This window comes from Gordionus sp. m RMFG-2023, chromosome 4 (assembly GCF_954871325.1).
Source record: "Gordionus sp. m RMFG-2023 chromosome 4, tfGorSpeb1-WG-v2, whole genome shotgun sequence".
NCBI classification, from domain to species: Eukaryota; Metazoa; Nematomorpha; class Gordioida; order Chordodea; family Parachordodidae; genus Gordionus; species Gordionus sp. m RMFG-2023.
The window spans coordinates 26,140,779-26,212,867 of record NC_088778.1 but is presented as its reverse complement, the minus strand read 5'-3'; the positions used below and the strand labels follow the sequence as shown (position 1 = coordinate 26,212,867).

Below are 72,089 nucleotides of genomic sequence, written 5' to 3'. Positions count from 1 at the left end.
AAAGCACAGGTAATAGTTAATGGGACACGTTTATCACATGGCGTCGGAATAAATCTAAAGGAAATAAGGGGTGAAAAAAAGTTCGCTTTACAGCATCTCTGACAGAATGAGTGTATTTTTTTTGTTTGTTTGATTGAGCAAATTGGTTTTCTTGGATAAAATACAAATTCCTGAAAAAGCGCTAAGAAATACTCCAGTCTCGATTTGTTCAAATTTATTAATAAACAATAATTTAATGTAATTCGTAAAAAAAACCTGAGCCTTTTATATATATTTTTATTAAAAAAACAAAAGTGAGCAAATTTGTTTTGTTTGTTTTTTTTTTAATTTTTTTAAAAAAAATGTAATTAAGTAATATTATAGTAAGAGAAGTATAAGAGAGTAACAAGGCAAGGTACGAAATGATGAAATTCTTTCTTTTCTTCTATTTTACAGCAGCGACATGTTTTGACTTCCTTTTTTGCGGATCGTTTCGAAAAATCTAGAAAATATTTTAAAAATAAATATTAACATAACATAATTATTCATTATCAAATCTATTTATAAATAAAGCGAGCTCTGTGATTGGAGGAACTAAAAGGGAGGGAGAAATTTTCCCGTTTTCGTAAATATTATTTTTAAGCTTAATAAAAAATATCCCCCCCCCCCACCTGCAAATTCAATTTTTTGGTAAATTTTTAATTTTTAAGCCTAGACCTAAGTCCGAATTTCTATTTATTTTGGGGATGTACTAATTGATATTATTTATCCTTTTTACTAAAAATGTTTATATTTTTCGTTCATATTCTGTCAAGGTTAAAGGGGGAGGGGGGGAGTGATAGGTAGGAAGATTTTAAAAAATTTGTATTTTATTACAATAAACAGAATTCCAAATTTTTCATCATCTTTTATCAAAAAATGAACATATGAGATTATATTTTTTTTTATGGTTCGTTTGATTTAAAAAAATATATATATCTGTTGAGGTTTTATAAAAGTTAGGGATGTACCGATATTTTTTATCGGATCGGGCCGATATTTCATCCATTTTAAAATATCGGTTATCGGTAAATATTATAAAATTTTCTAATTTATTTAGGTTTAAATTTCAAATAAGCCGATTTTAAAAGAAATGAAAATATCCATAAGGATTTTTTTGCTAACGAGGTCAACTTATGTACCCCGACTAAAAAAAATTTAACATCCCAAACTTTCCATACCATTTCGGAGAAGTGCGTTTTTTTTGAAAAGCAAGAAAAAATTTAGTAAAATTGAAATAATTCAATTTTTTATTTTAAAAACAAATTAAATTTCTTTAAAAATAAGAATGATATAAAATATTAAAATGAGTTCTGATTCTGAATTGAAAATTTGTAATATGATAATATATAATTTACAATATAATATATTGATTTATTGGAAAAAAAATGAAATAGCAATTTATGAGGTTAGAAAAGCTTTTTAAAAAAATTTGAAATTTAATCACTTCAAGTTTTATCTTAAGACTAAAGGCCATACCAGAGCACTCTAGCTTTACCCCTGGCAATAGAACGCAAAATGATTCTTCTGCCAAAAGTGTCAGCATTGGTATCCCCTTCTAAATAGCATCATGAACGACATTGTCTTAAAACGGTGGTATTTATGGTCGCATATATTATAGTTTAAAGCCTTTTCATTAAAACATATTGCCATTAAGGTTAGGTATTAATATGAGACTGCTAGAATTTCAAGACGCAAATGAATCTCTTATCAATAACAATACTCAAATTTTTTTTAAGAGTTGGCGAAGGCTATGAGACATTTGATGGCTCCAGGAATAAAATAAAAATTCTTGAAGATTAATTTATAACTTACAATGAAATCGAGGATCTTATTGCTATTGTTTACGATATCGACAAAGATAATACTTTCTAACCGTACATCATTTTCTCAAAATGCCACCCTGACCCCTAAAAACGTAAATGTCGATTCCATAAATATTCAATTGATTGACAAAATTCCTGAGGATTTAATTATACATACAAGTGCTGATGAAACGATAACAGAGGAGGGAGCGATACTGTTAAACTCTTTAAGTATATCAGGATTACCACCTCACAAAATTTCACAAGTTGGGATACCTATAATTTTGATGCGTAATTTAAATTCTGCTTCTGGTTTGAGCAATGGGGACTAAATTGATTATAATCTCTTTGCGAAGCATTATAATTGAGGCGGAATTTGTTTCTCGTAGCTCTCAGCACTAAAGTTTTAATTCCAACTTTTCTGGCTTAACATTTTCCATTAAGCGCTGCCAATTTCCCGTGAGACCTGCTTTTGTCATGACTCATGACTATTAATAAAGCTCAGGGTCAAACATTGAATAAATTTGGCATCTATTTACCTCATCCTTTTTTTTCACTGTCTCGGGTTTGTTCTCCTCATAAACTAAAGAATACCGCTATTTCAGATGAGGTAGGATTATTGAGATAACGTATATGAAAGCTTGGAGTAGATTTTAGGAAAGTCATTAGTGATCATAGAAGCTACTCATAAATTGAGAAGCAAAGAGGTCATAGCTATAAATAATCTCTTACAATTCTATTAAAAGATGATGACCTAAAAAAGGAACCTGTTTATGCCTACTTTGTATCTCATTTTTACTATTAGGCAAATTTAATGTTTGCTGACAATATGAGCATATTCATCATATTTGTTCTCATTGACACTCATTATGCACCTTCTGCAATGCAAAGGGAATGGTGAAAAATTGTCTAAAGCTCAAATAAAAAAAAAATTCCTATATGTTGCATGAATGGGAAAGTAAATTTTATCGAAATTTTCCCCTTCTCCTCCTTATGTTTATTTACCGGGGAGCATTGCATCCTACCTTTTAACAAATATAAGAAATTTCGCGCTATCATTCATTTCATTAGGAGTTAATATAAATACTTTATACAATTCTAGCTCCGGTAATTATACCTATCAAATTAATGAGGTTCACCATCGCATTGGTTCCCTCCTACCAACATTAGGGGACACACCTAAATTTGTCCAAATGTATATAGATAGTAAAAAATGAGATACAAAACAGGCATAATCAGGTTCCTTTTTTAGATCGTCATCTTTTAATGGAATTGCAGGATATTATTCACAGCTATATCCCATCTGCTTCTCAATTTATGAGAGTAGCTTCTATGATAACTAATGGCTTTCCTAACATATCTTTAAACCTAACATCTAATCCAAGTTTTGACATATCTTATCGCAATAATCCTCTCAAATCTGAAATAGCAGTATTATTATAGGTTATGGCAGTGATCATATAGCCAATAAAGATCTTATCCTGAAAATAGGTGGTCCTTTAAGACATATTAACGAGCTCCACTCTTCACGATCTCTAATATGTTCTTTCTTTTTTCCAGAGGCGATATTAGATACCACCCGTCTATTCATTATAGAAACTTCCATAACTTTGCATAATCATAATTTAGGATAAAATAGTCTAGGTTACTAAAAATGCCAGGTCAAAATATTGACAAGTCCTTTTGTAGTAACGATTTAAAAATCACTGGAATGTTGCTATGCTTTAGGGTTGTGTACTACTCAAAGGTTATTTGATTATACTATTTAAGGTTATTACTATTAATCCTTCCTCACCCATAATGGAGAAAAAATATAAAATATTTATTAATATAATAAAATAGCCCATGGGAATTTGGGAAGATTAAAAACGAGGCGCTACCATGGCACATGATTAAACAGCTGATCGAGTTCATAAAATCTATTGATGGGACTAATTTTTCTATTTAATATTAATTTTCATTATCTTTAATTCCAATAATTATTTAAAATTTTAGGAAATATTAATAATAGTAAATAAATTTTAAAAAACGGATCCAATAAAATGATTGTATATTTAACATTTGCTCAAAATCAAAAATCTTCAAAGATCCTTGCTCTTATGAAGAACAAAAAATGTGAAGATTTTTAAAATCTTCTTTGATTTTCCCTTTAATATTTTTTTAAAAAAGAATAAAAAAATTTCCCAGATGTTTTTTTAAATAAAATAGCATATTCTTTCTTTCTAAGAAAAGTTTCTTTCTTTTAATTTTTTTGCTCTTCAAAGATTGTTTGCTCAAAATTTTGGGCGAAAAAATCTTAAAATGCTTTGGGCGAAAAAATCTTAAAATGCTTTTGAAAATATTAAACCCTGGTACAAACTCGATCAGCTGTTAAATGGTGCCTCGCATTTACTGCGAATGCGGCATAATCATCATCCGCACGTTGAAGAAACATATTAATTTTTGTTTCTTCTTTGCTAGCCAAAAATTCCATTGTTCTATAAGCCTTCACGTGACCCCTACATCAGGTGGCCATTTTGTTGGAAATCTCATTGTAAATAAATATCATCTCTTTATTTTAAGCTATATTAACTTAATCGTTTTTCCCATCATTTACCCATTGCCAGACTACATATTATTATAGTATTTTATTTTACAACTTTTAAAATTTCAATTCTACTATTTATTCTTTTTATCTTACATTTTCAAATAATAAAAATATTTAACTTTTGTCCTTCATTTTAAGAAAAAAACGTTTAATCCCATTTTTAACTTTGTAACCTAAAGAAAAAAAACACTTTCAAAACTCAATCATTTGTATAATTACATATTTCCTTTTTCTCCTTAATTTTTCATTAAAAAAAAATTTAATCCTCCTTTGATCTTGAAATCGATTCTCAAAATAATATTAAATAGCATCTTTAATGCATATTGTAGCTCGTATAAAACCAAAGATCATGCTAGGAGGAAATTTTAAACAACCTCGCATAAAAACAAAGATCAAAAGATTTATGCGAGCTTGTGTTTTTATTTTAAACATTTTTTTTTGTATAAAAATTTTATTTTTTGCAGAAAACTTGTGCCATTTGAGCACTAATTTGGAATCAATTTTTTTTTAAATCAGAAATGCAAAGAATTTATAATTTATATATACGAAAATCATCATTTAATTTGTATTTTAATGATGAAAAATTAAATTAAAATTATTGCTCAGATTTTTTTAAAATATGAAATATGGTTTTGTCAACTTTTTCCAAAACTAAATATAATATATCGATATACACATCATGAAAATGTAAATTAAATGATGATATCAAATGTACAAAACAAATATTTGTCATTTTTGAAGAATAAAAAATTGATCCTAATTGATGCTCAAATGGCATAGGAAAATAAAAGTTTTATATGAGAATGTTTAAAAACACATTTTTTTAGCGAGTTCCGCTCCGCTATCGACAAGATCAATATGATTCAAAAAATATTTTGGTTAAAATAATAATAAAAAATGGAATATAAAAATGTGTTTTATTGACAAAAAATACAATATAAAATTGAGGAGTAAAATTTTTATGAGAATCTATTTTGTCTATAATATGATTTCTGGTCGGAGGATCCAAAAAATCAAAAAACGGGAAAGAAATTATAAGCATCGGAAGCGTTATATAGAAACGAGTTACATGTATTAAAAATAATATATGATACTCCCTTTTAGTATCTATCCACCATTTCAAAAACTTTAAAAATGCCAATCGTATCCAATACTTTTCTGTCATTCCCTTGCTGACTTATAATATACCTTTGTGGCCTGCATCTCCGAATCTAGACAAACTTGAGTTCGGTCGGATGACTCAGATAGCCTATGCATAAGTTTAACTTGCCTCATCAGTATTATATTATTGAGGCAATCCTTCGATTCGATTTCGTTTCGGGAATCGTGATGGAAAACGTGATTAAATATGAAAGGGAACCTGCAAGATAAGGAATTCGCCGAGTTTCTTTTTGGAATTGATTAAAGGAAAATTAAACCTTGTTTTTTCTATAAGCAGGAAAAAAATTCCCTATTTTTAGCCGAAGTAAAAAACAGCGAAACCTAGTTCTTAGTCGAAATCCATCAAATCAATCAGCCCTTAGGAACTTTTTAAAGGAAAAATATAAACTCAAACTGCGAGAAAGCGTAAATAAATTAATTCGCGCCTCGATACTTAGCGGATTTTCTTAAGCATGCGCCTGTCGAGCGAGTCGAATTTCATCCAACTATAATAACGAACCGACCATAATCAATATTGTAATGGTGACATAAAAAAAATTATTTTAATTTTTTTGTTCGTTTTTACATATTAAAATAAAAATATAAGTCATGTTTTTTTTGAATTTCGACATAAGAAAAAAAATTTGGACACAAAAAAAGTTATTTTTAAAAAAATAGAAAAAAATAACAATGTTCAAGGTCAATCGACACATTAATTTTGTCACCATTGAAAATAAATAATTAAAGATTTTTTTTGGTTTATATAATATTTGCCAAAATAAAGAAAAAATTTTCTCTTAATTATTTTAAAAAAAATAAAATTATATTTTGTCTTGTGGGGATAGGTTAACGTTTACTTGGCCCGGTTCGTGGAAATTTAAAAAAAAAGTTTTTAGGCCCAACCCATAAGATAATTTTGTACAAGCTGTTTACTTTTCTAAAGAAAAACAACCTAAATTTGCCTAATTCGAGATGCATAAATAAAATTTTTGAAAAATATTTTTGCACATCTGACCTGACGCGAAAATTTTTTTTTACCCGCGATGATCTCAAATCTTGGTTCTTTTTTCTTCTCTTTCAATTTATATTTTTATTCGTTATTTTGATGAAATTATATTTAAAAATGTATTTAAAAAATATATATATAATATAAAAATTTGCGAACAGGTGTTACTCTTAATTTGTATATTATTTTCATCATAAATAAAATAGCAATTTTTTCAAATAATGGGCTAAAAAATACAAAAAAAAAATGCGATGATTCTATATCTTTTAAAATAACATCTGACGTAATTAAATGTATGATGCAATGTTGACTTATTTATGTGTAGCAATTAAATTAAGATAATAAAATGTAGCTAATATAAAAATCTGTGATGTTTTTATGCTAATTCACCTATTCGAATCCGATCCAAATGAACGGATCTCGGGCGAACAGGAACGACTCAATTATTTACTCCGCCTGGGCCGAATACTAAAAATATTAAATTAGAGCTAAGTCGGGTTTAATCAATTAATTCAGCTGTATTATCACTGTTCAGATTTAAGATTTCCATTTGAAACGATTCACAGATTCGATCCGTGGAAGGGTGTAAAATTATCAATAATAAAAATCAGGACCCGACCAAAAAATACCGGACCGGATTTAAAATTGCTAGGAATTTTCTGCTTTCCTTAAATTTTTACTTTTTAGAGTTAAGATCGGAATCGAATATTTAGCGGAGAAGGGTGTCAATTTTTTAAAAATTTAGATTGAGGAACCGCAAGGACAAGGCTCTTTAATCATATCAACGTGTGCGTAATTTCTTGTTTGTTTGATTTACGTGTATAGAAAATTTTCATAATACCCAACAAAAAAAATCATTGATTTTAATTAATTTATTTCATTTAATCATGCCAACCCTAGTTAGCGTGTTTTGCTGAAAATTTCAATTAATTCCCGAATTTTAAAGTATATGTGTGTAAATTTAAATTATAATTTATAACTAAGTACAATTTTTTTTTTTTATAACAACTACCAAACGCTAGAACGATCTGGAAAAGTAAATTATCCAAACAAATACGCTGATTTATTTGTAACATTCAGATGTAGGCCTAAAACGAATTATTTCAATTCGCATTTTACAGATACGAATAGCACAATTATTTGATCCGAAGTTTCGAATCGAAAATGAATAATGAAAAAAGGTACTTGTAATAATAGGGCTTATGATTCTCGAAACTAGTTGATTTATTCGTATTCAATCAGTAAGACTAGATACTTGAAAAACTGGCTGTTGCCGGAGTCGGACAACAGCATGAATATAGTTGTTTTATGTATTATATTTTATATTTCTATGTTATAATGAGAATCATATTATCCATTTTTTTTAGATAAATTAAAATAAATTTAATTTTGAAGTTAATAATAATTAGAGAAAATAAATTTTAGACAACCATTTTTATACGCAATATTAGAAATCTGTGTTTTTTGTTTGTTTGAATTTAACTATATGAAATTATTGAGTTTTATTGATTATTTTTCGTAAATTTTGATATGCTAGTGTAGGGTTGTTATAAAGCTTGATTTTTAAATGATCCGAAAATTTAAGGGTGTGTCCAACCTAAGTAATGTCAAAACTTGATTTCTTAAATTTTAATATTAAATTTTTTTTTAAATAAAATTTTGACTTTGGACACACCTCTTAATCTATCATTTTTTATAAACTTTAAAATAAAATATAATGTTCGAATCGAATCAAAATGAAATATGCTACGCGCCTATTATATTCAACGAAATTATGCTAATAATTTGTAGGAAACATAATAAATGTTATTACTTTCCTTAGATTTTAATTTTAAATTCCAAAAAAAATATAACATTAAATAGGATAACAATTAGTGTTGTTAAACGGCTCGATTTGAGCCGATTTTTTAAAACGGCTCGATTTGAGCCAATTTTTTAAAACAGCTGACTCAACATTATAGCCAGGAAAATATTGCCTAAGCTTCGAGATTTCGCCAATAGATGTTCAATCCTATGTGCCATTTATGAGCAAGATCTTTAGGCTTCCATAATTTTTTTCTGTGTAAAATGTTGAGTCACTAATTACAATACAATTTTTGTAGCACTCTTTTACAATAATATTTAATGAAAATGTTATAAAGCCCAAGGAAAAACTAAATTTAAAAATTGATTTAAAAAAAAATTTTAGAAGAAAAATAAAGGTGATTTCTTAACATTTATACTTTACAAACATTAAAAATAAATAAAGAGTTATTACAAATAACAAATTTTTCAAAACTTATTTAAATAAATAAAGATTCTAAGCTCTATTAAAGAGGGGCATTTCATCATAGCATCAGAAAAAATTATTATATTAATGAGAGGTAAATAGGGTGGCAGTGATTTTTCCCATGGGATTATTTGATAAACAATGTGCAAATTTTATATGCTAAGCAATGGGTTGGCTAACTAAAATCAATATGATTTAAATCGTGATTTAAATCAACAAAACTTTTTTAAATTAGTGATTTAAATCAATATTTTAAATACAATTTTTATATTAAAATTTGATCAAACAAAATATATAATATAATAGTGAAAGAAAATATGTTAATCCTTTATTTTCAAAGTACTATTATAAAAAAGGTAATTTTTGATTATGTATATAATAATTTTCAACATCAATTCTCTATTTGAAATTTAAAATCATGATTTAAATCAAATCGACATTAATTTTGCTAATCCTACTAAACAACCAAATTTATTAAAATATAAGACTTATTTTAAAAATTTTAAATGGTAGAATAAGTGGTTCCTTCTGTAATGTTAAATAGTATATTCCACTGCACACAACCATCTAGTTAGCTTCCAAAAAATAAATAAATAAGATCTATGAGATAATATCATAATTCCTGATTAGGCCATGCAGGTTTTATCAACTAATATATCATACCCCAAATAAAAAAACCAAATATTCCTAGATTCAACCCGAGATTTATGAGGTATTAGGCCATGCATTAAACTCTTACACACCCATTTTTTTAGATATGTTATGAAAAATATATAAAATCTAACACCATTGGACAAGGAGAGTTTGGCCTCATATAATGATTGAAATTTCTATATGTTACAGTGAGCCAGGTAAATCCTCTTAGTAAATTTAAAGTTTTTTAATTATCAATTTGAGTTATTAAAATTAGCCCCCCCCCCTCTCACTTAATTTCATTAAAGGAATACATCTTATTAAGCAATGATTTTAAAAATAAGTATAAGCAACTAATTTATTAATATGATTTTTGAAATTTTTTAGAAAAAGCATATAAAGAAAAAGAAATACTAAAGGCCTACAAAAGGTACGTCTAAGCCCACCAATAAAATTTATGGTGGGATTGGGGGGGGGCACTCAAAAGTTTTCTGCCAATAATATCCTATGCCTATTATTAAATAAATAATTAATCAATCCTTTTAAAATATAAACATGTTATTGATTAATATATGACCTACTAAATTATAGCATAGCTGCTCTGTCAAGAAGCACATACAAGACAAAATAAATAATTAATCTGGTGATATTAAAATTAAAAAATTTATAATATAATAGAAAAAAATTATTAGACTTTATCTATTTTATTTTAATATTTTCAAGTTAAAATTTTAAAATGAAAAATAACATCATACATATATAAGTGGAATTGATCATTTAAGTGTAATAAATTAAATACAAAGGCTAAGGTAAATTTTAATATATAAAAATTAGTATATAAATTCATAGGTTATAAGTTATATTAATTATAAGACTAACACTGCAACAATGTTTTATACAATAAAGTTAAAGGTTAAAATTTTTTTACTCTTAACATTAAGTCAGATATTTAATTTTAAAAATATAAATATATATATATATATCATATTAAAAACTTACAATATACCTTTGCTACATTCTAAATTTCCATATTAAGTAAATTTAAATACCTAACTTTCATAATCTAACTAATTGGTATAAACAATATTAATATTTAATTCCAGTAGGGTTAAATATTATTAAAAATTTGATAATAATATGATAAATTAAAATGTAATATAATATTAAACGTACACTCTAAAATGTTTAATATTTATGATCATATTAAACTGATATACAACCAAAAATTTAGCATGCATTAATTAAATATATTAATATGAGAGTTTTTGAAAAAGTCTATAGTAATAACTGTAACTAATTAGATTTTCTAGAATATAATGAGAAAGATGATTAGTCATCTTTCAAAATATTTGTTATGCATCTGATACATTATTTATATGAAGATTTTTTTAAAGGTCACAATTTTCGATTAATTATAGCAGTATTTTGATATTTTTTAAGACCCTAATTCCTCTTGCCTTTATATTTATGCAATACCTTAATTCAACAAGTCAATCAGTAGCGTCACTAGGAGGGAAGAGGGAGGGGGGGCACAGAGGCTCATATCTCCTTAAAAATTTGAATAGCCCCCTGAAGCAAAAATTTTTTTAATGGCTCCCTTAAATATCCCCCCGAAACTTCGGTTTGGCTCATAATATTATTTTGCACAATGTCCGACTTTACTCAAAAATATATCTGGCTTCGGCCTGGGTCAGGCTGGGCCAATCTCTAGCTAGTCTATTTATTTTATCGGAATTAAAAAGTAAATACACACTATACTTTTAAATAGATCCTATAAGGGTAAAAAAACGGGGCCTCCACCCCATTTCCAAAAAATATCAATTATAATATGTTATTGTTATTCTATCAAATAAAACTATATATATTTATGACCCTGAAGACACTACAGCTAAAACCTTTGCTTGCCACCCCCTGACTATTTTTATGAAGAAAAAAAACTTCGTAGCTCACTTTGCTTTGGTCAATTGCTTAAGCCTCATTCATAGTAATCACGTTATCGCTAAAGCGATGCTTAATTTATCACTAATCAATCGTATAACTGTATTAATTAACATTATGTATTTGGTAATCTACACGTCGCTTGGGCGACATTGCAATGTTTAGCGTTTACTAAAAACGAGTCCTTAGGCTGTGAAAATAATTAAATAGTCGCACCCGGGATGAGCGAGGGGTTTTAAAGGACTACGTCTAGAACATTTTACTTAAGATTTCTTAGATAAAGTTTAATTCCTATTTTGCCATCATAATCATTTGCATTGTGATGTTACCGTAGTTAATCCGAATTCATTATCAAGCAATTGCATTAATCTTTTAAACCACTATACTGCTGGGACAGAGCCGCTTTACATTTTTAATTTTAAAATCGAATGGATTACTCCGCACCATAAGTTAAGTGCGACTTTTCTTCTAATTTATTCCAGCAGACAGCTGAAACCTTACCACAGTAAACGTGGAGGTTTGTAAGAGAGTTTAGTATTGTATCATTTTTATTTAGTCAATTCAAATTAATCAGTAAATAATTATAACTCTAAAATAATCAACGTAATCAAATACAAAATCAAGGTAAATAAAATTTTATAATCAAATAAATTAATAATCATGCTTTCTTTTTATAACCAATTTAAAGAGAGGGGGGGGGGTGGATTTATTTTACGAAAAATACTACCTAGCCCGCACTATTTTTTTGTACGAATTTTTTGGCTATCACATTTTTTATTATGTTAATATCTATATCTTTAAAATCCCTACATCTCTCCATTGGCTATTGTAAAAATATTTTCGTACCGCAATTATTTATTTCATTATCTATATTCATTTTCTGCAAACATTTACAACGCATATATATATTTTTTTATCTATATAAATTAGAATATAAATAACCAAAATAAAAGTTAAATTACAAAAAGTTAACTTACAAAAGATTAAATAATCAAGGTGAAATAGAATAAAAAGTAATTATTAAAAGAACTAGTTAAATAAGTATTTTTTACAAAATAAAATTAAGAATAATCTACGTGGGTCATATTATAAAAATATTTTTAATTATTTGAGAATTAACTCTCTTATTTATAGATTTAGTATTATAGTCAGACAGCTTTTAAAATACAAAGAAATAATCGAATTGTAAACTATTTTCAAATAATATTTATTAAAAATTAAATAAGCTTTGAAATTAAAAAAATATAAAAATTTGAATAGTGCACTGGCCTATTACAATTTTACGAAAAACCATAGATGCGATGTCCTGCCTGATATTTTGTGCATGAATTCTCCTACCCGCAAGACTATTTTAGATTCATTTTGTCTTTACCCAATTGTAATTTCTGAAAAAATCTCGCAAGGTCCGCCGGGCCAGGTTATCGAACGAACCAAGTTTTGCCTTACAGATCTATAACGGAAAAATATAAAGGTTACTATCATCATTAATAAAAAAACTAGTCTTTATCGTATTTTGAATAATGAGATTGGATGTCTCTGTCATTCTTTTATAATTTATTAGCGATAGCATAAAACTTGTCAAATAGAATCGTGGAATCGTGGAATCTTTGAAATATGTTATGCCAAAATAAATTAGATTGAATGTGGGAAAATTAAAAACAATTACTATAAATTATTTTTTAATTTCAAGTGCTAAGGTTGTATTAGAAAATTATAAGAACTAGTAGAAAGCTCGTCAAAAATGACGGGGAATGAGATTTTTATTCGTTTTTTACGATAGATGTTATGCCAGGTTCAAGCTCACAATATTAGGAAGCATCCAAGATCTTATAATTTTAAAAAAGTTTATCAAGCCCAGCTCAACCCTTAATAATTTGTAAAAGATATTCCCAAGTCAGGTGCAAGCTTATATAATTTTGAAGTTCCAAGCCCAGTCCTACTCATTATAATTTTGAAAATTTTTTCCCGCCTCGGAGATAGTTAAATTTTAAATATAATCACATGTACTGGAAATATCTGATTTACCAATTAGTCTAATATGGAAAAAAAAACATGTAAATTTTATATTAAGGGAAACTGGGAAGGCCTGGGCAACCACTTATTAGAGAATCATGACAAATAAAATAAAAATAACCGACTCTTATTCTTTTTTTGTAATATGATCAATTAAAATTATATCTAAAAAATATGTTGTTTATTATATAAGGTTATTGTTGTTTTTCTAATAAATTTAATGTATGTCTTGCATTTCTTAAATTATTTGTCAAAGAATTTGATAAGGGATATATATTTTTTTATGTTAAGTAAAAAAAAATGCTGTCTATTTAAATTACAAAAATGCCATTAAACACTAATGAAACTTATATGCAAATTATTTATATATTTTTTAAGATATTTTTTTTTATTGACATATAAATTTTAGATAATTTTTTTTAAAAATAATGAGGAATATTTATTATGTATTTTATAAAATTATGAGCAAATCCTCGTTGACATTTTAATTTTTGATGGAAAAAGTGACAAAATAAATCTGGGCGGTCGTCTGGAGAGGAAATAATTAATGTATAATTTTATATCATTTAGGGTTGTAGATGAAAGTAATGACGGATTACCAAAGCAGTGTACAAAACACAATACGTACTGATAAAGATGATATGCCTATGAACGCAAAGCGATATTTCTGTCAATGTCAGCCTTGGTATCCCCCTCTAAAATAGAATCATGAACGACAATGTTAACTAAACCATAAAACGGTCGTAAGTATTGTTATAAAGGCCAAGACAGAACTACTGCATATTTTTCTATTAATAAAGTTGATGAAATTGGCTGTACTGTACATTCAAGTTTGAACACGCAAAACGATATTTCTGTCAATGTCAGCATTGGTATCCCCTTCTAAAATAGAATCATGAACGACAATGTTAACTCAACCATAAAACGGTCGTAAGTATTGTTATAAAGGCCACGACAGAAATACTGCATATTTTTCCATTAATAAAGTTGATGAAATTGGCCGTACTGTACATTCAAGTTTGAACATTCCTCTAAATATTCATGAAAGTTTCTCAGAGAATCGGATAAAGTAATATTTATATTGACTAATAGTGAAGTGAATGATAGTACAGAATTAAATGTTTATATTTGTTAAAAAATAGGCGGAGGTGGCATAGGGATTGTGGTAGTGGTGATAGAAATATTATTTGGAGAAATGGGTGAAAATAAAATAAACATAGATATAAAACATAAGATAAAAAAAAACAAAATGAACCTCCAGATGAGTTCATTTCAAACGTAGTTCTTTATTATTTTGTCTACCAGTAACTCTAGAACGGGTAAGGCGTTTGTTTAATCGTCATTATTTTCTTTGCTTCTCTTTAATAATAGATTCATCATGTTTTGTAGCAATGTGCGGAATTAGGGTTAGCTTAGACAAATAAAGAAATGCAAAAATATAAATAAACTATTGTTGAAATTAAACAAACATTAAAATAATGTAAAACCGGTAGATGGGTCAATATTAGATGCATATATCTAGTAGTTAGAGGGCTATCATCAAAAAAAAATTTTGTGGGACTTATCAAGCCTAATATGATATTCTAAAAGTTTAAAAATAACATGATGGATCTAATGTTATTAAGATTAAGGTTAATTAATTGTAAGGTAATTAAAAAATAAGATTAAAAAAGGGGGGAAAAAGGAAGGTATAAATTATTATATTATAAAAATAATAAAAATTAAATTAAAGGAATTGATAAGGTTTTGAGAAATAGTGGTTAATAGATAATAGAGATAGATAGAAAAGAATGAGATAATAAAATTTAGTGATAAATAAAAATGTTTATATTTGTTAAAAAATAGGTGGAGGTGGCATAGGGATTGTGGTAGTGGTGATAGAAATATAATTTGGAGAACTGGGTGAAAATAAAATAAAATAAACATAGATATAAAACATAAGATAAGAAAAAACAAAATAAACATCCAGATGAGTTCATTTCAAGCGTAGTTCTTTATTATTTTGTCTACCAGTAACTCTAGAACGGGTAAGGCGTTTGTTTAATCGTCATTATTTTTTTTGCTTTTCTTTAATAATAGATTCATCATGTTTTGTAGCAAAGTGAGGGATTAGGGTTAGCCTAGACAAATAAAGAAATCAGACAAAAATATAAATAAACTATTGTTAAAATTAAACAAAATTAAAATAATGTAAAACCGGTAGATGGGTCAATATTAGATGCATATTTCTAGTAGTTAGAGGGCTATCATCAAAAAAATTTTTTGGGGGACTTATCAAGCCTATTATGATATTCTAAAAGTTAAAAAATAACATGATGAATGTAATGTTATTAAGATTAAAGTTAATTAATTGTAAGGTAATTAAAAAATAAGATTAAAAAAAGGGGGAAAAAGGAAGGTATAAATTATTATATTATAAAAATAATAAAAATTAAATTAAAGGAATTGATAAGGTTTGGCTATCATCAGAAAAAAATTTTTGAGGGACTTATCAGTATTATGATATTCTAAAAGTTAAAAAATAATATGATGAATGTAATGTTATTAAGATTAAGGTTAATTAATTGTAATGTAATTAAAAAATAAGATTAAAAAGGGGGGAAAAAGGAAGGTATAAATTATTATATTATAAAAATAATAAAAATTAAATTAAAGGAATTGACAAGGTTTTGAGAAATAGTGGTTAATAGATAATAGAGATAGAAAGAAAAGAATGAGATAATAAAATTTAGTGATAAATAAATTCATTAAGGGAGGGGAAAAAAATAAAGTAAGAGTTATTTATAAGGATTGGAGATTATAAATAGGTTAGGATAAGAATATTTAAATATTTGAATATACTTGGTAATCTTCTTAATTATTAGTTATGAAAGAAAAATATGAGTATAAAAAGATTTCATTAATGTGTAATTGATAATATGAGATGAAAATTGATAAGGTAATCTAAAAAATAAAGAAAGGATTAAGTGAAATAAAAAGTTTCATTCATATTTACAAATTTGAGGAATCCATATTAGGTATGTGTACACCATCAATTCCATTCATCTGTATGAATAAAATAAAATAAAATAAAAAAAATAAAAATAAATAAGTACTGATGACATGACGTAACAATGACATGACGTAGCGATAACATGACGTCACGATGACGTAGTGAGGACATCGGAAAATTATAATATAGATATTAAGTGCTCTTCTATACTTGGATATAAAACAGTCAAAGGTCGATCTTAAACGAATCATAACGTCATTGTGAAACGTTCCGATTTTCAATTTTTTAATTATATTTAATAACAAATTTTTTTTAAGTGAAACATTTTCAAAACATTCACAGATTTTTTTTCACGTTTTTCTAAATAAAATCAATTTCTGGGATGATTTAAAAAAAAATCTAATATAGAAGTTATATCAATTTAAATGTAATAAAAATGTAAATTTTAGGATTTCTTGGTCAAATGCGACCAACTTTAGAAAATCCGTAATCTTTTACTATCTTACCTATACATTCCCAAAAATATTGTATGTATTTCGTTCTTTTATTCCAATTTCCAGACATGTTATTGGATATGAAACTTAAAGTTAACTCAAATTCTCACCCAGTTGCGAATGTAAGATTTTGGAGACATACCCACTTAAAAGCTTATACCTACCCACTCTTCCCCCTAAAAATTGCCTTCGATTTAAATAAGAATATCTTAAATTATCATGACTCCATTATCAACTATCAAAAAATTGTGAATGTGAAAGTATTATGTAGAATATGAATTAATTTCCTTTCATTTACACTGAATGCATTATTATATTGTATTGTTTGGCATTAATATGAGTTTGATGCTAGAATGTTTAACCAACCATTTTTTATTACATTTAAAATGATAGCAAAAAGATATACAGAAATAAATTTTAATTTAAAAATAATACTACGGTTGTATACAATATAGATGTTTAACAATAACATTATATTCCTATATTTTTTTACAGCAATATATTTTGCCCTTTTATCTAAAAATTTAATTGATAACCCCCAAAATATAAATTGGAAAGAAAAATAGTCCTCCATTCGCCAATGTAAGCGCTGGCTGAATGCAAGCTTGCTGCTCCCCAAATAAATATGGAAACTGGAGATATATACTTATAATTCCTAGCCTCACTTCCACACCAAAAGTCAAACCATTCGATCGCCACCAGAATCTATAAGACTTGATTTCAGAGATAACAATAAGCTTTATAAATAGAAACTCATTTTAAGGAGCAACGGAATCCAACTTGTGATTGTTTCGAGCCTTCCAAATCCTTCAATACAAAGATAGTAATTTGTCGAATTAAATGTTTTATATAATATAATATTTAAAAAATCTGCTCAAGCCCCGATTTAAATGAGATCTGAAATGGTGCTCATCCAGCATTTTTTAAAAAATATTATATTATATAAAAAAAAAATTCGATAAATTATTTTCTTTTGTTTGGAAATAAATAATAAAAATTGCTAGTAGTATTACCCAAAAACCGCTTTGAAAAAAAAATCATAGAAGTGGCCTGAGCGGAAATTAAAAAAATTTATAAATATGGTAACATAACTAATATCACTTTAATCCATTCTTGCGCCCAGAGCCTAAAATTTCTTCAAAACAATAGGCCGGTAATCTCTCGATTGAGATATACATACCACACAGTATATCCATCCACAGTGCTATTAACTAGAGGCACTTTCAAAGCTTATATTAAATCATATTTTTTGATATTTGAAATAGTTTATATTGAGTGTTTTTCATTAAATCGTTTTCAAATAAAATAATTTGTATATTAAAAAATTATTTAATTTACTTAGGGAATTACTCAAATCGCCATGTTCCGATGCAACTATTATATTTTAGTGGGATCTCAATGAGAGCCTCTTTGCACCCTCTCCCTATAATTGTTGTTTTTAAATTGTTTATATTATTTTTTTTACATAGATATTTTAATATTGTTTATTATATAAGCTATCTTTTAATATATTTAAAAAATATATAAATAACATACTTATTAATACTCCACGATGTCACTACGCTCGATAACGGGGTAATTACAGGAGGTAGTGAAAATACGACGTTACAGCGACAATTAGAAATAATATAGATAGATGTAAATAAATTATAAATATATTTTTGTTATGAATAAATGTTGTCATAGAAAAATTAACTAAAAAGGAATAGTATTCTGTTTGGTGCTATGCTAATATATATAAAGGATCTAAGGATGGATCATTAGAAGATCTTGACCACAATCCTCACTTTAAAAGGATCGGTCCATCCATTCTGCAGTTTTAAGGTGCGAATGGTCCAATGAATAAATAAATTTTATTCTTTTTCAAAATATCATGATGAAAAAAAGAAAAATACAAATAATATAACTAAAATGTTATTTGAATAAAGTAAAATATATATCTGGTGCAAAAATAACTAATAATAATTATATAATTTTCAATAATATAAAGTAAAATAAATGATGAAATATATTATATAAAAAAAATAAAAGATGATTTTAAGACATTAAATTTGCTAAAATTTAAATCGAATTAAATAACATTTATTACCGATGCAGAAGATTATACTGGAATTTGAATAATAAGATTTATAAATTAATGTAAATTTAATATAACAACTAAAAATACAGACAATAATGAAAAATAATGATAATATTTTAAATTTTATGCCTTACATGATCACTTTTTCAATTATTTTATCCTATATATCAGAGTTGTACAAAAGATCTTCTTTGAAGATTTTTGAGCGAGATCTGGCTCAAAAATTTGAGCAAGATCTTTGAAGATCGTAAAATTTGAAGATCTTTTATTTTTTAAAAATTTTGTGCAACGATCTTCAAAGATCTTCATGATATTTATTTTTTTACCCCTTTATTAAAAGCCCAGATGTTTTTCAATTTTCATCAAGGCAGGAGGAGAGGTATAAAACATAAAAGAAATATTATATTAATAAAATTGTGGGCTTTTAATAAAGGGGTAAAAAAAATAAATATCATGAAGATCTTTGAAGATCGTTACACAAAATTTAAAAAAAATAAAAGATCTTCAAATTTTACGATCTTAAAGATCTATCTAGATCTTTGAAGATCTTTTTATTTTGAGCAAATGTACAACTCTGCTATATATATAGCATTCTAAGATTCTATGTATGTCTTAGTAGATTAATTTAAATGTAGAAAAATTATTTAAGTATAAATTATATTTTTAAGTTAATGGATTATTCTATAAAAAAAAACCATATAATGTTTTAAAAAAGAGAAATAATAAAAAATCCATCTATAAAGTCATTAGATACTTTAAGGTAAAAGTTAATTTTAATATAATTAAAAATTACGTTAAATCGTTTATCAACAAATTTTAAACTTTAATTTAAAATATTTCATAAGAATATCTTAAGAACTAAAATCGATGGATAAAACTCGATTACTTTAACAACCCGATATTAAACAATCCGTACTTACTAAAATTAGAATCAAATATTTAGATTGCACAATCTGCTAAAACTAGAATCAAAATCTACAGGAACAACTTTGTTTATTATCAAACAAGCATGATCAAAATATTGCCTAACACTTTTAGATATCTTAACATTTTGCTTAAAAGGGGGTGTAACTAAACTGAGAATTGACAGGTAAACTGCGAATGGACAGGTATAAATTTATTTATGGCCCATCAATTATATTTAAAAAATATAAATATGTATTTGTATTATGTAAATCAAATTTATTTTCAAAATTAAAATTATCTAAATAAATTAAATAGAGTAGTTCATAAATATAAAATATGTATAGAACAGATACGTTACAAAAATATAATACAAATAATATATTAAAAAAATCATAAATATATTTCCGTTAGATGGCGTAATAGACTAAAAACTTTGTTTTTAATTAAATAAAATATGAATTATAGGAGCATAATTTTTTATTTTGGATTAATTTATTTGGTACAAGCTATATAATCATAAAATGAAAAAAAATTTAAGTTACCGTCATTATTTTTTGAGTTATGATGTCAATTCTCAATTTAGTCAAAAATATTTTTGGGATTTTAAAAATATTTTATTTTTTTGACTCATTTTGTGTAAACTTACTCATATAAATATAAAATGAAAAAAATTTAAGTTTCCATCATTATTTTTTGAGTTATGATGTCAATTCTCAGTTTAGTCAAAATATTTAGATATGACGGAAAGTAAATTTTTTTTCATTTTATGTTTATATGAGTAAGTTTACACAAAATGAGTCAAAAAAATTATATATTTTTAAAATCCCAAAAATCTAAATATTTTTGACTAAACTGAGAATTGACATCATACCTCAAAAAATAATGACGGAAACTTAAATTTTTTTTCATTTTATGTTTGTATGAGTAAGTTTACACAAAATGAGTCAAAAAATAAAATATTTTTAAAGTCCCAAAAATCTAAATATTTTTGACTAAACTGAGATTTGACATCATAACTCAAAAAATAATGAGGGAAACTTAATTTTTATTTTATTTTATGTTTATATGAGTAAGTTTACACAAAATGAGTCAAAAAAATAAAATATTTTTAAAATCCCAAAAATCTAAATATTTTTGACTAAACTGAGAATTGACATCATAACTCAAAAAATAATACGGAAACTTAAATTTTTTTTCATTTTATGTTTATATGAGTAAGCTTACACAAAATGAGCCAAAAAAATAAAACATTTTTATAATCCCAAAAATCTTTTTGACTAAACTGAGAATTGACATCATAACTCAAAAAATAATGATGGAAACTTAAATTTTTTTCATTTTATATTTATATGAGTAAGTTTACACAAAATGAGTCAAAAAAATAAAATATTTTTAAAATCCCAAAAATCTAAATATTTTTGACTAAACTGAGAATTGACATCATAACTCAAAAAATTATGATTGAAACTTAAATTTTTTTTCATTATGATTATATAGCTTTTACCAAATAAATTAATCTAAAGTAAAGAATTATGCAAAAATCTAAATATTTTTGACTAAACTGAGAATTGACATCATAAATAATGATGGAAACTTAAATTTTTTTTCATTTTATGATTATATAGCTTGTACCATATAAATTAATCCAAAGTAAAAAATTATGCTCCTATTATATTCATATTTTTTATAAATTAAAATTAATATATTACGCCATCTAACGGAAATATATTTTGATTTCTTAAATTTAATATGGATGTTATATTTTCTATGTAACATATCTGTTCTATACATATTTTAAATTTAATGGACTACAATTTCTTCTATATTCTATTTTATTTATTTAGATAAAATTAATTTGGATAAATTTGATTTACAAAATAAAAACATTTATTTTATTTTTATAAAATAAAATTCATAGGCTATAAAATAAAGTCCATTCTCAGTTTACATAAATTGTAATATTAAAAATATTTCCAAGGCCAGAACCAATATAGCCTTAATTTTTTTAAAAAAGTTTTGCTGGCCAGTCTCAAATCTTTATATATAAAAATAATTTAATATTTAAAATAAAAAATATATCTCTATGCTATGAATAATATTTTACAAAATTTAATATAAATTGTTAAATTAAAAATATTTCCAAGGCCCGAATCAACCTAGCCTTCATTTTTTTTAAAAAGTTTTGCTGGCCAGTCTCAGATCTTTATATATAGAAATTAATAAAATATTCAAAATAAAAAATAGATTTATAAGCTATGAATAATATTTTACAAATTTAATATAAATTGTTAAATTAAAAATATTTCCAAGGCCCGAACCAACCTAGCATTAAATTAGTAAAATATAAAAAAAATTTTTACTTTGTATTTGAGAATTTATATATGAATAAATAATAGTTTTTTTTACCTTTATATATATTCTATTGAGATAAATAATTATATATTAAATTTTTCCATAATTGTAAACAACATTTTTACAATGGTGAATAAAATATTATGTAAGATATTTCGAGTACCGTTTATGTAATATACATTTTATCTTTTTAAAACTTTGAAATTTGTACTTGAAGTCCTACTTCCGTTTAATTTATCAACTAAATTTATTTAATAACCAAAGGTGTGCAACATAATTATGTAAGTCGTTTAATCTAAACTAAATTAATAATTAAATTTGACCGGAACCAGATTCATACAAAAACATTTGAAGGTATGAAGAAAAAATGAATTGTTCGACACTTTGTATCCTAATTTACCCAAGATAAAAATAATAAAAAAATGAGTGAATAAGAAAAAAATTCGTTAGCCTTAGTCTTTTATTAAAACGATTGTTAGACTTACTTATGACATAAATACCCAACAGTCTTTTTTAAACCCAACGGCCCTTTTAAGGGCCCCTAAATTTTAATTGAAGTAAACTAGTTTTACAATTCATATCATAACTCAAAAAATAATGACGGAAACTTAAATTTTTTTTCATTTTATGTTTACATGAGTAAGTTTACACAAAATGAGTTAAAAAATTAAATATTTTTAAAATCCCAAAAATCTAAATATTTTTGACTAAACTGAGAATTGACATCATAACTCAAAAAATAATGACGGAAACTTAATTTTTTTTCCATTTTATGTTTATATGAGTAAGTTTACACAAAATGAGTCAAAAAAATAAAATGTTTTTAAAATCCCAAAAATCTAAATATTTTTTGACTAAACTGAGAATTGACATCATAACTCAAAAAAATAATGAGAGAAACTTAAATTTTTTTTTCATTTTATGTTTACATGAGTAAGTTTATACAAAATGAGTAAAAAAAATAAAATACTTTTAAAATCCCAAAAATCTAAATATTTTTGACTAAACTGAGAATTGACATCATAAGCATAACTCTAAAAATATTGATGGAAACTTAAATTTTTTTTCTTTTATGATTATATAGCTTGTACCAAATAAATTAATCCTAAGTAAAGAATTATGCAAAAATCTAAATATTTTTGACTAAACTGAGAATTGACATCATAACTAAAAAAATAATGATGGAAACTTTTTTTTTCATTTTATAATTATATAGCTTGTACCTAATAAATTAATCCAAAGTATAGAATTATGCTCATATTATTCATATTTTTTTAAAAACTAAATTTTTAATATATTACGCCATCTAACGGAAATATAATTTAATTTTTTAAATTTATTATGGATGTTATATTTTCTAAGTAACATATCTGTTTTACATATTTTAAATTTATGGACTCCAATTTCTTCTATATTCTATTTTATTTATTTAGATAAAATTAATTTGGATAAATTTGATCTAAATAAAAACATTTATTTTATTTTTATAAAATAAAATTGATAGGCTATAAAATAAACTAACTGTCTATTCTCAGTTTACCTGTCCATTCGAGTTTTCCTGTCAATTCTCAGTTTAGTTACACCATTAAAAAGCATGTATACTATTTTAAAAACTTTGCATAGTCCAACTATTATAGAAAATTGTATTTCTTGTCATTTTTCATCATTATACTATAAAGATATAGTATTATCTGGATCTAATTTGTTGCACATATATAATATCATTCATGATTCCAGCAATGGTTAGCTATTGATGAAATTTTATATATAACATAACTTTAGATAATTATAATATCAACAAAATTGGATCCTATTCATTTCTTGAAAATATTTCATGCTTAAGATACATATACTTAAGTGATATTAAGTCTCATGTATTAATTATTGGATTTAAGGATGCAAGGGTAATTTAAAAAAATAATTATAACTTTTCTATTTTTTTTATTAGTTTTCAATCATTCAATTTGATTCTTCTAGCTATAATCTGAAGACAATTTCTCTTCATAATTTTGAAACAGATGATTTTAAAGTATAAATTAAAATTAGGCAAACAATAAATAGATTTATAGGGTGGCTATTATACATGTGTAACTTTACCCAGACTGTCCTCTGATCCACTATCTCAATGTGCAACTATGTCCTTTTTTAATTATTATTTTGCTATACTGCCTTTATCCAATATATATGGAACATCAACCTTAGATGAAAATCATGAATATACTGAATTATTTGGTGACAATGTCAAATTTAAATCTGAAAATACATTGAATGATAAGTATGTATATAATTTCTATATTCAAATTAAATATAAACATTTAAAATACACCACTTAGTTATGCAGTATTTATTTTTCTTTTTTGAATATTGCTATAAAAATTAATGTAACATAAGAAATTCCTAATATGCTGTTAAGTTTTTTATTAATTCAATACATATGATAACTAATTTCAACTACAACATGTGTATAAATAAACTATTCATTAATTTTACAACTTGCCTACTTAATAATACTCTATCTTATATAATTATATTAAAATAATTTATTTTGATATTCTTGAACATTCAAATTAATATTTTTATAAAAATAAAAGCATAAAAGATGTGATAGACAAATCATGCTTCCACCTACCATCATCGATTATTATAAATGTTAAACAAGTGGTTGCCAAATTAACCAATATATTGGATTTCTCCTTTTTGCATGGATATTATGAGCCAACTTTGTTAATTTTATATGAACCATTTCAAACATGGGCAGGGTAATCTTCAAATTTCTTGATAATATTTAAATAATTTCCAATTTTTAAATAATAAGTCAATCAATATTGAACTTATGTACTTTTTTATAGTAATATAAGGGGGTGGGGGAATCCTGGGAAAATAAACCTCATGAAAAAAACCTCCATATTTGCATGTGCAAATGTTAAATTGAAAGATATAATTTACTTTGATGATGCATAGTTGAAACTATGAATACATCATTCAGTAAATATATTCTCATAGGGCTATATCCTATCCAGAAGACCTTATATCACTTTTAGATTAACGGAAGGCATGGAAAGAATATAAAAATTTAATTTAAGTTTTATTTTATTTTTTATTATTACTTTTAACACTAAAATGTTTAACATTTTGTGTTTTATATATATACTATTTAATTTTTACACTTTTTACATATTGAAATAATAAGATTTTTAAAATAGTTATATAAAAAAAGAATTTCGACAAGTTCGTCCTTATATTTTATAAAAAGTTAAAGTAAATTTACGAAAATTTCATTAGGAAAATATAAAGTTTAAAGGTCATTAAATTACAAAAGTAAAAGAAATATCAAATTTTTTATATTCAAAAAATTATCCAATTAACATTTCCCTCTTTTTTAAATGTCTTTTTTCTTCAGTTTCTTCTAGTCATTTGTTTCTCAATTTCTCCATTTGTCACTTGTTCGTGTTTATATATCTTGAGATTGTTTGTTTGACCATCTGATTATCGTTTGTTGAATCGATTTTCGAACATCTTTTATGAAATATCGTTGGTTGAACATCATTGTTGAAACGTCGTTGGTTGAACATCATTGTTGAAACGTCGTTGGTTGAACATTGTTTGTTGATTTGCTGTTTGTATTGATCATCCCATTTCTCTTTCAAAATTTTATATATATATTTTATATATATATTTTTTACAAAATTTTTTATTTATTTATAACAATCATTTTCTATGTCGCAGGTCATATTCTCGCTTTTGAACTTGACTTTGAATTTTTGAACTTGACTTTGAATTTTCGAATTTTGAACTTGAACTTGTTCACTTCTTCCCCCTCTAAAATTTTTATCAGTATTATATATCGATGCTCTCTTCTTTATTTGATCCAAATATCTTCTAATAATATGATGTCCATTGTCTATTCTGTACGTTAAGTTTCCTTCTTTTTGTATCACCATTCCTTTGTCCCAAATATTTTCTTTAAACGTTTTATACCAAATTTTTTCTCCTACATCTATATCTCTATTATCCGATATTTTCCTCTCTAATATATTTTCTTTTACTTCCATTGGTTTCAATAAATACCATTTAGTCCTCATTGTTCTTGAAAACATCAATTTGCTAGGTATCATCTTTGTTGTATAATTAGACGTGTTTCTATAATTGAACAAAAATTTTTCCAACGCAATGTCCACATCTATTTTCTTGTTGTTTCCCATATTTCTTTTCATGCTCATATTCATCGTTCTTATCATGCGTTCACATTGCACATTTGATTCTTGATGATGTGGTGATGTGAGTATGTGATTAATTTCATGATCTTCATAAAATTTTTTAAATAAATGGCTGGTAAAATTAGTACCATTCTGTTTTTATTTTGTATGGTATTTCAAATAAATTTATAATTCTCATCAATTCTTTTATCGTAGATTCAGTCGTTAAGTTTTTCATCCGTTTTATTATTGGAAATTTGCTATATGCATCAACAAATACCATAAAATTGTCATTTTAAAATTGTGCAAAATCTATGTGTACTCGTTCAAAAATCTTAGTTGCTTTCTCCCATGGGCTTTGTATGTTATGTGGGTTATCTGTGTATTTATTGCATAAATCACTTTTCACCTCTTGATCTATTTCTGTATTTATACCAGGTCACCACAAGTAATCTCTTGCTAACAATTTTGTTTTGCCTGCTCTTAGATGTCCCTTGTGTAATTCACGTAAGATCTCCTTTCTCATGTTCATCGGTATTATTATTCTGTTTTCCTTAAAAAGACAATCCTTTATCACCATCTCCATATTTTTGTACGTTTTATTTTTTATCGGGTTGTTATTCCTAATATTATCAATTATTTCCATTAATTCTTCATCCTTATATGTTTCTTTAACTATTCTATTGAAGTTTATTAGGATGTCCCATAATTTGTCATCAATTTTTTCACCTATATTCTTTATCGCATTTTCTGTATTTGTCAATGGTAATCTTGATAAACAATCTGGCACTAAATTCTGTTTCCCCGGTCTATGTATTATTGTGTAATCATAAGCTCCCATTGCTAAATTCTGTTTTTGTAAACGCATTGAAATTGAAGTATTCTCTTTGAGTGTTTTTGAAAACAAATATATTAGCGGTTTGTGATCTGTTATTATCGTAAATTTTGTCCCAATCAAATATTCTTGAAATTTTTTTCACAGCATATATCAGTGGCGTAGCTAGAAATTTTCCTTAGAGGGTGTCCATAAATATAAAAGCTGGGGGGCTTTGCCCCCACACCCCCTTTAACGGGTCTTTGGCCCTTTTGCCCGACCTTCGGCCGGGTTTATCTTACAAATCATATCCATATCTTCGATAATATATAATAAATATATTTTTTAAATGCATCAATAATATATTATTATAATTTATTAGATTATTCTCAATGACTTTATAATAATACTATCCAGAATAATTTCAATAGTAATATAATATCCTTCCACAAACATCAAAACCAGAAAAATATAATTCATATAAAATCACTTTTAAGTCTTTTGAACGTATAATCAAAAAATTTTGCTCTGGGAGGGGTTCAAACCCGAAAACCACCCCCGTAGCTACGCCACTGGCATATATTATAGATAGAGCTTCTCTTTCAATGTTCGTATAATTTGTTTCGGCTTTTAATAAAGTTTCGACGCAAATGCTATAGGTTTTTCTTACCATCGCCTTCAATGTGAAATAATACTGCACTCCTTTTTTCGAAGCGTAAATAGAAATTCCTATAGGCAATTCAGGATTGTAAAAATTTAAAGTTGGCCGACTACTAATCAACATTTTCTAATCATCAAAACTTATCTGATGTGCCTCTTCCCATATCCACTTCTCTTTGTTTATAATCTTGTACAGCGGGTCTGCTAAGTCTGCAAGGTTACACAAAAATTTTCTGTAATAACTGGCCATGCCTAAAAATGTTGCTAATTCCTCTTTTGTTGTTGGTTTTGGCATGTTTGTAATGGCTTTGATTTTATCTTGTATTTCTTTTTCATCTATATCATGTTCCAAAAATCTTATCTCTTTCTTCATAAACACACTCTTGTTGAAGTTTGGTGTCAGTCCATATTTTGTTATTTTGTCGAAGACCTTTTTTATGTTGTTCAGATGTACTGTATCATTATCACCAGTTATCAATAAATCATCTATGTAAAATATGACATCTTTCATACCTCAAAAAATTTTATCCATGGTACATTGGAAAATTGCTGATGACGTTTTTAAACCAAAAGGTAATCTCGTAAATATTGATATTGTAAGTAAATCTCTAGAATGTATTGGTAATTGAAGAAACGCGTTTTTGAAGTCAATTTTTGTAAATTTTTTTCCTTTCGATAATTTTGAAATTAAATCATTAATACGTGGTATCGGATATTTAAAGTCCTCTAATACAGGGTTTATAGTATTTTTAAAATCAGCACATAGTCTTAGTGATCCATCACTTTTATAAACTGGAGTGAGTGGACTTGCTCATCGTACTTCATCTACTGGTTCTATTATCTTATCATCAATCCATTTTTGTAATTCTTTTTTTATTAAATCAAGTCTTTTATATGGAACACGTCTTGGTGGTATAATTTTTGGTTTAGCATCTTGTTTCAAATGTAATTTAATATCACTACTATATATAGGTTTTTTATTAATTTTTGAATTGCATTCTTTTATCAATTTTTCTATCATATCATTATTACTTTCCTCGATTAGATTCACAAATTTATTAAGTATGTTTCCGAAAACTTTTATCCACGTTCTTCCCAGAAGTGCAGTCTTGTCACTTTGGACTATCTTCATATCTCGCTTTTATTTGAACGATTCCTAACACCTCTATTTCGTGTCCGATTTATTTAAGACTTTAATTCCTATCTTTCTTGCAATATTAGTCGGCAATATTGAAAATCTTGACCCGGTGTCGATCTGCATGACTATCGGTATTTCATTAAGGTACATCGCAACTTTGTAAACATCTTTTGCCCTGTCATCATCTTCCATATTATATTCACATCAATGTTAAATAAACTGTGTTCCTTTTTATCATTATTATCCTCCTTTATATCTTCTATATCGACGGTATTTATATTATTCGAATATCTGGATAGATTATTATTATTGTCTCTATATCTGTTGTTGTATGACTTATTATTGTTTCGATTATTATTATTGTATCTTAGTATGTATCTTCATTCGTTTTGATGTCTATAATCTCTATAATTATTTTCATTATATGTATGATTATCATTATTATTATACCTATAGTTAGTGTAGTTGTTATTATAATTATTTTTATTGTTAAATCTTGTAAAATTATTATACGATCTTGGCCCATTATACCCCCTATCATTATCATAAACTCTAGAATTATAATTGTTTTGATATCGTAGATTAAAATTGTTTTGAAACCGCGGATTGAAATTATTCCCTTGATAATTATTTCTTTGATAATTGTCGTATCCGCTTCCATTGATTTCTATATACGTGATTCGTTTGCACATCTACCCATCTATTGCGATCATCGTATTTTATCATTCTTCTATCCGTATCCGCTTGATTGTCTTTCTGCATTTCTATTTGTTTTATTTCGGTTGTGTCTCCTTCTATTTTTATATTATCAATTTTATTAATTATTTTATCATATGCTGCTTCTTCCTCATCTCCTTTCCTATTTTCATTATCTCATGAATATCTATACTTTCTTGTGAAATTTTCTGACGTATTTCTTTATTGGTTGAAAATATTAATCTCTCTATTGCTCTGTTTTAATTACTAAATCTGTATTTATTACTTAACAAACATAATCTGGTTACCCAATTACAGAATGTTTCATTCTTATCTTGTACCACTTCACTAAATTCTTTTAAATACGATATATGGGCCATTCCATGTCAAATCGATCAAAAAAGGCACTTTATCGGCTGACCCCTTTTAAAATTGTTAAAAATTTCGGGAATTATTTACATAGGTAAAAGAATGATAAAGTCGTTTATTTTAGCTCGCTAGTACACCTGGTTGTCGAGATATAGGGGATCAAAGGTACAAAAAAGAGCCACTTTGGAATCTGTAAAATTTTTAAAATGCTTATATTAAAAAACTATTTATAGTAAAATAAATTATAATATATCATTTTGTAGGTAAAGATATTCTCTAATGGACTAACAAAGAATAATAAATATTGGCGCCATTATAGGCTTTTAGCATCCGGTTTACCTAAATTGCTTTACCTGTATTTTTAAGCAAAATAGTGAGGTTTTTGAATTTTTTTTTTTTGCTTTTTATTTAGACACCTTTTATAAATATATATACGATGTCAAAACCTTGGCGACGCTATCGACATTTCCGAAATATACATTTTTACCAAAAATTGAAGAAAAAAGTAGATGGCGCTAATGGTTGAAAAATATTATTCTTAAGGAAAATGAAAATATTGATATGTTAGAATTGTGGTAAAATTTCCCAGTTCTGTCCTCCCCTTCCTCCCACTATATTAAAATGTTATAGCGAGCGAATGACTTATTAGCTCGATAATATATAACAGCTGCAGTAAGAACGTATATTTTTTTAGGCATATATTCGATTATATTTTACAAAATAAATTGTTTAAAATGATCTCTCTTTCTGCGAAATAATTTTAACCTGTCCATTCAGATTAATTTTATCGTCTGTTTACCAATAACAATAGATAAAAGCGAGATATGAAGATAAAACTCAAGACTTAGATGCGTATGTAGTCCAAAGTGACAAGACTGCACTTCTGGACGTGGATAAAAGTTTTCGGAAACATCTTAATAAATTTGTGAATCTAATCGAGGAAAGTAATAATGATATGATAGAAAAATTGATAAAAGAATGCAATTCAAAAATTAATAAAAAACCTATATATCGTAGTGATATTAAATTACATTTGAAACAAGATGCTAAACCAAAAATTATACCACCAAGATGTGTTCCATATAAAAGACTTGATTTAATAACAAAAGAATTACAAAAATGGATTGATGATAAGATAATAGAACCAGTAGATGAAGTACGATGGGCAAGTCCACTCACTCCAGTTTATAAAAGTGATGGATCACTAAGCCTATGTGCTGATTTTAAAAATACGATAAACCCTGTATTAGAGGACTTAATATCCGATACCACGTATTAATGATTTAATTTCAAAATTTTCGAAAGGAAAAAAATTTACAAAAATTGACTTCAAAAACGCGTTTCTTCAAATACCAATACATAAAGAATCTAGAGATTTACTTACAATATCAAGATTTACGAGATTACCTTTTGGTTTAAAAACGTCATCAGCAATTTTCCAATGTACAATGGATAAAATTTTTGGAGGTATGAAAGATGTCATATTTTATATAGATGATTTATTGATAACTAGTGATAATGATACAGTACATCTGAACAACATAAAAAAAGTCTTCGACTAAATAACAAAATATGGACTGACACCAAACTTCAACAAGAGTGTGTTTATGGAGAAAGAGATAAGATTTTTGGAACATGATATAGATGAAAAAGGCATACATCCGAATGAAGATAAAATCAAAGCCATTACAAGCATGCCAAAACCAACAGCAAAAGAGGAATTAGCAACATTTTTAGGCATGACCAGTTATTACAGAAAATTCTTGTGTAACTTTGCAGACTTAGCAGACCCGCTTACAAGATTGTAAACAAAGAGAAGTGGATTTGGGAAGAGGCACATCAGAAATGTTTTGATGATTTGAAAACGTTGATTAGTAGTCCGCCAACTTTAAATTTTTACAATCCTGAATTTCCTATAGGAATTGCTACTGACGCTTCGAAAAAAGGATTAGGTGCATTATTATTTCACATTGAAGGCGATGGTAAGAAAAACCTATAGCATTTGCGTCGAGAACTTTATTAAAAGCCGAAACAAATTATATGAACATTGAAAGAGAAGCTCTATCTATAATATATGCTGTGAAAAAAATTTCAAGAATATTTGATTGAGACAAAATTTACGATAACAACAGATCAGAAACCGCTAATATATTTGTTTTCAAAAACACTCAAAGAGAATAATACTTCAATATCAATGCGTTTACTAAAGTGGAATTTAGCAATGGGACATAGACCGGGGAAACATAATTTAGTGCCAGATTGTTTATCAAGATTACCATTGACAAATACAGAAAGCGATAAAGAATATAGGTGAAAAAATTGATGACACACTTGAATAATAAAATAGCTGATGGGTTAATGTTCACTAATGCCTTGAACACATGACAACCCTTTGTTTGAAGTTATACTCATATAGACACATTCATGAATTGAATCCTCAATTTAATACTTAGTCTTCACTGTTGTAGTGCAATAAATATGCACATTTAGATACTATTCTGTTTATTTTTGCCATTTACCTCTGATAGCCTTGGAGAAATGAACCATTTAAAAAAAATTATAGGCAAATGATTAACTATTACTATGGGGTACCAAAATGAAGACTTCTTAGACAAAACAGTTTCGTTTGAAATTTGCAGATCTTACAACATTTTATTCATGGATTGATGCAATTTTGTCACATGTATATTTCATCGATTTTTACTAGTTCAAATATAATTTTTAATTCTTAAAAAAACAATTGAAAACTAACCCAATTTTTTTCGTGGGATTTTTTTTTCTTGAGGTTGTATTTCCTGATATCATATCTCTCAGGATTTTTTATATATTATTGGAACCATGCGCCCGCTTTTTGTGTTCCCCCAAACGCCCCGTTTATTGTCATCGCGCCAGCGTCGCCGCTAATTGTCATATTGGGTGTGCACGGCCCCCACACAATTTTTAACACTACATGCAGCTAACATTGCTCATTTCAAATGATAATTGATTTCTGGGGGTTATAAAAATCAAAATACACTTTTAATCATTAATGCATTATTGGAAGTTAGTTTGGAGAGGGTAAATTAATATAAATCTAAATATCGGATCGGGTCTTGTAGTAATATATCAAGATATCGGATAGATTAGAAAAAATTTAGATTGGCACAGCCCTAATTTACTATATATTTTTTTAGCGTTTCTTAAAAAGCATTTACAAAAAGTAATAATTTAATGTTAATTTATATTGTTGCGATAATTCACTCCGTTCTTGATGAGGCAGCTAAAAAAGTAATGCGCCTCCGGCTGCCGATAATAAACATCATGACGGCAGTCGGTAGTTTGGTGGGCGTACAGGTCTATATATTATACGTCTACTCTTTTTTAATAAAAGAAATTATTTTTTTAAATATAGCTTATTGATATAAAAATTAAAATCCAAACAGAAAGGTAACCACTCGGCAAGAGTCAGTATGCATGATAGCTTTGTCCATCAATTTGTATCAAAGGGTTTATCCTATCATATGGTCTATGAGCGATTTACCTTACGATTGCCTCAGAGCCGTTCCAGTGCCAAAACCTCTAGGTTTCTTTACCCCCTGCATTAATAAATCAAATGAGAGATATAATATATACTGACCACATTGTTTTTTTCCCTTATTAGAGCATGTTTTTTTTGTTGACCAATAATATGAAAATTATTTTGAATTGGCAGGTTTCTTCAAATGCCTAGTATAAACTAGTTTCATTCAAAAGCGAATCGAATAAAAAATTATTCGCATTCGATTTTTTTGAACGAATTTAATAATTTACTATTCGTAATTTTGCCAATCGAATAAGAATAATATATTTTACTATTCGTGCGGATACGATTAAATTATTCGATTCGTTCAAATCAAATACGAATAATTCATAATTCGACTAGTATTCATAATTCTCTTTAACATTTATTTATTTCAATAAAAAAAAGGTGGCGTCTTAATCCTAGCTACTAATTCATTGCTCTACCTCAATCAGCGCAAAAGTGTACCCATATGGACTCGAGCTCTCAATAAATTAGCCCCCAGCTCGCTCACTAATGGTATCCCTTCCTATTCATCTAACCCCGTAGATCATGATACTCTGAGCCTAAAATTACAGCATGATTCGTGTCATGCCGTCTTTTACGAGCCTTATAAAGTTGTGGTAGCCGCTAGCGAAGGATATTTTTTTGTGATAGATATGAGGGAGAGATCAGCTAACCACACAATACATCATCGGATAAATATGGTGATGACAGATGTCAAGCCCATAGCTAGTGATGTAAATTTTTTGTTTTTTCTTAGTGAATGCCAAGGGTCCAGATTCTGACCACTCCACGAAATTTTTTTTAGTCTGTTACAATCAGATTACATTTAGTCGAACCATTGACCTTTACCATATTTCTCCATTCACATGTTTCAATGTCAAAACGCTATTTAACAAAAAAAATCCTCTATATACTTAAAAGTAAATAGATATGTGATTACGTTAATTAAATATTATTCTATCAAATACTGTGCCCCCCATACGCCTTTCTAGGCCAATGACGTTAAAATGCCTTATAGTATAATTATATAGGCTCACCCCCCCCCCCCCCCCCCACCCCTCCTCAGCAAAACAATAAATCACATATTATTTAAAAAATTGTAAGCATAGTTCTCAGCTAATTTTTTTAAAAAGCATATTAGTTAATTAAAAACTTAGTAAAGTAGCACAAGAAAAGTGTGTAATTTGTACACCCGTTTAAATATTTAAAGTTTGTTTTAAAAAAATAAATAAAATGACTTTTTAAAACAATATATATTATCATTTAATCGTTGCCTATTCGGCCAATTAATTAGATTTAGCATAAATCTAAATGATCTCTTTTCGGGAGCTGTTGAAGGTAAAATAAAAATGAGGCTTAAATATTATTATTAAGCATTTCTACATCCCGGCGAATGCCTTTTAAAAAGATTAAAACATTCAACTTGACATTTTTATAGATATTAGTAGTAGTAATTACTACTAGTCATGCAAAGTCGTATTTGAGCCGATTTTTAAAACCGGCTAACTCAGTTTTTAATTCAGAAAATATTACCCAAACCTGAAGATTTTGCTCATAAATGACACAAAGGTTTCGACATCTATTATCTCGAGGCTTCGGCAATATTTTTCTTGCTAAAATATTGAGTTAGCCGTTTCTAAAAACGGCTTAAATGGAGCGATTCTTTATCACTAATTAACCGTTAAGTGATTATTATCAAAATGAGTTATCCTATTCCATAGGAATATAAATTTATCGACATCATTTTCTTGAGTTTTTGATTTCGGAAATGTAATATTTTTTCAAACCTTATCACAATTCTTATCCATCTATTAAATTAGGGATGAAACAAAGTAGCTGAAAGGGCCTTTATATTATTTCGCAGTCACATTCATTTATTTGGGGCCGTTAGACCGATCGAAAACTATTTGATATTCCATTTGTTTCGATTCGATTCAAATTTTATGAATACGAATTATTCTACGTAATAATAAAAATTTCTTTCTTAAATTTTTAGTAAATATTCGAATTATTTGTTTTAGAATTATATATATGCATATATTCATATTTAAAGTTTCAATGATTATATAATACTTATTATATATGAATATTATAAATTCTACTGCGTCACCTTCCATAACATTAAAGCATTTGTTAAAATCAGATACCTGCAGTGGTACCATTTACCTGGCTCGGACCGGATTTTTTAAAAATCTGTTTATCTTTCGGTCCGAGTATTTTTTTTAAAGGTATGATTAAAATTAATAACAAAATAAAAATTTACAAGGAATTTTGCAAATATATTAAAATTTATAATATATTGTATATCTAATGAATTAATGCGAAGAATTACATATTAGTAAAGGAATATATATAATAATAATAAATATTGAAAGAAGATCAACATACACATATAGTCCCATTAAATAATCACGCAAATGAAGAAAATATAATCTTTATCAATATTAAATGTAAAACAAATTCACCAATATAAGCTTTAAATTTATATGTTCAAATATCTTAAGCTTATTATTGCTCAATTTATATTTTATAAAATATTATATTAACATTTTATTTAAATAATTAGGTAGAGGTTTCTTCAAAATTTTAGCAATAACTATGTCATTGACAAAACTTATAGGCTCTTATGATAAAAATGATCCGAAGTAAAATATGAATTATATTATAATGTTTTTTAAGAAGTAGATCCCTGAAATATATCTGAACAAACTATTCTTGTAATAAGATTATAGATATTTTTGTCTGTACAGTTCACGATGTGCGCTATCCAGTCAATTAGGACTACTCTACCTCTCATGAATGTGATAATATTGTTATGCATTTAATTTGATGAAATTGTTTTGCATTCAATATTAATGATATTGTTTTGCATTCAATATTAATGATATTGTTTTGCATTCAATATTAATGATATTGTTTTGCATCTAATATTTATGAAATTGTTTAGCGAAAGGTCTTGTGATAAAACACCTAAACATAAAAAAGAAAGCAGAACTAGCTGACGACACCGATGGTTTTGCATTTAATATTTATGAAATTGTTTTGCATTTAATATTGATGAATCTTTATATTTAATATTGATGAATTTGTTTTACATTTAATATTGATAAAAGATTATATTTTCTTCATTTGCGTGATTATTTAATGGAATATGTGTATGTTGATTTTCTTTTAATGTTTGTTTATATATCAATTTACTATGAAAATGTAATTCTACGCTTATATTATAAATTTTAATATAATTGCAAAAATCATTGTTAGTTTTGCTTTGTTATTAATTTTAATAAATGTTTTAATGTTATGGAAAGTGAAATGAAATATCTTATTTTTATTTTTAAGCGGTATTTAAATGAAAAATAATATTGAAAAGAATTACAAATATAAATGCAAAACGTATTTATATTTAGTATTAATTACTAGTATTCGTTTTTTAAAAAAATAAAAGTAGTTTGGAAGATAAATGAGTAGAGAATTTCATGCAAATGTATTTATTATTTCCCTTTATGGATAAATTATGCTCCCATAGGCAGATTATTTAAATCTTATCAAAATCGGTCTTTTCTTTGTACTCCTAAATTTAGATATGATAAGACCAAATTATATCAGGGTCTTCTCCTATTGTACTTACCAAATGTTGATCATGGTTTGTAAAAAAAAATCTTCAGACTTTTTTTGAAGGTATTTTTTGCTTAAAAATTCATTTGGTCTACGATATTTTAAGATTTTTTTCGAAGAAAGCCGAAAAAACTTTAAAATTTTATAAATTATGATTTCTTTTAAAATAATTAATTTTGTTAATCCATTATTTAGATGTGTTTTTGTGGTCCGGGCTTAATTTTCATAGCTTCTCACATTTCGGATAGCTTCCTTTTAAAGGTAAAAAATGATTTATCAAGCGATTCATCTGCCCATGATAAGGATAACATGGTAATCATTATATTTTTTCTAAATAACAAATTTTTTCCCCACAAAAATATCCCCTATATATTTCGGATTTTAAAACGCGGTTTATATTGTTTCGAATGACACAAAATATTTAGATTAAATCAAAAAATTGTAAAAAAAGAAGGTATTTTCCCCCTTACTGCTATTACCCAAGGGTGATACCACTTGTCTCAGATTCTATATTATATAACTATTTATACCTTAAGAAAGAAACCCCCTAATATTAAAGACCATTTTAAATCAAACCTTAGAATAATCATCCAATTGATGGCACGCATAATAATATTTACAATGGAGACGCGAAGAGGATCAAATTAACGACCGGGAATGACGATGCTAATCCGACTCATGCCAATCATTTCTCATACCGATTCCAAGTTTTTTAAATACTTATTTTTATATATAAAAATATTTAATTATTTACAAGATATGCGATAATATAATCAATGTCGGCCCATGTTCTCATTCCTCTCTGGGTCAACCCATTATAAACGGGGAAGATTTTGTCGGCGATGGTCAAAAGGAAGAATCTCACACCTATAATGATCCAGATTTAGAATTGATCGTCACTTCCGGAAAAGAAGAGACTGGGGCTCTTACCTTAATGCAGGTCAGTATTTATATTTATTTTTGCTCAAGTTATTTGGTAAGTAGAGTAAAATATAGACATGTGATTATCATTGATTGCGACGCTCTTAACTGAACTTAACTTATCAGGATTCTCTTATAGATCCTGATACCTCATGTATTCCCTACTTCGGCTGCCCTTCCGATATTTGTTTGGAACATGAATAAACATCTTTATTAGCTCTCAATGTATAAATCTTCCCCCCTCCCCCAACATAACAAAAAAATTTTACTACACAATTGGTTCCACCTTTATATTTTACATTGAAACTTCTTTTAACGTATAAATTTAAAATCAAAACTGCAATCGAAAAAACCTCCAACCTCTGCTTAATCACTTCAACCTCATTCGGCTTCATTTCAATCAGGGCTTATTGGACGACTTTTCTTGCATCCATTTCTGCTTGCAACATAAGCCGGGATATAATGTTAATCGTCGAATATGCAATCCCAGTATCTTCTCCTGCCTTCATCTTAATTTAAGACTTGGGCAAATTTATCTGCCAAAGTAGATGATCCAAGGGAGGGTATCTTAGGCAAGAATAAACTAATTCAGATCAGAGGCCTTTATGGGTCATAATTTTTTTATCAGACCCGGCCCAGGCCCGCAATAAAATTTTTCTAGGCCCGGTCCGACACTGTACATATTTAAATAAATAAAAAATTCCCAAGTCCATAGTAAGTTTCAAATATTTTATCCAAGCCCTGCGCACATATCTAAAAATTAATTTATTGTTTAATGAAAATAAACAATATTTCAATGTATTAAGGCAAAAAATTATTATTAGAAGAAAGAAATAGTAATTTTTTTTAAAGTTAGCAAAATGTTTTAAATAAAGCTAAATTTAAATGAAAAATTTTAAGCCCAAGCCCGAGTCAACATTAATTTTTTTTCTCCAAACCCACGTTCGCTGGAAAACATAATATAGGCCCACATTCCATGCATGACCCATGACCGTCTCCAATTCAGATACTGAAAAACGAATTTTTACAAGTTTAAGTCTCATTGTATAATTCCCTGGAACATTAATCCCTTCCTTCAATCCTCCTTTGCCCATCACACTTTCTAATTTCCATTCTATCTCTAACGAGCTCATATTTGCATTCTATTTAAATTACAATATATTTCTTTTAATTCGGTTGTAAAATAATTTTTTTTAAGAAATATTGATTTATAATTCCATAATATGATTTGTAAACTATGTTTGAATACTACAAATATGTTTGATAATTTTTGAATATAATAATGAATAAGTTTAATTTAAAAACAAAAATTTATTTTCTTCTTATTTTATAATTCTTTTCTTTGAATTTTTTTTATTCAGCGATCGATCATACCTCAATTGATTACCACGTTTCATCTGCCTGGCATTATCAACTTGTGGACTTTAAATAGTGTAAATTTTGTTTATACTGCTTGATTATTATTATATGGTTCTTACTTCACTAAAATCGATTTTATGGGAGTGCGATTTTAAAAAACAAGCTATGCCAATTAAAACTAAGATATTTAGCAGTGTCTTAATAAGGTAACAATTGCACGACTCGCCCGCCCACCTGTTCATTATTTTTTAAAAAAAATTTCTGCCCGGTCTGGTTGCAAAAATTTTTTTATGGTCCCCGTTTATAAAAATGTTTTTTTAAATAAATATACCTATTCTTTCAATATTCTGAACCTTTAAAAACTATCTTCATTATTTTAAGATGAAAGATGAAAATTATTTTTGATTTAATAAAAAAGTTTTTTTTAAAAAATAATTATACTTAATTGAATAATTTATAAAATATTTTATACCTTTAATTTTATAAAACTATTAACTATTTTCTAAATATCGATAAAATGGAAATAAGAAATATGAGAAGTGAATGAATACGATATATTATTCTTATGGTGTAACAATTTTTTAAAATATATTTTATATTATATTATTCTTATGGTGTAACAATTTTTTAAAATATATTTTATATTATATTATTCTTATGGTGTAACAATTTTTTTTAAATATATTTTATATTATATTTATTCATTTTTAATTTTTATATTTAAATATTATATAATAATCGCGATTTAAAATATTTGGCCCGCCTTTGTATTAAAAAAAAAATTTCAGGTCCTATCCGAGTATCCGTAAGGCCCGGCTCGCCTGATATTTAAACAATCTTCTTTAAAAAAATTTATAGATATATTTATTTTTGAAAAATGTAAAAGAGCTGTTTTAGAAATTTGAAGACAGATCCTTTTGGCCAATTTTGATGGATCTTCAAACTATAAAAATATTTAAGAAAAATATATCATTAAGTTATCAATTTCCAGATTTCGTAAGAAGGATCCAGTAGCTATCTATGCTAACTCTTAAACCATGAAAAAAAATATATGGCGGTTAACAACACTTTTTCGCTTAGCAAAAATATATCTTGTTATTTACAAGATTTTTTATCGCTGCGATCAGAAAATCATTTATAACTCGGAAAACTTATCTTTGAGAAATGAGAAAATGACCTTGAGGACGGATCTTTGAGAGGGGGGAGGTAAAGGTTAATATGATATTTATAAGAAGGTAAACATTAGATAAAGAGGGGAGAGAAATAATATTTTGGTGGATGAAGATGAACGAGTAAAAGCAGCTGGGTAAAGGAAAGATGAGGGGTATATTTTAAACTTTAATTTAGGAGATGAAGATCAGGCAGAGATATAAATAAAGGGTGTTGGGTTGGGAAATAGGGTAGAGTATTGGTTAAATTGATTAGATATTAATTCAAGGCGCCATCTCATTTCAAGTCTGAGGGTTAACCACCCCCTGGTCAATATTACCCCAGCTTCGAGGGGTTGTTCTTAAATCGGTCCATGTTTGGTCTGTCGTCTTAAAATGTCCAACCAAACAATTTAGCCATGTAGCTTATATTTCTTTTATATACAATTTGGGAAAAAATAATTGAACTATTTTCCAAACGATTTAAAAAAATTAAATGTTATTTTAAATGTCATATGATAGAATTAATGGGTTATGATTGACGAAACAAATAGCACCCTATAATATAATATAAAAATCGGGGCAAAATAGTGGGAACTTTAGTTTATTGCTTAAAAAATATTAATTTTTTGAGGTTTTTTAAAAAAAAAGGGGCGGAATGAACTTCTAAGTATTATATTTAGACTAAATGTGAAGTCGGAATAGAGTCATATAAATAATCAAATGACTGCGCGCCATTTGGTTAATAGAAATATCTGTTCCGTTCATTTTTTTAAAAAATATCACTCAAATTTTTTTTATGATCATTACATTAAAACACACTTTTAATTAAAATTTATTAAATTTTGCTTAAAGTCTGATCCAACTATGTTTATTATATTAATTTATTTTTAATTTATAAAAACAATACTTGAAGGTATCTCTCGAATTTGATGCATATCCAGATGAATTTGATCACCTAAACGAATTACCGAACAAGCTTAAGAAAGATCAAAATTACAATTCCTTTTTACTATTGTCGATGAAAGAATCCTCATTAGTATAATGCCATTTAAAAAAAATATATATTATGTGCAGATCTAACTACATTTCCCTTCCACGGTTCGATATCGATACAAATTTACATCCCCTCCCTGAAATATGTATCAGAGACCTGCAGAGTACCATTTGCACACTGGCCCGGCACTAAAAATTATTCCACCAGGCCCCAATTTTTTCAAAAAATTTTTTTTTAGGTATTGGCCTTTGTAATGTATTTTTAGTAGTAACAATATATCGAAATCTTTTGTAATGTATTTTTAGTAGTCATTAAATTCTTTCATATTTTTATTAAGTATCCAATATCCAAAATAAAAATCATCCTTTATTATTCAAATTCGTAGCAAATTATATAATAATAAAAATAAACATTTTACAAAAAATAATAAAAACAACAATTTAATACATATCAGCCTTGATTTTTTAAAAATATATTTTATTTATTTTTAATTTTTATAGCAGGCCCGGCCCGTATACCCGAGCTGGGCTGACCCTGCAGGTCTCTGATATATATTTTTTTAAAAAGAAACAAGACATGTCGTCGGCTGATTATTATATTGTTCTATATCCCACATATTTATAAATACATCGACAAATCACTTCTTCACAACCGTATGCTTCCATATAGAGTTGTTGTTATAATACTCAGCGTCGACGATGTGTTAATAGTGTCACTTAAAAGAAAAAACAATAGATATCAGTAAACCTTTACCATTTAATGTTTTTAAGAATATTCGCCATATTTTTTTATTTTAAAAAAGTTCTCATGATTATTATCTATGGGCTTAACTGTTTCCTGAAACCTGTTTAGGGTCTTCAAGGTTGGGTGTATTACTATCAGAGGTTTTTGCAAGGGGACCGATATCCTTGGTTATCCTTGACCCTTGTATTTTGCTAAGGCTTTTTATTTATTAAACAAATAATATGATGATTATCCTTTCCTTTTTACCTATTTTATATTTGGTGAGATTTTATATTTATACTAGAACGAAAAATGTTATTTGAATAAATATTTGTTTTAATAAGAATTTATTTTATATTTCAAAACTGATTTTATTTAAGATAACCTTAATATTTTTTATATTTTTAGTTAATATTCTAATATAGTTATTATATAAAGGATATGAAATTATAACAATTTTTCAGATATATTATTTCCGAAATAATAGTAATTCTCTCAAAAACTTTAAAATTAATATGAGATACAGATTACAATAATATTTTTGCACAAAATGTCGTGTTATCTGGTAAGTTTTTCTGGAATAACGATATTTCCGGAAATATCAGGCGAAGATTCGGAACATTTTAACTGTTAAATCTTGCACGAGGGCCTTTTTGAGAAAAAACTTAATTAATAAAAATGTATTCCGACATGTGTTTATGCTCTATGAATTTTCGAACAATTTCACCACGAACTTTTCTGCATTTTTTTTAATTTAAGCGAAAAATTGAGATATAAATTAACATAAGTTTGAGTTTCGGGTTATTTAAATTGAAAAATTTCGAATCATACTTATTCCGAATAAGTTTACCATCATGACAGATATACTATATAAAATCATAACAGGGTTAACCAGTTAATTTAAACACAAACAGAAAATTAATCATTAATTGGTCAAAATTTACTTTACCTTCGAGTAGTGTTATTAAACGGCTCGTTTTGAGCCGATCTTTTAAAACGGCTAACTCAATATTTTACCCAGAAAAATATTGTCTAAACCTCAAGATTTCTTTGATATATGTCTAAACCTTTGTCCCTTCTACAAGCAAAATCTTTGGGCTTGCGTAGTATTCCTCTGGATAAAATATTGAGTTAGCCGTTTTTAAAAATCGGCTCAAAACGAGCCGTTTAACAACACTACCAAAATGGTGCTCAAATTAGACATTCTATTACTTTATATTTGCTTTAAAGAAAAAAAATTTGTTTTAAATACATATTTTTTATCCGGACGGCTAATAATACCTAGCCAAGTTCTAAGCTACATTTATTGATCTTTCTTGATCTGTTAAGAATGAACTTATTTATTTATTTGTAGTATTGTTTAGTTTTAAAGATGATTTTATTTGTGAAGATATTAAAAACTGGTCTCGAAATCACGGAGTTGGAAAGCAGCGGTTTCAATACTCACGCGCAAACCTTGATCGCTGGAAATTTTAACGTTTTGAACACAAACGGCCAAAAAGTGTGCTACATTGTGCAGGTTACTCCCTTCGATGCCAGGCTTCTTTTGGGAGGTAAAATATTACATAAAGTTAATCAAACATACCTCCGTCTTTTATTTACAAGAGACGGGGTGCTATATCTTGAACGGGGCGTGTCTAAAACGGCAAAGGCTTTGACCTTCTCCCTATACCTAAAACGAATTATTTGTTATTCGATATTCGATTCGTATTTTACGAATACGAATAACACAATTATTCGATTCGAAAATTCGAATCGAATTCGAATAAGGAAAATATATTTTTCGTCGAATAATTTTTTATCTATTATTCGATCGAATTATTCGAGATTATTCGACTAAAATAATTTATAGTATTAGTATGTATATATTGGAAAATAATCATATATAAATCACATATTATTATTAGGAATTATTTGAAATTATTTCAATTTAATAAAATCTCCAAGTGGAATAATGAAAATTGCGCCAAATTTTGAAACTCCATTTTAATTTATCTCATAATAGACCATTACTTTAGAAATTCCTTTTATGATAGAGATGGACGAAGAAGGTAATTTATATAACACATAACATATAAAATTATAATAAACTGTTAATTCCATCACATCAAGAATGACGGGCAAACCTGATATTTCTCTTTCATTTGATGATGGAGAAATCATAAATTTGACTTTTTGCCTAAAATTTTTACCACTTTATTTTTAAAATATTGCTAATGCCGTGTTATCTAAAATGGCGAGGGACATATTGTCGATACAGGGATCTTCAACCACATGTGAGCGACTCTTTTCTGTTGGAGCTCATATGGTTACAAAATACAGAATGTCGTTAAAGGAGGAAACAATCCGAAAAACTTTATGTTTGAAAAATTGGCTGTTGTCAGATTTATCTACATTATAGATATGAATATTATATTGATTTTTCCACATTGTATATATATATATTATATATGTATGCTTCTATTTTGTCTCACTAATAAAATTTGTTTGTCTTTATCCTTAGTTAAATTTGACAAAATAAATTTTATAATAGATCTTTTTTAATTCATGGTAAATAAAATTTTCGAATCGAATCGAATATTCGACGAATCGAATAATCATTTTATTATTCATACGAATACGAATAATAAATTATTCGATTTAAACGAATACGAATAATTCTATTATTCGATTCGTATTTTTGTAGGTATACTTCTCCCTTAAATAAAGCTTAGCTATAAAAGAAATGACTACAATTTTTTTTTATTATACACAATCACGTAATGAAAGATATTTTGATACAAAACTTGTCCTTTGACGCCCTCCAAATACCTGGGAGTCCCATAGTTTCCGCATATATATGCGATCCTTACATACTGTTGTTAGGTGAGAGCAGTCAATTGACCTTGCTTACCCTGAATCACAGAACCATAGAGGTATCGGAACACCCCTGCCTTCAAGTTATCAATGAGTCGGCTTCCAAAGTATATCAGGTTAATGAATTTCTTATTTTTTAAACTGTAATGCATAACTCCCCTTCCCCACATAACCTCCTCACCTCGACCCCTGACTCAATTTAATATGTTTTCCCCTAAATTTTAATAATTAAGGCAGCGTTGCTAACGCTTCTTCTTTTTAAACAGAACCTAATTTCCTGTTTCTAACATTCTCAAAACGAATTAGTTTCTGCTTTCTTAATGTACAACCACTTTCACCTCGAAGGTGGGGGAATTTTCATTGAAATAAAATATGGGAAAGGAGGGTACAATAAAATCAAAGTAATATCGTCATTTGCTTGATGGGGGTTCACGAATAAATATTAAGAATATGTTTTAATTCTTATGACAGAAACCTCCCATAATTGCCCTTTGCTTGCACCGAGATCATTCCGATATTTTTTTGTATCACGACAAACCCGAAACCTATATGAACGACGCTAGCCAAAATAAGGATATTCTCTCTAAGACCCAAGCGAACACCGATAAATCTAAAAATAATATGGCGGCTAGTAACGCGGAACCGTCCAAAAAATACGCAAAAACCGCCGATAAAAGTGTCCACGAGGCAAAAAAATTATCGAGTTTGCCACGCATCAAGATTGAAAAAGAGTTGTTAATTATTTGACTTAATTTTATATTTTTTTTTGAGTTTTTCCTTGGTTCCCTTTATCTCCTTCCTTTTTAGAATCATATTCATATTTCTTTGGGTGACTGTGGAAAGAATCCAGCTAAGTCATCTGTCTTTTTTTTTATTACTTGTGTCCTAATTTTCTTGATATTGAGTTGAAAAAGTTAGTATACACTCAATTTTAAAAAATTAATCACACACACATAAGTTGCTTATTTTTGCCCAACCCCCTAGAAGGCCTTGATGTTGAGTTTTAAAATGTTCCTTAACCCACTCCGATGTCTAGTAGTTTAAGACTTTAATTTATTGACCCAACCTACTACCATTTTTGCTAAGATATGCACTGCATTTAAAATATTATTATTTGATTAAATCAAGCTATTTTGTATATATTTACTTACTTACACTACACATAATTATTTTCCCTACACTCTTGACACCTGACTAATGTATTTTATTATATATAACATTAGACTTTTATTCTTTTATTTTAAGTCTCGAACCGAAGCCTAAGGTAAATGAAGAATATATGGACGAAGATGAGTTGCTGTACGGAACCAAATTAGTGCCGGAAGAAATTACTAAAGGTTCAGAAATAAAAAAGGAACAGATTCGCGAAGATTTCTTAATTAACGATCTCCAAGACGATATTTTTAACGAGTAACAAAAAATCAAATCGATTATTATAAAATAGTAAACGGTTGAAGAAATGTCATTTTTTTTGAAAATTCGTTATATTTAAACAAATTAACATCTGAAAAACTTTACTTTAGGCCACGTTCAAAATCTTTTTTAAAAAAAATTCAAATTGTTATAAAACTTTCAAAAGGTTTAAAAATTTTAATAAAATCGTATTTAAAATTTAAAAAATTTTTTTAAAACCTTCTAGAATTATATTTTGGGAAGAAGCTTATAAATTTTTTTTTCCCATAAAGTTTTTAAAAGTTTGCGAGTATTTTATGATATTTTGGAATTAGCGTTAAGAAAAAAATGGACCAATTTTTTTACGAATTTAATTTTTTTTTATCTTTAGTGAATCGAATCTTAAATCTTTCGTTGAATGTTACAATACGACCTCAAAACAAAAGCCCTATCAAAATCCTACCTTTTGGGCCTTAGTTTCTAGGATGAATGGACAGTTAGAAGTATGTTTTTAATAAACTTTGATGTCAAATACTCATATTTATATTTTTTGAGGTAATCTTAAGGTGTATTAGAGCCCTGTAGAGGGATTTTTTTCGCAGCCCGAGCCCGAATTTAAGAAAATGCCGTGCCCGACCTGAGCACAAAATTTTTGTTCGAGCCCTACCCGAGCCCGACTAATATTTTTTTAGAAAATTTTAGTTTAAATATTATAATATCTAAGCAAAAATTAAAAATTTTGTGTTATCACATAAAATTGTTAATTTGGGAAATGGAAATTACAAGATGAAAAATATGTGTCTGACATTTTGATGAAACAAAATGATTATTCTTCAATGTCCGAGTGTCGGCTCGGGCTTTGGACAGCCCGTGCAGGGTTTTAGGTGTATTTTCCTTGTGTAAAAAGATCGGTTGAAGATCAAAATGTTCTTTTTTTGGATGATCACTTTACATCTATAATTAACTTCTATAAATTAAAGGTAAGTAGCTAAATCATGATTGGTTAGCCGATACTAAAATTAATGGTTAATAAAATAAATGGTTCGAGTTTACACTCGTAATTAATAAAACGATATAAACCTAACTAACTTTGTATAATATGTTTTGTTGAAATAAATAGGGTTAGATCAAAAAAAATTTCTAAGCTATCCGTGCAGTAAATGAACGCCTTTTCTATATATTTTTTGTTTATCGACCAGTCATTTCTTAGCAGACTATTTTATATGTATCAAGATACATTTTGGACTCTGTATAAAGATACGCTTGAAAGGTATCTTTTGACTGGTAAATACTATCTAACTTTTTATGTTATCTTTATATAAAACATTTTGATTGTTTTTAATAAAATAAAATTAGATATACAGTGTCCCCTCTTTTGTACTCAGGTATCACATTCATAATTTTCACCTCAAAATGGATATCTTAAGCGATGAGGATCTCTTCAATCGTGAAACCAGGTAATTATGATTTTGTAAATCAATTTGCTAACAATAATTTTTTAAAATGTTTATTATATAATCAAAGTTTAGGAGGGGGGGGGGTGTTTGAGCGGCAAAATTTTTTTTGTAGATCCATAATATGAAAGAAAAAAAAAATGTATATAAGAATTTATAACATATATAAGAAACCATAGTCTAATAATATAAGTTAATGTTTTTTTAAAAAATCATTAAATTCAACACATAAAATGATAATTGAATTTGAAATAATCTAAATATAAAAAAAAAGATTTCTCTGGGATATGTCATGCGCAACCTCATTTCCCTCTAATAAAAATTCTGGCCTTTTGGAACTTCAAGAAATTAAAAAATGCAATAAATATAGGTCCCTTTTAAATTCTTTTATTTTTATCCCTTTAATCGATATTTGGTCCCCAATGAGCCAGAAAATTTCAATAAGGACTGGGGAAAAACGAGTCTTTTTCCTTCAAACAAAAAACTCAAATTGAAAGGAAATTTTCAGTTTTTCTTTGAATCACCTCCTTATCCTCATTAGTTCCTTTAAACATAGAAACCCCCACCTCTTATTTTATTTATTAATAATAAAGTTAACGACTAATAAACTTCCTATTTTTTTTTAAAACATGTTTGATTTTAACGTTTTCATTTTTCATACTTTCTTACATTGCATTTTGAATTTATTTTATAATCTAAAAATTATAAATAAATGCCCTATATTTTTTAAAAAAAAACATTATATTCTTGTTTAAAATTAGTGATTCAATTTTAATATTTGTAATTGTTTATTAAAAATTTATATTTTGATTCTTTTAAACTTAATAATAATTTTATGTGTCGAATTTAAAGATTCTTGTAAATTTTTACCTAAATTCATTAAAAATATGCATAAAAATCACAAGAGATTTACTTATAAAAAAAATTTGGAATTTTAGGTTAAAATTTGATAAAAAATTTATATACAAACTATGTATTCACGTAAGGAAACGAACAAATTATAGCCTTTTTTTTCTGTACGAAAAGAATTCACACGCTCCTCCTTTCCCTAAATTTTTTCGATATCCCCAGTTTCCCTCTCAATTTAACTGTAATAATGACCTAACTCTAAAAAAGTGTAGAGAATTTTTTACATTCTATATAATATTGTACTTTAAAAAACCTCGGGCAATCCCTCTACTTTAAAAGTAATGCCGTGAACCGTCTCGTTGGAGGAGAAGTTATTATCGATGAACTATTGTTGCATTGTCTTAAAATATCTTTGCATTGTCACATTTACAGGGCGAATAAGTATGAAGAGCTATCACGGAAAAGGGGTAAAAGAGGCGATAGACAATTGCAATCCGATGACGATACTAAACAAAATTTGCTGGATTCGTATCTCGTGAGAGAAATATCGGTGGTGAATATAAAATATAAAAGGCCGGTAGTATCCCAGAAGTCAGAGGGATACCCTTTAAACGAAGAAGACGATTGGTCTAACCCTAATTCTGAAGAGTTTAATCATTTGATATTGAACTTTGTTATTTAAAAAAAATATAAGTTAAACCAATGACATATAATACGTACCTTAGACTGACATTCCATTAATTAGAAATGCAACTTGAAGCATCGCTGAATAAAAATCAGCTGGTGACATGTTTCATATAACAGTTTTTTTACAAAAATTTAATATATTATTTATATTGGAAACCAAAATGGCCTGGTATCTGCTGATTTGTATTGATAAACATTTATATTAACGAATCGTGGGTCTAGTATTATGTCATTGATTAAATATACTGTCATGCTAAACCATGCCATATTTAAGATTTTGAACCTTAATGTTTATTTATTTTTAAACGAATCACAAACGCCTAGATCTTATACCACGATAGTCAAACCCTACCTATTAGCCCTTATCAACGAAACGTTAGTTATTTATCAAATCTACCCTTATCCTAACCCTAACAATAATTCGAAAAATGGAGTCACTATTAACGCGCGCGATGATGGCCATTTAGAAATGGGGAAGCATGATTCAATAAGCAATATATTGATCAATTCCGATATTCGTCAATTATCTAAACGATTAAATTTGCGATTCAGAAAAGTTTAGTGTAGATAGACGATTGCCTAAAAAAATAAAATAAATAATGCTAATTAAAAAACCACGTATTAAGTAGATTATATAATATATTTGAAAATTATGATAAAAATAAGTAAAAATTTGGTACAGTGGTTTGTAGAAAAAGAGGAGAAATGAACAATCTTAAATAATGAAAATTATGTAGAAAGAAAGACTTTAGCATTGCAGGCTGTTAAAAAAAATTATCAATAAGAATCAGGGTCTGGAAATATAAATCGACTTGATTTACATCACCAAAGAGTTGATTTAAGAATTGAACATTCTGTATTATCACCGGCAAAATTTCTATTAGGATTTTTACCTCTCATGGTTATAGACATTAGTTAATATGAAATGCGAAAACATTATTTTGCTAAACTTTTCAGAATACGGTTTTATGTGTTTACTTATTACCAGACATGCCAGCCATTTTTCGACAACTTAAAAGATTTTCCATTTTTTTTGAGGCTGTAATTATTAACATTTTTTGTAAATTATGTTGTCAATATTTTGTTGGGTTTCTATTTTACATAGTATATTGGCCATTGACTTGTGTTCTATCTAACCTAACTAGGAACCCTTCATGGTAGAAGCAATAGAAAAGTGATTATTTCTTATAAATAATTTTATATATGCTACTTAACACTTTACCTCTAAATCATTGCCCGATCTATGAGTTAGAGTATTTCCTTAAGAATTTGCACTAATAAGTAATTCTCATTCTCAAAACATTTTATGTAATATTCTAGACTAAGCTCTAAACCGTACAAATTAAAATTCTTTTATGTATTTTAATAAAGAGGAAGAGGTCTATCTTTAATATGAAAAAAAATATCACATAAATAAGAAGGCATAAAAATTTTATACATAAATTCCTGCTTTTGAAACTTTGATCATATAAAATCCAGCTCTTTTTTTTAAAAAATATAATAAAAAAATAGATAAATAATTTTAAATACATCCTGATAAGGAACAATTATTAAAGATTAATTTTTTTTTTTGAAAAATATACAGATCGAACATAATATGTTATTGGGAGAACGAAAAGCCGCGAAATCTCTGCCTAAAAAGGACGCGTTCTACCGTTTATCTAACGTTTTAAGATCTACTCCATCTATACGAAATTACGATAATATCAATTCCACACAAGGGGTTTGCCATTTACGTTACAGACGAGGGGAATAAGAAATTAATTTATTGTATATCATATCATATTGCGTCTCTTTTTCACAATATATTCCGTCTCTTTTTCACAATATATTGCGTCTCTTTTTCACAATATAAATTAGATATTATTGTACAAGGGCACTTATGATACAGAAAAGTGATTACTATGAGTTTAAAAAGGAGAAATATATGACTGATAAACAATACGTAATATTCCCCCCCCCCCCCCAAAAAAAAAATGATACAGATAACTATATTGATATCAAATTTATAGATAAACATAATAATTCAATATATACAAAGATATTCCGATAATATAATATGATGGGTGGTAAATTTAAAGAAACCTCTTTAAATTTTACACTTAATAATTATATAATCTATGACACGTAGGATATTTTTTTTTAGAATTTATAAATGTTGTACATATCTTGTGTTATATTATGTTTCTCCCATTTGCATCTATCAAAGATATTTATACAAGGCCTCCTGCCTCAATGGATAATCCCCGGCCAGCACGGAGACCTTAAAATACACCCCATGGCTATAGACGGACCCATCTACGCGTTCACGCCTTTTCACAACGTTAATTGTCATCGGGGCTTTTTGTATTTTAATCACAAGGTTTTTTTTTGGAATTTAAAGTTTATTTATTTTGAATTGAATTATATAAGCTCAACATGAATTAAGTGTAGTTAAACTTTCTTACCAGATGTTATAAAATGAATGAAAGATCTTAGGAAAATTTTTCTTAAATAATCAAGCGTCCAATTTAAAATCTTTTCATTGGCGTAACCAAGGGCTCGAGAGCGGGTTAGTAAAAATCACCCCTTCCCCCAAATTCTCCATCTCCTTGTCCTCTCCTCCAAAAAATGAATACAATTTCATATAATTAAAATTTTTCAGAAAAAAAGAAGCATAAAACCAAAACTAAAAAAAAATGTAATTCACCCCCCCCCCCCCCCTAAAAAAAATATAATTTTGGATACACGTCTACGAGTCTTTCCGTAGTAATGTGATACATACGTGCCATGAGAATAAGATGTGATTTAGTATTTTTCATCTTTGCTGCTTGAATAATTATTAGTCTTCCATTTGTTTGCCACTTTTTGAGAAAAATATTGATGAGAATTGTATTAATTTCAAAAAAAAATTCTTTTATAATGTGGATAGGGATAGAGAATCTGAGAGTAGTGTCGTTAAACGGATCGAATTAAACAGCACTCTCTGTTGGAAGATTTGTCTATCTTAATGAGTAACCGGTCCTAGTAGTTTAATACCATTAACATAAATAAATAATAATATTATATTTAATTGTATTCATTTTGTTGTGACGGCCTTGCTGCTTAAATTATTATTTTTAAAATAGTTTCTTTTGTATAAGATTCTTTCTATTTACATATCGTTTTTTAGGACGAACTTAGAGTCTGCTTGCTGCCTACTCACCTTAAATACGATCAAGATTGGCTGACCAGAAAAATCCCAATAGGAGCCACAGTTCATTTCGTAGAATTTCACATCAAAATGAAGGTTCCTTTTTATACTTACTTTCCTCGATTTTCTTCATCATTCCCTTTCTTTTAACACTAACATATGTTATATTTAAAAAAAATTTATTCGAAATATTCGTTTAAAAGGTGTACGTCCTTATAACCAGTCGCAGGACCCGAGCCACACGATTAGTTAAGCACCTCGCTTCTAATTACCGCGATCAACGCCCACTCATGTTAGACGATGGTCTACTACACCCAGAGATGGATCAACAGCAACTAACGACTGAAGATTGTTTAAAAAAAATTTAAATTATAATTAGGGGGTTATGTTATTAAATTAGAATTTCATTAGATCAAATTGGTATTGGTATAGTATAAATAATAACCAATATATCTTTAATACATTGAATAAGGGTTTCTAACTCTGCATTTGACCGGTTTTTAACAGGTTTGGCACGGTTTAATCCTACTACTTCTAACCGACCCGACTTGGCAGATTTGGGTATAACACCTGTCTCAGAAAATTTTTAACATTTCTGAAGTGTAGAGGCTTCTGTTATGGGTAGAATGGTCGGTGGCACATCTCGATGATTTTTTGTATGCGTCATTTAAGGTTAATAAAAGCAACTACAAATTAAGTTTTAAATTTTATTTAATTTTAAAACCAAAAAAATATTTTCTATAATATAAAAATTTGTCCCTTATATAGGAAAAATAAAACTCGCAATTATAAAATAAAATTGGCGCAAAGTGAAAAAAAGAACGTTTTTCAAAACGGAGTTGTGTTAGTTTTATCTTACATAATTAGGGATAAAACCTACCCCCTTACTTTCCGAAACTCTAATTATTTCACTGGATGCAGAGCGGTCTCCCGGACCTCAATATCTAACTTTTATTTACCGAACACCCTTTCAAAGACTCCAAAATTAAGTAAAACCCCTAAGTAAAAAGAAACCATATGTTAATTTTAAATATACTTAATTCAAAACAAAAGAAAAACTTTATTTAATTTTTATGCATTTACAATAAGACAAAAGAAGGTCAAAAGAAAAACTTAATTTAATTTTATGTATTTGCGACAAAAAAAAAGGAAGGGCCAAAAGGGAAAAATAAAACTTTATTTAATATTTTTTGGTATTGCAGAAAACCATAGGGGGGGGGGGGGTCTAACTATTTATAACAATTTCTTAACTTAAAGAGATTATATTAATTAAGAATATCGTAAGACTTACTTAAAAGATAACTTAATGCAATTATTTAATGTGTTAATCCTACAAACATATGACATAACAAAAGATACCTCAATTTTATATTTTTAATACTTTGAAATCTTAGTTTTCAGGTCGACCTTACTTAAAATATGGGTTACTTGAGCTTGGCATGAGCTCCATTCATGGCAGATTATCAAGATGATTTAATTAGACACAATCATTTTCCCATATAGTTAGTTTTATCAACAAACACTTTTTATAAGTCCAATAAATATATTTTATTATTTTTTTTGCGCCAACAAAATTATCTCGAAGTTTTATCGGGGGAGGAAAAGGAAATAGAAGATATCGATTCAGATCCTTATTTTCCGGCCCCACCATTAGACGAATTCTCGGTCGATTTAGTCTGCCCCGGTAGCTGGGAGATGGTCCCTTCCGCTAGGTTTTAGATAATAATTAATATTCCTTAACCCAAATATATATATATTTTTTGTTAAATGTTCTAGATTTTAAATCCATATATAAGTGTACCATAGTTATTCTTTTATAAAACCAGACTAGGCGTTGAAAATTCGGTTATTCTTTGAATATAATATCAAAAATATAAAAATTTAAAGGCGAACAAAAATTTAAATTACAAAAAAAAAGAAATTATCTTTAGCTTCATAACCGTTTTTCAATTATTTTTCATTTGTGGTTTTGTTATGTTTTTTTTATCATATCGCTAAAAGAATAGTCTTACTTAGGATTAGAAATAAAATATTTTTAAAAAAAAACTTAAAAACGATGGGCAGGCAGAACATGATTAAAAATAATTTCGATAAAGATTTCAATTTTTTTTTGCGACGTTCTTTTGGTTAATCTCATTTCGAATATTCTAAATTATAATATTTTATTTGAATTACTTAATCTTTATAAAGAACACCAAAAAGTTAAATAAAATCGGAGTAGAGAAATGACCACATACATCATTATTTTTTTCAATATCTAATAGGTTAGACATAGATTCCGAATGGGAACGAATAACAAGTTTCAAACAGGTGTCCCTGATATCCCAGGGATCGATAACTGGATTTAAGGATTTTTTAGTCGTAGGTACCTCTTGCGTTTATGGCGAAGATATGACGTGCCGCGGACGGGTAATTTTTTTAAATAAAAAAAAACCTCTATATTAACCATGGAATTTTTAATTGTAGTAAAATATTGTTGAAATCAGCTGTTTGTACAAAATTTTTTTTAATGCAGATTATTTATTAACTAAATATATATTTTTTTGAAAATAAATATATGAAAAATACCAAAAGTTGTTCATATTAGACATCATAGAAGTAGTTCCAGAACCCGGACAACCTTTGACGAAGTACAAAATAAAAGTCGTATGTTCGAACGAGCAAAAGGGGCCCGTTCTAGCGTTAGCCGCCATTTCCGGAAATTTAGTGACCGTTATTGGGCAGAAAGTAATGTGTATAAATTATAATCGACCTATCAATTTGTGAATTAATGTTTTTTTAAATACAAAGTGTTTACTAGTTTTAGTAGTGTACTGGCATTTGTATAAGTAATTCATAAAGTTTAGCTAGAAATTCTTAGCTAATTTTATTAAGCTGGGATGGGGTATCAAATCAACATATGAAACCATAGATTGAAAAATTTTTGAAAGATTTATTTTTTGTAGAACAGAAATTTTTGAATCTAATTTTACCTAAAAATGCCAAATTTTTTTATCAATACATCTTTTGTTTTCATGCATAAAGAATTTTTCAAGAAGAATTCATAAATATTTTGAAGATTTTTTTTCCTCTAAGAAAAATATAAGAAATAATTATGAATAAAATTATTTTTATAACTTGGGGAAACTTATCATATCCTCCCGAAATGTTATCTATCGCTTGTTAGTGCGGACTGCATGTAGATCACGTCATTATAGCTCAATATTTTGTATTTATTATTTCCCTAGATTTACATATGGGCCCTGAACAAAAGCGACGATCTCGTGGGACTGGCCTTTATAGACACCTCATTTTGCGTTCACACGATCGCTATCGTCAAAAATCTGATAATAATAGGCGACCTGCATAAAAGTGTCACCTTCCTTCGCTACGACACCGACACCAAATCTATTTCCATTGCAAGCAGGGTTATCATTTTATACTCTCATTTTAAAAAACTTATTATTTTTTGCGTTGGTCGGGTTTTCTAAGGCACCTCGTGGACCGTATTAATAATGATAAAAACAAACATTATATTTGTTATAGGGCATTTATGGTAGAATAATTTTAGGTTATCACTGATTCCACTAAATAATTGGTTTTGTTTTCAAAAAAAGGTTCATTAATTAGTTCATAGCATAACGAAAGGATAATTCAGGTTGGAGGCCTATGCGGAAACCAGCCCGTGGAAATTTTCTTTTCTATCAGGTTTTCGGCCCGACCCGTAATATATATTTGTACATGTTGTCTGGTCCGACCCAAAAATCGTTTCCCATGGCTGCCTCGACCTCAGATATTTCTTTCAACCATAAAATTGGATTTATTTTAAAGGATATTAAAAATGTTAGATAATAAGGAAGAGGCTATGAATATGAGAGATTAAATTTCTGAAGGCATTGAGGAAAAGAGGATGGGGGGAGGGATTATCATGGATATATTTGTCATACGTTTAATCTAGGAAATGTGTCGACGTTGTCGTTCTAAGTGTGGTTGGGTAATGGCTAATTCGGCTCAATCATCAGGCGCCTGCCGGAGAAAATCCACTAATATAGCGTTTTAATTTATATTATTCTTCCTGATTTAAATTGCTATCTATTTTTAAAAAAACCCCGAGGCCCAAGTGATATTTTTCGGCGAAAAGCTTTGCTAATAATTGGCTAAATCGGTTAAAAATATAGTAATTACATAACTATATCATTCCACATCTCGCAATCATTCATTGCATTAAATTGTCTTTAACCCGACGACATATCTAAGTTACTGACGATGTCCATATCAAACTTTATACCATGTATGTGTGTGTTTTTCTTAAAATATGATTTTGCCCGAAATGTCTTTCAATATGTGTAGAATGAATACCTGCCCCAATAGTTTTTATAGAATATTCCACCTTTTGACTAAGGCGATACATATAATTGCCTGATTATAGACATGCCGCTACATATATCTTACATCATTTCAAAGCTCGAATCTAGAAGTTTTTTAATCTTAAGGAAGAACCTGGTCTTTTGAATTGTGTGTTGATCATTGCTAGTTGTCACATCATTTATTTCGATTGTTTAATAAAATCTAGAGGTTATTGCAGAAGTTCGAGCTCGGCCTGCATTTTCTTACCCGACCCATATTTTTTTTTTGAAAGCTTATTATTTTTGCCGGCCTGGCTAAGATTTAAAATTTTTTTGTCATTCTAAAAAAATTTAAATATGAAGCTAACGAGTATATAAATAATCAAATCACGTGATTTTTATAGTACTGACCAGGGTAACCCGGACCCTTGGTAAGGTCTTCAGTCTTGAGTTTATTCTTAAAAAAAAAATTTTTTTTTAAATTAAAAGAACGTTTATTTTATTGATTTATAGGAATACTCTCATTTATCAGTATACGGTATACAATTCATTGTCGATAATGAAAAATTGGGATTCATCGGTATTTAAAATAATATTCAGTAAAAGTAGATTGCCTGCCCGCTTATCAGGTTTCCGCTTTCGGCTTTTAGATTTTGCGTAACAGAAATCGTATACTTAATTTTTTTTTAAAAATAAAATTTTAACATTTGCCGTAGTTAATGCTTTCAAAATTTAATTTCTGGTCTCTCCCGAGAAACTTTATAGGCCGGTTGCTGCAATGTATTAATATATTTTGAATCGATTTTAGTTATTTTAAATTATGGCAACGATGAAAGAAAGAGAGAAAGGAGTTGGGTATATAAGCCGGCATATTTAGTCTCCTTATTCTAATTTTATTTTATTATTCTCTAGATTTATCAATCAATTTCTAAATTAGATATCGTTGCCTGAGAATTAGATTATTCCATCTTAACTTTTTGTAAGGAGCAATTTTAAAAATTAAGTTTCTATTGATTTCAATTTGACTTTGTATAAATTTTTTTTAATATGTGTCTTATTTTAATTTAAAAACGATTACAATTTATAAAATAAGATATCACATATAAACTATATAAAATTAAAAAATATTTTTTAAAAAATAAAAAGAATTATAAAATATTGATTTATGTAAAAAAAATAATGACAAAAAGTGGATATGGAATGATCTAATTATTGGGTAACGATATATCAAAATTCAGTTAATTTACATAAAAACATAAACTATAATTGCATTCTAATATGTGTAATATCTAAGTATAAAATCAAGTTAACACACGAAATTATTAGCTAACAACCCCGCAGAAAAATAAAGTAATTTTATTATTTAAAATATTACCGTCTCTATTTTTTTTTGAAATATTTTCCTAAAACTTGGGCGATAAAACGACTCAGCCTCCGACAGACAAAAAAATATAGCCATATTCGCTTACCAACCTCAAGTTAGGGAGAGTTACGGCGGCCAAAAACTAGTTAGGAAAGGGGATATAAACGTTGGAACATTCATTTCTTCCTTTTTCCGGATTTTTTGCAAACGGAAGGATCCAACGTCCGATAAGAAACCCAGTTTAGCCCTGGAAAGGAGACAAGCCACCTTTTTTGGTATTCTTCTTTTTTGTTCTCTTAAATTATTTTTATTTAAAGTATCGTTAAACGGCCTGATTTGGCCAATTTTAAATTAAGATCAAAATAATATAACCCAAGCCTCGAGATATCGCTAATAGATTGTTCAAACCTTTTTCTGCTATCTATAAACAAAACCTCTAGACTTATGTAAAAAATTTTTTGGCTAAATTATTGTTTTACCCGTTTTTAAAAATCGAGCCGTTTAACAACCACTAATTTTGAATATTTTAAAATTCTAAAAATAAATATTTTATTTAAATTGAAATGTATTTATTCATATCATTTGCATTTTTCTCCACCCACTGTGTGAAATTGCCTTAAAAATACAAAAAAACGGGAAAATATATGCGAAAATTAACGATGCCACCAAATATTTTAAACAAACCAAAATAGGGTTGCCTTAGTTCAAACGCCTTTTAGTCCAGTCTAAACAGCAATTAAGAATCAGAATTAAGGCGACGCTATCAAAAGCATAGCGTAGATGTAAAAATAAAAAGAAACTGTAAAATATCTGCCCTTGATTATAAGTAAAATCTGGATTGGACCATCCGCTTATCGAGATATAAAATCGAATATATCAGGCTTTTATACCAGTAGTCACTAACACCCTCGAGGTATTAGGAAAGGAGGCTCTCTATTTTATCAAAGCCATCGGCAAAAAAAAGACCATTTCCGATCTAGTTTTTTTAAAGATTCACTCCTCCCAAGGGTGACATGTTACCTTTTTAAAAAAATTATTAAAATTTTTTTTTTACATATATATTTTTTGAATTGATCATTTGAAAGTTGAACATAAAATGAAATTTATCATTCACATAAATTAAACACTTTAAAATTTTTTTAACAATTAATTACGTTATGCTATCAATTGAACAAAAATATAAGCGAAAATTTGACATGACCAATTTTTTTTACAACAGTTACTGGTCTTAGTTACATTTGCTTAGATTTTGATAAAAATTGGAGACTAGGATTCTAAATTTGAACACTGCTTTACCCCTCATACACAGTTAGCACGATTTCGTGGCAAATTATGCAAAATATGATTTTTTGTATTCTTTACCGCGAATTCACGATATCTGTCAATGCAGGGTTCTTAATTTTGTATAAAAAATTAGACCGAACTCTCAAGGGATCCAAAGATTTATAATTGATTTGACATAAAAAATCATTAATAAATAAAATGTTTATATTACTAAAAAAATTTCAGAAAATTTTTAATGTAAATTATTTATACGGGAAATCAAACGGCATGCCACCAGATGATTTGTAGTGATACACATTTAAATGAATGAGTAGTCAGTTATGTCATTGTAATTAGTATTATAATGTGCTCTTAGAAAACATGACAGAATTATGTGATGGATAATATCAATATAAATCAGTGACTTGTAGACCCTAAGCCGGACACCGGTACACGGGTGGTCTTATTATAAATTTTTTTTGAATTCCCGGGAGGGCCTAAAAAATGTTTATTTTTAAAGACTCGGACCGAGCCTAAAAAAAATTTTTTAAAACCCAGGCAAGCCGAATATTTTAAATAGCCATTATTATCTTTAAAAATTAAAAAATCGGAGCGGAGTCTTGCAATTCCTTTGCCGTTCTCTGATATAGATTCAATTTCTACCTTTTGAGAGAAAATATCATGTAAATTTCAAATAATTTTTTTTATAAAAACAACTTATATTTATATTTTTCTAGTGGGACTTGATGGCAGGATAGGATATCTCTTACCCATAAGCGAAAAATTGTACAGGAGATTATTGATGGTTCAAAGCTTTTTAGATTCAAATACTTTTTACAGAGCTGGGCTAAATCCAAAATTAGCCAGGTAGCCCAAATTAAAAATGCCTAAATTTTCAATTATTTTTGCTTTACTTTTTAACATTGTTCAATTTGATTCACTGAGGCAAATTTTAAATGACAAAAAAATTATAATGTGATGATTATATAATTTTAAAGGAAAGAAATATATATAACAATTTTAATTTATTATTTAACAATATTGAATAATAAGGGGCTTCCAATTTTCGCGCCAACAATTGGTCAATCCCGCCAAAAGTATATTAGACGGTAACCTACTATTTCAATTTTTGCATATGAACGCCCTTCAGCAAGAATTAGTGGTTAAAAATGTCGGCGTTTCTTTGGATCAAGTAAAGCATTTCTATAACTTTAAAAAAAGTCGTATTCCTATTTTATTTATGGTCCCGAATGAAGCTTTGCGCGGAGTTGCTCAAACCGTGGTTGGATCTGACTTATTTTATTTTGGATCAGAACCGAAATTTAAAAAGGTCGGATGCAAGGCTTTATGTACCTAAAAATTTAACAAATGTGAACTTTAATTATACAAGATAATTTCAAAAAATTATCAATTTAACTAATTTATAAATTTAAATTATATTTTATCATTTTTTAAGTGCCCTGAATTGTTCTATTTTATTAAATATTTTAGATAATAATGATTATTTTTTAAATATTTTATCAATATAAACCTAATTATTTTTTCCATAACTAATTATTTAGATTATAGACGATTTCCTGGAAATCGATAGAACTACCAGTCATTTGTAAATATAATTAAACTTTTTTATATACCTTGAATTATAATATTATTATTATGTATATAACCAATAAGTAAATATAAATTATATTTTTTATAAATCTAAATATAGATAGTTGCATATATTATGTAAATGTATTTATTATAAATAGAAAAACTTCGATTAAAATTTTGTTCGATAATATCAACATTACTATTTAAAAAAATAGAATCTTTGGCAAGCAGTGGCTTGTATAAAGGACTCGTTTTGGTTATGAGATGAGGTGAGTTCATGAAGTAACAAATATGTAAATGTTGTGATTTTCAGTTTTAATGATTAAGACAAACTCCTTTCACATTAAATTCATTTATAAATTTTGTTTTAGTAAAAATATTTTATTACATGATTTCCTCCTGGATATATAAAAAAGTAGTTCACATTCCATTCTCATATCGCGCCACTCATTCATTTAGGTTTGTCCGTTTAAAATCAACTATAAAAAAAATCCTCGTCAAAAGGTGTGAAATAAATATTTCATTGATTCGATTGAACAACCTATTCCATAATTGAGAATAAAGCTAACTTTACCAAAGCCCAAGAGTAGTTTATATTGAATTTATTTAACTATATCAAAATTATTGGTCTAATCAGTTAGAAGAAAAAGGCTTAATTTAGTGCGAAAACAAAAGCTATAATATATACCATTATAAAGGCAAACGCTATATCGGCCCTCACGGGAGAGGGGAGGGGTCATTAAAATTTTGGATACGCCACTGCTGCTAAGTATCATACTTAACATTATAATTATCAAAAATTATCAACTGTCAATTAACATTTTAAAAAATCTTATTATTTTTTAATATGTACCCTACATAATCAATAATGTATTTAGATGCAGCTATCCCAAGTTTTGTTGCTAACGAAAATGTATTTCAGTTTTTGAGTGTTTTTTTAAAAGAAGGTAGAATTTATAAATCATTAGTACTTCCTGGGGATGGAGCAAATTGTGATTAGCAGCCCCTTAAATTTGCTATTTACAGGTCTTAAAAATATTTCCTATCGGAGTAAAAAAACATTTTTTTAAGGACTTATTAGCAGACCTAAGTTGCATCTTAGCTCTTCTAAATAGCTTTCTGAATAGAATATGATTTTTGAAGACTAAAAAATTAAATTAAGCACAATTAACCTATTTTAAAGGCAATGTCAAAATTTACATAATATTTTTTTAAAAAAACCCCAAAAGAGTGCCTAAATTTAATGCTCTAATCAGAATTAAAAACAAAAGTTAATTAAGAGCCTGACTTATTAGCTAGTTAGCCTAAATAATAACTATCGAAGAGATGCTCTTGGTTTAGGGTGAGGTAATTACTCTATTTTTAGGCAGCTAAAAATGTGTTAAATCTTTTTTTTCCTAGGAAATAACACAGTCTCAGGATTTTTTTTTAAAATGTGGTTTAATTTTTCACTTCATTGCTTAGCCTATTTTCGTCCGCCAGGCGCCTGTGGATTAAATCTGATTAGATGATTTTTAATCTTTACCCAATTATAAGTGAGTTTAAAAAAACGTAAAGTTTTCTTGACAATACATTTCACCCGCATTATTTTTTTTTAAAATAAGTTATAACTATTTTCTATATATTTAATAATTCATTTTATTATGCTCGTAATTTTGCGTTATATTTAAAATATATAATTTTCTATAGTTTATAAGTTAAAATAAATTATTCGTTTTAATAAATATGATTAAATATTGAGCATTTGTTTACGTAAAACATAAAATATACTTACTTTTTTCAGTTATTTATTTCATATTAATGATGTTGGGTATATCAACGTTACTATAAGAACGATGATTTTTGGCATCTTTAGGCTTTAACAATGTTGAAAATTTTGTCAAAAATTTGGCATTCTTTGTTGAGAATTTACTATTTGTCTCGGAGATGTTATTAGCTTTGGACGATGATTTTTTATTGATTTGGCTTGGTGTGGGAGGATTAGTTTTTTGGTGGGGAACATCGTTACCACTTTTTTTCTTAAAAGTGGTTTTATCATCCAATAAGCGGTTTAAAAAAGACCGAGACCTTTCTAACTTGTTCGATATTTGAGTACCGTTCAAACGTATTTCTGGTATGCCACTTTCTACTACCTTTTGATTATTTATAAACGAATGGGGGTTCGAGGGTGATAAAGGAAACCTTGGACATTTTAAAGGTGCGCGGGGAATCGAAATGTTACCCATATTCTTCTCATTATCAATCATGGTTATATTAGTTGATTGGGGGGCATCGTTCGATGGGTTAGTAGGTTTTCGATCGGCGAAAGATGAGTATGACGAGATATTGTGCTGTTTGCCCTTATCTAAATTAGGCGTAACGCAGGACGAATATGTGATATCATTTTGTTGCTTGCTAATTAAAATGGTAGGCGTAACGTTATCCATTTTATTTATGGCTGGCAACGACTTGAAGGTAAAAAAATTCTTTTTTTCACCCCCGTTGGGTGATATTACTACTTGGGCATGAATGTTCAAATCATAGAGGACGTGTGCTAATGTCAACTCGTCAAATGCATAGATCAAAAATTGAGGATAAAAATTGTAGGCCGTGTAAATGGACATCCCTGAAGCGATGCATATACATCCGGTGCCAAATACGCTCCAGAAACTCCAGCCGAACCACAATTTCAAATGGCGGGATGGGAATATTACTTGGTGCATTTCGAACTTGCGATTAGCATTACGTAAATAGTTCAGGGATACCTCTGTCAACACGTAATCAAAGGACTCGAGTTGAGCTATCTGGGAGATCATCATCACATACGACAAATTAGCGGATATCATCAGGGCTCCTAGGAGGCAAGTCCCCAGTGCCGCCTCGGAAATCATGGATTGAACATACAGAATCCACGTCACTATTAAAACTATTATAGCTGCTTTCAAGAATTTATCGGTTATGTAGCCCGCTCTTCTAAAATTATCGCACCACGAAAATTCTGGGCCTGCAAAGTAAAAATGATGATAACCGTTGGCTAAATACTCCACCAAGTTTAGGAGAGAATTGGGCCAACCCAGAGATAAAGCCCGGAGGTAATCTACCGAACAGTGATTCCTTTCCAACAATCGCAATTCGTCGTTGAAAGCAAACATTTTGGCGTTCAAGGTATCGATGTGCTTTAAGAAGTTATAGTCCTTGTTCTTGCAAACGATGGACACGTTGAGCGAGTCGAGTCCTATGTTTACCTTGACCCTGGCATATATGGGTTCGATGTTAGGAATCAGCTGAGGCGGCAGTGTTGTGTTTAAAAGATTCTGATTATTATCATCATTATCGTTTTTATAATAAAATTCGGTAAAGTTGAATAAGGGCGTATCCGCCCGCCCGTATATCCAATTTTTTTCGGTGAGCCCACATATTAAAATCGCAGCTACCGCGATACTTATGAATATCTAAATATTTAAAATTATTAAAAACGTTTGATAAGATATTAAGTTTAACAATTAAAAATAGAAATAATCATAAATAGAAGGGAGAGTAAACCAACCAAAATTAATTTTAAAAGTTAGCAAATAAATTTTGATCGAATAAAATCATTTACTTTGACCCATTGTTTGATCATTTTATTCTTCATGCCGGGTAGAATGGCGAGTAAGGCTATGATTATCACCAAAAATACGATTTCATAAGCCATGTCCTCTAAATTTAGAACTGCGGGAAATCTTTTTTCCTTGAAATTCCTTTGAATCTTCCATTTGTCGGAATCATTTAGCATACTTTTAAAACTATTCATATCTGTCCCGATAGAAGCAAATTTTTTAATATTTAAATTAACCTCTCCTCATTTCTTTTCCTTGACGAAAATCATAAAGTAATAATTAAATCATTATAATTTTATTTTTACATTATTTAGTTAAAAAGTTTTAAACGGTTTTTTTTTTAAAAAAATTTATAAATTCAATTTAATTCTGATTGGTTGAAAATGTTATTATTTTTCTGTTTATTATTTGTTTAGCCAAAAATGATATTATCCAACTGTAAAAGAAAGAAGGTAAAATGTTTTAAAAAATAATAAATATTATATCATTTCTTTTCTAAAAAAATATCCTTTTTAACCACGCGTTCACAGTTACCCCTAAATAGAGAATATGATATAATTATAATAATTTTACGTTCATTTTTGTATATTATATTTTGTCTCGAATTCGCGCTAACGAATGCATTTAGGCGATAGTGATTGGCGACACGATTTAACAGCTGATTGATTTTTTTTTTACAATCGAGATCCATTTTTCTTTTAATTTTATTTTCGAATTCGAATCACCGCAATAATTTAAGGAAAATGGATGTTATTAAAAGAATTCAAAGCTCGATCAAATGTTAAATCCGTATTCTGGTAAAACCATCTATTACAGTCTTATAGCAGTGTTCTGATTCATTTTATCTCTTGATAGTCGTCTATATAGCTTCCTCTAGAGAGCCTAAAAAGGAAAAAGCTAATTAGGTTTACGTAGTTGATAGCGGCGATAATAAAATTTATTTAATGTAAATATTTAAAACAAACCAAGATAGAGTGTCCTAGTTTAAAATCTGTTTAGTTTGGGCTAAACAAAAATAAGTTAAAAAATGAGACAAATCAGGACACGGCCTAAGAATCCATAATAGACAAGGAAATGTTTTGATAAGTAAATTACCCAAACTATCGATGAAATAGAATGTGGTATAAATGAGTTAATCTAATAAAAATACGCATTCAATATCTATCTTATATAAAATTCAACTGAAAAAATATGGAAAATTATTAACAATTTAGGACAGTTGTATCTTAATCCTCTAGGGATTAAAATCAAATAATTAAGTTTTCGCCTTAATAATAAAATAGTAAATTAAATGAGTTAGATCTTACTTAAGTCCAAACTTAATATTTACCTGATTTTTAAAAGATCCTTTTTATTTCGTGATATTTCGTATAAAAACATTTTTTTAAATATAATTTATTAGATATATTATTAATAATAAAATATTTACAAGATATACAAATACACCAAACCTATCATAATTTATCTACATAAATGTTCAACGAATGAATGAGAGCGTAAAATGTACCCTGCATATATGTTTCTCGCATTTTAGATAGGATATCACGCCATAATAACTTAAATAATAGGATTATTATAAATTATATATTAATATTTTTACCGGAGTCATATGAAATAATACTGTACTGAATGATTGAAAAATGCTTTTTTGCAAAAAAAAAAAAATGGATATAGAACATTATAATATTCAGCGGACGATATCTCTATATATATATAAATACTACAAAATACATAGTATTATAATCATGTAATAATTACACTGTATTTAAATACATCAAGCGAAATATTCTGATGGTAATACATGTAAAAACGAAAGCGGTCAAATAAAAGAAATTCCAAAAAGTTTCATTTTCATTTGATGTAGGGCGAGGTTTATTACTAAACTCCTTTATTGTCTTTTTGCTTTCTAGGTAACTCTGAGCAGTGGATGTCGGAGAACCAAAAAAATAAGAATATATGTCGATCTTGGAACATTCGTTAATTTTCGTGACTGTCATATTTTTAATTATGAGTATTCCGTTAACCCTGACAGGATATTCCGAGATATGCCATTTTGTTTTGCAATCATTGGTCTCGTTAGTGAACGCTGCTCCCTTTAAATAGTTTTCCGCTCCCAGCTCGGACCTGACCAAATTCCTGTAAACGAATCCTATAGGGGAAAGTGGAGGCCAATCCCAATCGGGTTTGAAAGCGCTCTTCACGCTCCAATTCATGTAGCCTTGAGATATATTGCACAGATTGATGATAAAACCCGTCGAAGCTCCGAAGAATATCATCAAAATTATGATTATATAATACGATATTTTAAGCGCCGAATTCAGGTTTACCGTTGATTTGTCGTTTTCGAAGGGATAATTATGGCGTAATAAAGGGCTCGACTTATTAAGAATCGATGTGTTTTCGGTATTTTTATCAACAATTTTGGATAACGGAGAAATCGTAAATGAAGTTACGCATAGTGCTAACATTCTCAAGGCCCACATCAGAGTAATCAAATAAGCCGAATAAATTGTGAAATTTTGGATATTTTGTTTCAGACCGGAGATCCAGTACAATGGTGAAATTAGCATGGTCGATGATAGTATAGACGGTAAAATATCTGAAAACAGCTGTAATAGAGGGTTGTTAGGTATAATGATATTAGGTTAAAATTCATTTTAAAATAAATTTACCGTGTAGAAGGAGTAATTTAAACGGGTGAAGTATTTAGACCGGAAAGCGACATTAAAATATTCCATGCAAAGGAGATCTATAATTTATTAAAATTTAATAAATTAATCATGTCCATAGATTTTTACGATTTTAAAATATGGTACAAATTATTTTAATCGTTTTGAGTAAAGAAGATTATCAAATGTATAAATTTTTTCATAGTCCTACATTTATAATATCCTTATCAACTAGTTTTAAAAATTTAAGATAATATTTGAATATTAAACGGCGACAAGGCTGGGAAAATTTTCAGAAAATTGTATCTTGGATGCACATAAAGATGTTTTTTTTAAAAAAATTTATATTTGAGATATAAATTACTTAGCAAAAATTTCAATATGAAACAAGATATTTGAATATTATTTTTTTTTAAAGTATTTAAGAATTTAAGACAGAAATAGAGAGTCAAAATAAAATGTATCAATGTTCAACTACAGATAATGGATGCATTCCTTTAACAAAAAACGAAGTAAATAGATTATTAAATTTTTTCCTGTTTTTCCTTTCTGAGTTAATGTTTTTGCAGTTTTCACAATTTCTTATTGTTTTTTTATTCATATAATTTTTATATGCTTCTAGATGACGTCTCTATCAGAGAAAGAATATAAAAATATTTTAATTAGAGATTTCTTCTACTATTATTTTTTTTATATTTTACATATATTTTATCAATAATTTATTTTCCCTTTCTTTTCAATTCTAGATGATTTTTTTATACATAATTTTTATTTCATTATCAATCATTAGTATAAAAATTTATTTTAAAACTTCAAAATTTAGAAAATTATTATAAACGAGCAGAACGCTTGTCAAGAATGACGGAGAATCGTATTATCCTTAATTTGATTATGGATGAATCAGAAATTGATGATAGATGAATCAGAAATTTCCCCTTTATTACAAAATCAGGAAAATGTGAGAATCAGAGCTTTTTCAAAAATGACGGGGAATTTTAGCCTTAATTTAATGATGGGTGAATCAAAATTTCCCCTTTATTTGATGATGGATAAATCAGCCTAAATCAGAAAAACAAAGGGGAAATTTCTGATTTATCCATCCTCGAATAAAGAAGAAAATTCTGATTCCCCATCATTCTTGACGAGCAAAATGAATAAAATGAAAGATAAAATAACTAAGTGATACATAATCGCGAACGGTTCAAAGTTATCTGGCTTATATCTAGGAGAATATAGACATTCATAGTTTTTATAACGAGGAAATGAGATACTTCAGATAGGTCTAATTTGATTTTAACTAAATTATTTGACCTCTTTTTAAGGATTAGTTTAATCACCAAAAGTGGTAAAATATTTATCATTTCAACTTATAATATTTACATTAAACCTGTGAATTTTTAAATCTTGAGTTTTTATATTCATTAAGTCCAGACATCAGATCACAATTTTAATTTTTCAAAAATTTTCGAGGGTAGAAAAATTATTTCAATTATGATCAAATTTCTTAAGTTATATAAATTTTATATTGTCTTTTAATAAACTTCAAGCATCTCGTTTCCTCTTCACCAAACAATGAATATATTTATTCTTCTAGTTATAAAAGAAATTCTGATTGTACGCAAAAAAAAGTGATCTTTCAGATAATATCTCTACACTGATTATAAAGGATCAAGACACAAAAATTACAAAGGCTGAATATAATTGTTATAAGTTGGAGGCATAAATATTTTACAACTTTTGGTATATAAACTTCAAATAATTTAACCAATATAAAATTATAATTATCTGAAATATTATGTATTTCTCACCTGCAGCTTTCAATTTCTAGTATCTCATTTCCTCTCCATCAAATAATGAATACATATGTTCTTCTACATATAAATTAGAAAACTCTGAATTCATATGATTATTTCACACTTAGTTATGTTATCTTATAAGAATAAATTACAAATAGGAGAAATGTATTATTCCGATCATCTGCTCATTTAGATAATATAGCTCTTTTAATATCTAAAAAAAATATTATAATAAAACCACACTCTGAAAGGATGACAGATATTAGGGCTACCACGAGAAGTAGCGATCGGTAAAAAAAATTAGAGATTAAATAGCTCGCTAGTGCATAGGATAATAGAAAATATTCTATAAGCGCTGAAATAAATTCAGATATTCTTCTGCGCATTAGCCTCCCCTTTGCCGAGGTCCGATTGTATTTTTTTTTTGAAAAAAAGGTTCATAAATTATACACTCACTTGTCTTCATAACTCTTGCCATCATAAACATCGGTGCTAGGATTGTCAAAACAAAAAACAGGCTGAGTCGTTCCAGGAGAGATATCCTCGTGTATTTGATATCAAAAAATATCTATAATTTATTCAAATTTTTATATTTAATTATTTAAGGTTTATTCTACCCCCCCCCCCCTTTACCATGTATTCAATTATTTTTTAAAAATAGATGTATATATATAAATTAAATTTCTTCTTATGTCGTGTCCAGTCGAAGTAAAATCGATAAAATTCGAAATTTAAAAAAAAGTTTCTAATTAATTTTTTTAAAACATTCTCCTTGTCCTAAATGTTTGAAAAAAATCTCAAAATTTATAAATTTTTGCAAATTAATAAAACTATGAAACATGTCCGAAATCTTCCATAAATTTTTTTTTAAGCTTATAAAAATTAAAATAAACAAAAAACATAACAAAACTAATTTTTTGTATAAATGACAAAAAATGATTTAGAACACACTTATTTTATTTTTACATTAAAAATAGCTTATGTTATTTTTCTCCTCAGAATTAATAAATCTATTTATTTATATTTTGATATTTAGGTCACAGCCTTAGTCAAATTTGTGAAAGTTCTCAATTTTTTTTTTAATTTTTGGACACAAGTCTTAAAAATATAGGTTAGTTTTACTTAAATAAACATTTTATTACTGGTTACCAAATAGGATGGTTTAATAAAGTGTTTAAAAAAAAATGTAATTCTTACCCATCCAATGAGTAATGAAAATAGGATCATGGTAAATAATTCATAAACGAATGATTTCATCATGAAGATTCTTCTCGAAGCAGAGTTTATCAAACTTTTTTTTCCACGAGGAGGGAAAAGATTGAGGGAATATAATTTTTATTTTTTTTAAAAAAAAATAAATTTTTAATCATGAAATTTGGTAATAAGAATAAAGGTAAATTAAATATATTTTTAAAAACTAATCGTATGATCTGTCAAAGTCCGACTATGACTCTGCATTCACAGTTAGCGCGAATTCGCGGCGTGAAAGAAGGGTTAAAAAAAATGGCTAGGACAATGACCTTACTTTTGGCTAAATTTCTAAAAAAATAGTTTCGGTTGATTGAGTTTGTCTCGAAAAAAAAGGTCGAACAGGATTGGTCGAAACAAAAAAAAAATTCTCTAACCAGCCAACCTTATAAGTAGAAAATGTATACAAAGATAATCAATTACAATTGGTAAATATTTTTAAACTTATTATAATTTCTTTAAAAAAGTCTGTCAAATTCCGATATACCCATCTCGCCCCAAAATAATTTTTAAATCACCTTAAGCAAGGTCGGGGTAATAATGATAAAAAATTAATTCAGATTACAGCGTTAAATTAACAAATTAAAATATAACTGTAAAATGTCGGCTTATTTTTTTTGAGCGGTCAATTAGAGCAAATAAAATGATAGTATTTTTTTAAAATAAATTATATGTTATCCGTTTGATAACGGTTCCTATAAATATTTATTAAAATGTAATAATTTACAATATCATGTTGATGTTTTGATTCCACCAAGATTTTTTATCGTATTTGATCATGAAATCGCCGCATATCTGGTTCATTTCATCTAACAAAGAATTTTGCAAATTCTTTAGGCAGTTAGAGGTACATAACTCTTGGAGAATCTTTACTCGTTTTAAAGATTTTTCGAAAGATTTGATCGAATAATAATCGATTGTGGCAAGATCGACTACATTTTATTTTTCGTATAAAAATGATTTCTAAAATAAATGTAAGGTTTAGTTTTAAATCATACCATTCATTATGATTAATAACAGGATTCAAAAAAGAATGTTAAACATTTATCCTAAGCAGCTGAATTTTTACACATTTATATATTATTTCAAAGGTATAATCTATATCGAAATAAGAATAATATATTCTGTAAAACAACAAAAAAAAGTACCCTAGCTGTTAGAATTAAGAATAAAAATTAAGGCGAGGTAGGACACCGCCTTGGGGAAAAGTTCTAATTATTCACTTAAGAATTTGATGCACTGTCTCAAATTTAAAAAAGAATCATATATAAATTTAATTATTATATAAACCGTAAAAATCGCAAGGATTTGTGAAGCAAGGTGATCTATATCCTATAGATTCAAAATAGGTAATTAAATTTCTGGTCGTTCCATAATACACCATGCATCCATTTGATAATATGGAAGCTTGATATAATCATTTTTTAAAAA

General features: G+C 27.7%; 1 protein-coding gene across 1 annotated transcript; it reads left to right on the top strand.

Annotated features, from left to right (window-relative positions):
• The first annotated feature begins 24,201 nt into the window (after window positions 1–24,201).
• Window positions 24,202–61,428, top strand: LOC135928120 (cleavage and polyadenylation specificity factor subunit 1-like). The gene is made up of 31 exons (XM_065464478.1): window positions 24,202–24,262; window positions 24,303–24,508; window positions 24,825–24,992; window positions 33,529–33,668; window positions 34,053–34,384; window positions 37,461–37,577; window positions 37,847–37,972; window positions 38,023–38,205; window positions 39,548–39,619; window positions 41,610–41,732; window positions 43,804–43,966; window positions 45,183–45,385; window positions 45,741–46,000; window positions 46,515–46,679; window positions 47,053–47,164; window positions 48,018–48,118; window positions 49,397–49,612; window positions 49,976–50,207; window positions 51,237–51,374; window positions 51,861–52,013; window positions 52,803–52,919; window positions 53,027–53,174; window positions 54,409–54,535; window positions 55,088–55,232; window positions 55,398–55,550; window positions 56,051–56,230; window positions 57,662–57,728; window positions 58,580–58,786; window positions 60,512–60,641; window positions 60,828–60,966; window positions 61,337–61,428. The coding sequence occupies exons 2-31, from the start codon at window positions 24,369–24,371 to the stop codon at window positions 61,382–61,384; spliced, it is 4,605 nt and encodes a 1,534-aa protein (XP_065320550.1). The 5' UTR covers window positions 24,202–24,262; window positions 24,303–24,368; the 3' UTR covers window positions 61,385–61,428.
• The last annotated feature ends 10,661 nt before the right edge of the window (window positions 61,429–72,089 follow it).

What these genes read in the sequence shown, in the direction of transcription:
- LOC135928120 (XM_065464478.1), top strand. Translation starts at nt 24,369, where the DNA reads ATGTCCTTTTTTAATTATTATTTTGCTATACTGCCTTTATCCAATATA. An exon ending in CGATGAAAGAATCCTCATTA is followed by an intron (nt 41,733 to 43,803) that starts GTATAATGCCAT and finishes TTATTTGTGAAG; the next exon opens with ATATTAAAAACTGGTCTCGA. An exon ending in TGAAAAATTGGGATTCATCG is followed by an intron (nt 57,729 to 58,579) that starts GTATTTAAAATA and finishes AAAACGACTCAG; the next exon opens with CCTCCGACAGACAAAAAAAT.